We start from the raw sequence: 72,089 nt of genomic DNA, 5'->3' as shown, positions 1-72,089 counted from the left end.
CTCCAGGATATTGGAAATAAAAGCAAAAATAAACAAATGGGACCTAATGAAACTTAAAAGATTTTGCACAACAAAGGAAACTATAAGCAAGGTGAGAAGTCAGGCTTCAGAATGGGAGAAAATAATAGCAAATGAACCAAAAGACAAAGGATTAATCTCAAAAATATACAAGCAACTCCTGCAGCTCAATTCCAGAAAAATAAATGACCCAATCAAAACATGGGCCAAAGAACTAAACAGACATTTCTCCAAAGAAGATGTACAGATGGCTAACAAACACATGAAAAATGCTCAACATCACTCATTATTAGAGAAATGCAAATCCAAACCACAATGAGGTACCATTACACGCCAGTCAGGATGGCTGCTATCCAAATGTCTACAAGCAGTAAATGCTGGAGAAGGTGTGGAGAAAAGGGAACCCTCTTACACTGTTGGTGGGAATGCAAACTAGTACAGCCCCTATGGAGAACAGTGTGGAGTTTCCTTAAAAACCTGGAAATAGAACTGCCATATGACCCAGCAATCCCACTCCTGGGCATACACACTGAGGAAACCAGATCTGAAAGAGACACGTGCACCCCAGTGTTCATCGCAACACTCTTTATAATTGCCAGGACATGGAAGCAACCTAGATGCCCATCAACAGACGAATGGATAAGGAAGCTGTGGTACATACACACCATGGAATATTACTCAGCCATTAAAAAGAATGCATTTGAATCGGTTCTAATGAGATGGATGAAACTGGAGCCCATTATACAGAGTGAAGTAAGCCAGAAAGATAAAGACCAAGACAGTATACTAACGCATATATATGGAATTTAAAAAGATGGTAACTATAACCCTATATGCAGGACAGAAAAAGAGACACAGATGTACAGAACAGACTTTTGGACTCTGTGGGAGAAGGCGAGGGTGGGACGTTCTGAGAGAATAGCACTGAAACAAGTATACTATCAAGGGTGAAACAGATCACCAGCCCAGGTTGGATGCATGAGACAAGTGCTCAGGGCTGGTGCACTGGGAAGACCCAGAGGGATGGGATGGAGAGGGAGGCGGGAGGGGGGATCGAGATGGGGAACACATGTAAATCCATGGCTGATTCATGTCAATGTATGGCAAAAAACACTACAATATTGTAAAGTAATTAGCCTCCAACTAATAAAAATAAATGAAAAAAACAAAACAACAACAAAAAAATACTATCATATGACCCATCAATTCCACTCTTGGGCATATATCCTGAGAAACTCACAACTCAAAAAGAAACATGTACCCTAAGGTGTACTGCAGCACTATTTACAATAGGCAGGACACAGAAGCAACCTAGACGTGCATATACAGATGCATGGACAAAGAAGTAGTGGTACATATGTACAATGGAATACTACTCAGCAAAGGAACAAATTTGAGTCAGTCATAATGATGTGGATGAACCTAGAAACTGTTACACAGAGTGACGTAAGTCAGAAAGAGAAAAACAAATATAGTAAATTAAAGCATATATATGAAATCTAGAAAAATGATACTAATGAACATATTTGCAGGGAAGGAATGGAGAACCAGACATAGAGAACAGACTTGGGGACACAGCAGGGGAATGAGAGGGTGAGACAAATCACAAAAGTAGCACTGACATATATATACACATTACCACGTGTAAAAGACATAGCTAGTGAGAAGGTGCCATATAACACAGGGAACCCAGACTGGAGTTTGTATGAATAAAGGGGCAGGATGGGGGGAGGGGAGTGGAGACGGAGAGGATATATATATATAGTTACAACTGATTTGTAATGTTGTATGGCAGAAACCAGCACAACATTGTAATGCAATTATCCTCCATTTAAAAATTTAAACTGTCAAACTGAGGTCCAATATTTTCCTCCAATTTAATAACAAGAAATTTAAAGCATTGATATTCATAATTTTGGTTGTTATTGGAGGGGAATTTTCTTGTTATATGGAGGAAGGGACTTCCTCAACCTCTCATCTCTCTTCCTGTCTCTGAAAAATATTACTCTTCTAAAGGCTTTTCTAGGGATGTGGTAAGAATGTACTTGCTTCCCTGCCATTTCATGTTTTTAACATTTGCAAGAGCAATAGACATCTCTTTTAGGTAAAAAATAAATAACATAATAAACAGTGGAAAAACAACATTTGCCCAAAACATACAACCCCCAAACATTTGCTGAATGTTTTTATCCGCATTTCATTGTTCAAGAATGCATTATATTCTTTCTTATGCAGGCATTTATATATTTATGCACGTAGGCATGTGTTTGTATACCGATCTACAAAAGGTAAGAGCTCATTTTAGTTTTTCAACCCTCCTGTCACTACAGTGGGTTGACATGTATCCTGAAAAAGACATGTCCAAACCGCAATGCCTGAACCTGTGATGAGACCATTTTGGGGAATAAGGTCTGTGACATGAAACTACGGATATTGACATGAAATCATCCTGTATTTAGAGTAGACTCTACAATGAATGATTGGTGTCCTATAAGAAAAAGGAGAGAGGGAGAGCGTTGTGACCTCACTAGCCCTTTTGAGATTGCTACAGCACTGCCCCCAAGATTAAGCTTCCCTGATAGCTCCGTTCGTAAAGAATCCGCCTGCAATGTGGGAGACCTGGGTTCGATCCCTGGGTTGGGAAGATCCCCTGGAGAAGGGAAAGGCTACCCACTCCAGTATTCTGGCCTGGAGAATTTCACAGGGTCGCAAAGAGTCAGACACCCCTGAGCGACTTGCACTGCGCAAGAGAGAGGAGGGTCGGCTCAGAGCCCTGAGAGGTGCACAGGTGCGGTCGACCCCACAGCAAAGGTCAAACGGAAGTCCCTCTGCTGAGGCGGCATCCCGGAAGAAGCACTGGTCTTCGTGGAGTGGTGGCCTGGGGCCTGCGCACCTCAGCGGTCTCGGGCTTAGCTTCTCAGAACTAAGGGAGAAGCCTCACCTGGGAACAGGGAGGAATGGAACTTGGCGCCCGCCTTCTGCCTCACTAGAGAGCCCTGTGCCCACCACTGCCGTGCTGCAACGGTTGTCAGTGCCTGGGGGCAGTCAACGTTCGTTTGCTTCCTTTTGGGATACTTGTCTTTAACACGGACAAATACACCGCCTTCTGGGGTCGTACTGTTTACCTGGCCCACAGAACCTTTTTACTTAAAGACATTCCGGTGCTCTCAATCCTGGAATTCTGGTATTGATGTTGAATACACCTTATTAGCATATTAAAATGGCTGTACCCAAAGGCACCATCCCTTCCTTGTTGGGATGCCTGTGCCACATCTGTGTGGAAATCCTCATTGAGCCTGTGACACTGCCTTGCAACCAACGCTCTGTAAAGCATGCTTCGAATCAACTGTGGAGAAGGCAAATTTGTGCTGTCCTTTCTGTTGCAGCCAGGTCTCTTCGTGGACTCGGTACCGCACCTGAAGAAATTCTCTTGTCAATATGGAACTGTGGGAGATAATTCAAAAACCCTAACCAGAGGAATGCCGGCTTAGAGGCTCTGGGCAACAATCAGAGGAAGTCGTTGATGACTCTCAGCCAGTTCGTCTATTAAGTCAACCTGGGGAATTAAGAAGAGAATATGAAGAGGAGAGAAGCAAGGTGGAGGCAGAGCGACAAGCCATTCAGGAGGAAGAAAACAAAGCCAGTGAAGAATACATACGGAGATTACTGGCAGAGGAGGAAGAAGAGGAAAAGAGACAGGCAGAAAAAAAGCTCAGAGAGATAGAAGAACAACTGAAAAGTGATGAAGCGCTGGCAAGAAGGCCAAGCCTTAATGTGAGCAATGTCTGTGAGGAAAGTGTCTCGGCTTTCTGCTCGGATTCCAAAAACATCTAATCCCGTCACAACTGAGTCACAAAGGAAAAGGAAGAGCAAACAAAAAAGCACTGGCGATATTCAAAAGAATTTGTCACTGAATTCTCAACTTGAGTCAGCGTCACAGTCTGAAGTCATAGAAGAAGACAGGGAAACTTCCAGGTCTGAGGAAACTGACAGCAGTGATCGGGAGAAACCTACATGGCAAGACACAGAAATTGAGGAAGATGTGCCAGCACTTTCTCCTCAAATATGTCTTGAAGTTCAAAAGCGAGATGCAGAAGCTTCAGTGGAGTCACCTAGACCTCAGTTATGTGCCAGTGGTGGAGAATGGTACCTTGAAGGAAAAGTGAAAACCAAACAAAGCAGTCATGAAAGAGAGTCATGTGTCATCAGTCATGAAGAACCTAAAGCTGGAATTTCCTCTTCTGGAGAAGCTGCATTTAAGTCTTTTGGCGAAACAGAGAGTGGATGTACAGTGTCAGATATGACATAGACACTGAAAAATAACACAGTTGTGACAGAAAATGAGGAGCCTCGCCTCACCTACTGACCAGTAAAGATATCTCCAGAGCGAAAAACCAGGAGTCTTTGTCTGAAGCAGTCAGCAATCCATGCTGTTCTACAAAAAGAAGAAAAATGGTCCTCAAAGCTTCCTCAGACCAAGAGTAAACAAGTCCACTTCACCCCAAAACTGATAGATTTGGAACGTCTGTTTTTTGAGAGACATTAAACAAGATGAACAGGATAGGTTATTAGCATTGCAGCTTCAGAAAGAGGTGAATCAAGAACAAATGAGGCCAACCTGGCTAAAAGGATCCCCAGATGAATATCAGTTATGGGCTATGTCTTCACCTTCAGGCAAATTACTAAATGGACAGAAGGAGAATACCAAAGAGAGAAGCTTCAAAAGACAAACTGATCTAGAGCATCCAGTACCTCACAGAGCCTCAAAAAGTGAAAATTGACACCCTTCTTTTAAGTTCCAGTTGTAACATTGTTCAGTTAATGCAAGAAAGTACCAAGTTCTACTATAGACACTTGTACATAAAATGACTCATTCCCTACAGCCTGGTAAGTCAAAGAAGAGTATTTTTCAGATGTTTCACAGATACACAAAGTAATGCTTGGGTAAGAAGAGTGTTTACAACCTAGTAAAGCTGGATTGTGAAGCTCTATCATAGATTCTTTATAAATTTTTCATTAGTGCTGCTCTGTGGGCACACTCATTGTCCCTGGTTAAAGGCCTGTGTGATTACAGGGGCAGAGTATATGGATGTGTTTCTGCCAAACGCAGTTGTAAGCAAGAGTTCTACTCCTTTCATTTTTTAATAACTGTGATGGACTAAGTTCAAGTTGATGGTCCTTATGGATGTAAAAATGCCTTGGCCAACTCCCAAGAAATCTTAATGTCCATGCATTTCCCCCAAGGTGCATATTTTAGTGCCTTTGAGCACTTCTTTGTCCTGACTAGTAATCAGAGCAACATTATAATATACCAAGTAACTAAGGAAGCCAGGTAGAGTTTAAAATCTGCTTTCTTGCAACTTTCTCATTACATTCGCAGAGCACTTGAAGTGTATCTTCCACAACACTAATTTCCATCTCTAGTTTAATTGCTTTCAGTATTACAGCATTTTCTTTGACTTCAAATGGGTTAAATCATGAAGTCAGAAAAATCAGACTTTTCTGGAAAATGATGACTTAGCTGAGAGAAAGGAGAGTTGGTGCAAAAGGAGTTAATCTTGGCTTGAGACTGACTGGGTTAGACTGAGAATTTGGAAGTACTGGAACTGAGTGGATGATAGACAACTGGGTCTAGGATGGAGTAGCAGGTGGAGTTTGGCAATGTATTCTGTCCTGTCTTTTCTTTGCTAAATGACACAGAAAGCATGTGCGTTTTACTGCTTTTCACACCATACTATGTAATCTGCTATTCCAAAACACAAAATGGGAATTTACTGTAGCAGAGTTATGTTGTAATATCCTGTGATGCAGAACCTGACTAGACATGTTGTTTCCTTACATTGCCATTTGTATTGATAATGACTCTTATTTGTGTTTATGCACAAAAATGGAAAGGATGATACTTGGATTTTGCCCTGTCTTATCCCTGAAAGTTAAATCAGAGAGCAGCAATTTCACTTGTGAAATTTAACTTAGAGACTGTTAACCTTTTATTTCATTAATATGAAAAACTTGGAGTGAAAAAACAACAGTTTTAACAGCATTTCTGCTGATGTCTAGTTTGCCATCCTTTTAAGGTAATGATACAATAAAATGTCCTAGAGCTAATAATTCTAGCTTAAGTTTGTCAATGATCTTATACATTATTATGTTTTTTGCCTGCAAATTACATAACTGAAATTCTGTAATCTTTGCATACTTGATGACATATACTTCAATATTGATTGGGTGATAATGGGTAGAATTCGGAAGCTAATTTAAACTTTAATTTCCCCTTTCTCATAAATGATTGTCCCCTGAGTGATGATTGTGCTGAAATGAAGTGTAGTTAGAAACTTACCAAATTTGTCTAAAATAGACTAAAATCTCTCTTTTCATCAAACCAATATTTTTTAGGACTACATTTTAAGGACTCCTTGAATTAGTTTTGTAATTACATCTTCCCAGAGTATTCCATGACCAAAAAGGATATAAAACAGTATAATGTATTTAAGATTTACATATGTAGCCATTTATTTTTCTGTGTAAAGTTTTCCTGACTAACGTCTTTTTTAAGGTAAATTTTAATTTTTCAGTTACTCTTTCTGAAACTCCTACCATAAATGCATTTTTGTGATAAACTAGTAAATGTTTTCTGTCAGTCATTAGTATATACTGATGCTTTTCCTCCCATTTTTATGGAAGAGATATGACAGTGTTTAATTTCTCAGGGAGTACTAAAACTGTGCAGAGCTTGAGAATCTGGAAATGAAAATAATCGTTAGAAAGAAAAAGAAGAGAAGGAGAGAGAGATGTCACACAGGCAAGAAGGCCTTGTGAAGATGGAGGAGGAGATTGGGGCCCTGCTGCCACAAACCAAGGAGCTCCAGAAGCATTCAGACCGGAGAAGAGGCAAGAATGGATACTGCCCCAGAGCATTTGGAAGAAGCATGGTCATGCCCAGCACCTTGATTTTGGGCTTTATGTCTCCAGAATTATGAGAGAATACATTTTTGACATTTCAGACAACATAGTTTGTGGAGTTTTGTTAAGCAGTCTTCAGTGGCATATTAGCTCACTAACAGCATCCCCAAATGTTCTTGTAAATAATCAGCACACTGCATTCTATATTCTTCGTGCCTACTGTGAGAGAAATTGCAATGAAGATTTATAAGATGAAATAGATACAGATAACGTCTCTCATTACCAAGGTTTTTAAATGTATTGTCACTTTTGGTGCTCACAGCATCCCTGTGAGGTAGTCATTTTTACTAAATCCCATTTTATAATAGGAAAACTAAAAAACAAAACAAAACAAAATGATAACTGAGGGACAGGGAGAAGAAGAACTTGGAGGAGAGGGAAGAGGTTACCCGAGAAAAATACAAAAGGTACAAAAGAGAGGCAGAAGTGTGTGTTGTTGTTTAGTCGCTCAGTCGTGTCCGACTCTTTTGTGACCTTGTGGAATGTAGCCCATCAGGCTCCTCTGTCCATGGGATTTCCCAGCCAAGAATGCTGGAGTGGGTTACCGTTTTCTTCTCCAGTGTCACGTCTATGCTGCTGCTGCTCAGTGTCCGACTCTGTGCGACCCCATAGACGGCAGCCCACAAGGCTCCCCTGTCCCTGGGATTCTCCAGGCAAGAACACTGGAGGGGGTTGCCATTTCCTTCTCCAATGCATGAAAGTGAAAAGTGAAAGTGAAGTCGCTCAGTTGTGCCCGACTCTTAGCGACCCCATGGACTGTAGCCCACCAGGCTCCTCCGTCCATGGGATTTTCCAGGCAAGAGTACTGGAGTGGGTCGACATTGCCTTCTCCAGTGTCACCTCTGTGCTGCTGCTGCTAAGTCGCTTCAGTCGTGTCTGACTCTCTGCGACCCCATAGACAGCAGCCCACCAGGCTCCTCCATCCATGGGATTTTCCAGGCAAGAGTACTGGAGTGGGTCACCATTGCCTTCTCCAGTGTCACCTCTATAGAACCCCCTAATTTAAAAAGAGGAGGAAGGGCTCACTGGAGTCATCAGAAACTCCTGAAAGAGGAGCTGGACCTGGGATAGTGGGCAGGACCTAAGGGGGCTAGATGGAAAGGAGGGGATGGGGAGTCCATCCTGACTGAAGTGAAGAGTGGGGCTGCCAGGTGAGCAGACAGGGCTCAGAGGTAACTGATGGGACACTCCAGGGATTTGAGGCCATCCGGGTGTAGGACTGATTGGGGAAGGACCATAGTTGCTCCCATGGGACACTACACAGCCCCTTTATACACTGATATGGTGTACAATGTTGGTAAGGAGTAAAGCGCCCCGTGCTTCTGTCACTGGTCTACAGGGCAGAGAAGGACCAGGTCCACTGACAGTAGGGAAGTTGAGTTGATGCTAAGTTCCCAGAGTCTCCTTTAAAGTAGGAAGCAGGCATAAAGCAGAAGGATTCATGACTAAGGGGTCCCCCATACCTCCTGGAGACCATACACGCCCTTTAGTTTCTCTCTGACCCCAGGTCCCATGGACTCCATCTGCCAGTGAGGTCCTGTCTGCCTCCCGGGGTCACATTCCTAACCAGAACACTCTGTCCACCCGTTAGCTCTCCCCACACTCTGGTTTGTTCCATCTCTGCATCGTCCCTGAGATCACTCAGGCTTTTCTCTTCCTTCGTTACCTCAACCCCTTTCATCAGCTCAGTGAGGTGTATCACAACCCTGCTTTCCTTCACACCTATTATGATTTATTCCTTATAATGTTTCTTTGAAGAGTTCAATGAGTTACACTCAGAAGTTATATAGCTAAGAGACAACCAAGTGTAATACAAGGATTGATCTGAAGTCTTCACAGTGAAGACCATACAAAATCTCGTATTTCAAGGAAATAGGAAAAATGAACAAAAAGAACACAAGGCTCCTTTGGCTTCAGAATCTCAATAAAAAATAGCCTCAACAGTGAAATTGTAGATGTTAACATATCATGGAAAACAGATCTTGTGCCAACGTTAAAATTAACACCAGGCTTTGTATAGATGGCAGCAATCTTGATTCCAGCTTGTGCTTCTTCCAGCCCAGCGTTTCTCATGATGTACTCTGCATATAAGTTAAATAAGCAGGGTGACAATATACAGGCTTGATGTACTCCTTTTCCTATTTGGAACCAGTCTGTTGTTCCATGTCCAGTTCTAACTGTTGCTTCCTGACCTATATATAGGTTTCTCAAGAGGCAGTTCAGGTGGTCTGTTATTCCCATCTCTTTTAGAATTTTCCACAGTTTATTATGATCCACACTTTATAGAGCTATTTTTTTCTCCCTGTGATATATTTTTAACCCTAATTCTGTGATGTGATTTAGTAGTATCTTTACATATACATGTTGCTTTAAAATGTAGTGGAAAATCCCAGTGAATTTAATTAAGCAAGATTCAGTCTTGGACACATGCCAATTCTAAGACAATGATAAATGAAATCAGAAGAGATAAAATGTCCAGTGATTTTTGGACCCTATTGGGAAATATGATGATTTTTTTAAAGAACTTATATACATATTCAGTATGTTCTTTGTTAAGCTTAAAGCAATTCATTAAGAGAAAGAAAGAAAGAAAAGCAGCACAAGAAAATAGCATGTCAACATTTCAATTCAACTTTCAACTAGTCTGACCATGGGGTCTCAAAGTGTTGGATACAACAGAGCTGAACTGAACTGAGCTTTATCAAAGCAACTTGATTGAATGAAAAGGACTAAATAATTGAATGGAATTTTTCTATACTAAAATAAGTAGGAAAAGAACTTACTTGAGATCAATTTCCCTGGGAAAAGGCTAGTTCCTGTCTTCCTATGAAAATATAAGATTTGCAATTATTTTTGTTAAATTATCCTAGCATGGTAAACTTTTTTTCTTTCTTTTTTTTGTGAACTCTGTGCAATTTATTTAAACAGTGTACAGTGAAAACGGAAATCTTCTGAATAATCAGACAAGTCCATGGAAGAAATAAATGGAGAGCTGAATGAAGGAAAAATATCCTCAAGCAGTCTTTTGACCTCTGTTGTCATACTGGATGAAAAGATTTCCAAGGCTTCATGAGTGAGTTAATACATCTTCTTTCAGATTGTGAACATTTCTCCACAAGGTGAGACTTAAATAAATAGTGAAATTCAGGCTTCACAGTTGTGTGACTATACTATGTAAAAAAGTAAGCCATTCTGAAGTAAGTCAAACTTCAATTCCAGTTCTAGTTTTATCAAATAAAATGTGTGTCCTTGGGGAAATTACTTCAAATAAAATGTGAGAAATACCATTATTGAGACACTAATACTAAGTGCGATATATTAAATGGTGAGTGCATGATTGGAATCCATCGTGGTTGTTTTGAGCAGTTGAGTGATATGCATTCATGCATGCTAAGTCTTTTCAGTTGTGTCCGACTCTGTGTGACTGTATGGATGGTAGCCTGCTAGGCTCGTCTGTCCATGGGATTCTCCAGGCAAGAATACTGAAGTGAGTTGCCATACCCTCCTCCAGGGGGTCTTCCTGACCCTGGGGCTGAACCCTCTTCTCATGTCTCCTGCATTAGCAGGTGGGTTCTTTACCACTAGAACCAGAACATAATTTAAAGAAAATCACTTGGACTGCTGCAGGAGAACAAATTGTTAGAGGTGAGACTAAAAGAGGACATAATTGGCAAGAGGCAATTGCACTGGGCCAGGAAGGAAATGAGGGTAGGGAAGGATTAAATTTGTGATACATTTTGAAATTAGAGACTAAAGGATTTGGTAAAGCTCTGAAAAAGTCATATGAGATCAATAAGCGAGGGAAAAACACTCTGAGATTTTTTTTTGGTCTGAGCAAAATATTTAAGGTCATGTCATTTAATGAGATGAGGAACAGCTTTTCACTGAAAAAAAATTTCTTGTAAAAATACCAAATTGACATCCAACTAGAGATGTCCAAAATCGGAGGTGTTACATATACAAGATTCAAAATAAATGCACGCATACAGGCTGGAGACACAAAATTACACTGTTTCAGTATTTACTGCTCAGGAAAAAAAGAGGAATACCTTACTAAAGACCCCAAGTGAGTTTTGAGACAACCCAGGGTATTGACTTTATACCTAAAGTTTGATCTGCTCTCACTGAACATGTAAATTATATTATGTGGGGCTCAGTGGTACACATTTGGAATTTCATAAATGGGGTATCTTTCAATGGAATTCCCCTTTCATCTTTCCTTGTTCTTTTACTTTTCCTTGAAAGCTCAGTCAAAGCATTACTTCCTCCCGGAAGTCTTCCCTTATTCCAGATTGATTGACATAATCCGACATTGTGACTTTTAGCATTGTATGAATATTCTATAATGGCCTTTAATGCATTGGCCTGGAATTGTTTGATCCTTTGTTATGTGTCCTATCACTGAAGATAGGGAACTATGCCTTATTCAAGTTGGTAATTATAATGCTTGTGATTCATTGGACACAGAAACTCCATATACATTGTTTTAATTGAATGGGTTAATAAAAAGATTAATTTAAAATACATGTTGAGTTTTGACAGGAAACAAAATTCTGTAGATCAATTATCTTTCAATTGAAAAATAAATATATGTATTTTTTAAAATGAGTAAAGGGAATAGGGACAAGTGACAAAAATAACAAATAAATAAGTAAAAGGCATTTAAAAGTGTTCTCCCTTGTTTTGCAGGTAAATTGCTTCCATCCAGATTAGATGGAGCCAAGGAGCAATGTAACTTACTTTGTCCTCCTGGGCCTCACACAGAATCCAAAGGAACAGAAAGTCCTTTTTGTTATGTTCTTGCTGGTCTACATTTTGACTGTGACGGGTAACTTGCTCATTGTTGTGACAATAACTTTCAGTAGGACCTTGAATTCACCTATGTATTTTTTTCTTGCTAGCTTGTCATTTATAGATTTAATTTACTCTTCTTCCATTTCCCCCAAATTGACTTCAGACTTGTTCTTTGGGGTAAATACAACATCCTTCCAATTTTGTATGACACAGCTCTTTACTGAGCACCTTTTTGGAGGATCAGAGGTCGCCCTTCTGCTGGTGATGGCCTATGACCGCTATGTGGCCATCTGTAAGCCCTTGCATTCCTTGGTCATCATGAGGCAGAGGGTGTGTGTTGTACTTCTGGTGGTGTCCTGTGTTGGAGGTTGTCTACACTCAGTAATTCAACTTAGCACTGTTTATGGGCTTCCATTCTGTGGCCCCAATGTCATTGATCACTACATGTGTGACATGTACCCCTTATTGGAACTTGTCTGTAATGACACCCATGTCATTGGCATCTTAGTGGTGGCCAATGGAGGACTGAGCTCTGCTGTGGTTTTTCTGCTCTTACTCGTCTCCTGTGGAGTCATCCTGCACTCTCTGAAGAACCTGAGTCAGGAAGGGAGGCGGAAAGCTTTCCACACCTGTGGTTCCCACATCACTGTGGTTTTCTGCTTCTTTGTCCCCTGTATTTTCATGTATTCAAGACCTGCTAAGACCTTCCCCTTTGACAAATCATTGAGCGTGTTTTACACAGTCATAACCCCCATGCTGAACCCATTAATCTACAGTCTAAGAAATTCTGAGATGACTAATGCTATGAGGAAACTCTGGAGAAACACAGTGAGATCAAGTATTAACTAAGTGTGTTATTCATCAGGAAGAAACTACTTTAGCCTTAAGACCAATTTATTTGGAATGTTGAAGTCTTTATAAATGTGAAGCAAGCTTTCCTTTTTTCTAAAGGGTTTATAATAATTAAATTAAAGAATGAACTATATTTTCATAAATAATGATAGTTTCCCTGCTAAAATGTACACTCTATCATGTGTGATTTATGATTGCACTTAAAGAGGTGGAATACATTCAGTGGGACATCAATATATAAAATTTAATGAATTAGTCAATGAAATTTTTATAGAGCACACTAATTTTTAATTAACTTCTGCATTTACTTTCATTACTTTTTCATTCTTGGTTTTAAGTTGAATTCTCATACTTTACCTCATTTTTATTATTATACTAGTTAACATTTTAATGCTATGTGGACCATTCTTTTTTTCTATTTCATTTGCTTTACACATGAATTTTTTAGTGTAGTATTTAACTTTTTAAATCAAAATTGACAATAAGATGAATAATTTTAAATACTAAATATAGAATCCAGGCAAATGAAAGTAGAATAAACCTCATACACATCCCAAAACATGTTCCCCAGTACTTCCTAATGCAGTCACTCACTTTCTGAGATTCAACTAATATTTTGAAACTACAAGTGTATTTATATATATGTGTGTGAGTGTGTGTGTGTGTGTGTGTGTGTGTGTGTATCTGGGTATAAATTTTCCTTTGCACTACTCAGCCTTCTGAATATCTTTTCATACCAGTCATATAGACCTAACTAATTCTCAGTTTCCTCATACTGCTTTATTTTTATGTATAAATACTGGCTTATTAATTTGTAAAAATTGTACCATTAGCAATATAAGAATTTTAATTGTGTGGAATATATAGAAATTTTCTGAAATACGTTCCCAGTTTTTCTGTAAATCTGAAAACATTCTTTTTTTAAATTTTTATTGCAGTATGCAGTCCATAGGGTCGCAAAGAGTTGGACACGACTGAAACAACTTAGCACACGCGCATGCCTAGTTGCTTTACAGTGCTGTGCTCCTTTCTGCTATACCGCGAAGGGCATCACCTGCGCATACACATAGCTCTGGTCTTCTTCGCGTTTCTTCTCATTTAGGTCACCACAGAGAATTGAGTAGAGTCCCCTAAGCTATGCAGTAGGTTCTCATTGGTTACCTATCTTATTATTCTACCCATAACATCAATAGTATATATATATATATATATATAAAATAAATATATTTTATATATATATCAGTCTCAATATCACAATTCATTCTACACCTGCCTTGCCTGCTTAGTATCCATGTTTGTTCTCTACTTCTGGGTGTCTATTTCTGTTTTGTAAATAAGATCATTTCTATCAATTTTTTCTTACAGATTCTACATGTATATATTATTATACAATATTTGCATTTCTCTTTCTGACGTACTTCACTGTGTGTGACAATCTCTAGGTTCATCCATGTCTCTATAAATGACCCAATTTTGTTCCTTTTTATGGCTGAGTCATTCCTGGTTATTGCTTTACTTCTTTATATGGATACACTAAAATCAATGTAACTGTAATGGGAAAGAACAAATATGGCTCCATATTGGATCTGTTTCTTTTACTTTAACCTTTGTATTCTATTACTATTGCTACAAGTGAATCACTAAAGAGATGTTGCCTGTAGCTAATAGAATACAAAAGAAATGGTCCATCTCTGGGAATGCTGCTTCCTATGCCTAAACACTAAGAAAAATTACATTTATTTAGCTCAAGAAAACATTCTGACCAGTCCCCCCTGGGAATGACTGCAGGAAAGAAGAAAATAATGCATATCCTCTGTAGTCTGGCCAGAACCAGGAAACATTTGCATCAACTTATCACCTTTTTGGCTTCCCTGGTGGCTCAGATGGTAAAGAATCCACGTGCAATGTAGGAGACCTGGGTCTGATCCCTGGGTTGGGATGATCTCCTGAAGGAGAGCATGGTAACCCATTCCAATATTCTTGCCTAGGGAATCCCCATGTACAGGGGAGCCTGGCAGACTGCAGCTCCTGGGGTCATAAAGAGTCAGGCATGACCGAGTGACTAAGCACACACACATCACCTTTTGTACTTTACTCCTTCACCTCTCTATTTTTATTCTATAAGGAAACTAGCACCCAAACCCAGGCGAAATGGTCCTTTTGAACACTAGTCTACCATATCCTCACTCTACCAGCTTTCTGAAGAAATTTGCCACCTCTTACCCTAAAAATTTTATCTCAATTTGTTGGCCTGACACAGGACAAGAAATACAAATTTAGACTTGGTATCAAAAGCTAATTTTTCTTGTAATCTTACCCAGTCATTCACTTCAAGAACCTTGTTTTTGCAGTTTTCTATTTTAGTGGGATTTTTATATATGATATATTTCCTGGACACTTTTTAGGAATAAGTGAAAAATTTTAGTATACACTAATGGTCAAAAGCATAATCTTTTTGAGGAAGATTTCTCTGAGATCAAATCCTAGCTTTGCCACTTATAATGTAAATTTGGATAAAATATGGCTTTCTCAAGTTTTGGTAAATGGGAAATAATTGCAATATTTTCAAGATCAAATAAAACAGAAACTCTTATATGTATAAACTGTCATACAACCAAGTGCTCATATGTGCTAGTTATTAAGAACATTTTATTGTTGTAGTCTTTTAAATATATATTTTTTTATTATTAAAAAATTTTTTGAATGATTTAAAAAAATTTTTTAAATTTTTTATTAGTTGGAGGCTAATTACTTCACAACATTTCAGTGGGTTTTGTCATACATTTACATGAATCAGCCATAGAGTTACACGCATTTCCCATCCGGATCCCCCCTCCTACCTCCTTCTCCACCCGATTCCTCTGGGTCTTCCCAGTGCACCAGGCCCGAGCACTTGTCTCATACATCCCACCTGGACTGGTGATCTATTTCCCCATAGATAATACACATGCTGTTCTTTCGAAACATCCCACCCTCACCTTCTCCCACAGAGTCCAAAAGTCTGTTCTGTACTTCTGTGTCTCTTTTTATGTTTTGCATATAGGGTTATCATTACCATCTTTCTAAATTCCATATATATGTGTTAGTATGCTGTAATGTTCTTTATCTTTCTGGCTTACTTCACTCTGTATAATGGGCTCCAGTTTCATCCATCTCATTAGAACTGATTCAAATGAATTCTTTTTAATGGCTGAGTAATATTCCATGGTGTATATGTACCACAGCTTCCTTATTCATTTCATCTGCTGATGGGCATCTAGGTTGCTTTCCATTCCTGGCTATTATAAACAGTGCTGCGAATGAAATTGGGTGCACGGTTCTCTTTCAGTTCTGGTTTCCTTGGTGTGTATGCCCAGGAGTGGGATTGCTGGTTCATATGGCAGTTCTATTTCCAGTTTTTTTAAGAAATCTCCACACTGTTCTCCATAGTGGCTGTACTAGTTTGCATTCCCACCAACAGTGTAAGAGGGTTCCCTTTTCTCCACAGCCTCTCCAGCATTTATTGCTTGTAGACTTTTGGATAGCAGCCATCCTGACTGGCGTGTAATGGTACCTCATTGTGGTTTTGATTTGCATTCTCTAATAATGAGTGATGTTGAGCATCTTTTCATGTGTTTGTTAGCCATCTGTATGTCTTCTTTGGAGAAATGTCTGTTTAGTTCTTTGGCCCATTTTTTGATTGGGTCATTTATTTTTCTGGAATTGAGCTGCAGGAGTTGCTTGTATATTTTTGAGATTAATCCTTTGTCTGTTTCTTCATTTGCTATTATTTTCTCCCAATCTGAGGGCTGTCTTTTCACCTTCTTACTTATAGTTTCCTTTGTAGTGCAAAAGCTTTTAAAGTTTAATTAGGTCCCATTTGTTTAGTTTTGCTTTTATTTCCAATATTCTGGGTGGTGGGTCATAGAGGATCTTGCTGTGATTTCATGTCCAGAGAGTGTTTTGCCTATATTTCTCCTCTAGGAGTTTTATAGTTTCTGGTCTTATATTTAGATCTTTAATCCATTTTGAGTTTATTTTTGTGTATGGTGTTAGAAAGTGTTCTGGTTTCATTCTTTTACAAGTGGTTGACCATTTTTCCCAGCACCACTTGTTAAAGAGGTTGTCTTTTTTCCATTGTATATCCTTGCCTCCTTTGTCAAAGATAATGTGTCCATAGGTTCGTGGATTTATCTCTGGGCTTTCTATTCTGTTCCATTGATCTATATTTCTGTCTTTGTGCCAGTACCATACTGTCTTGATGACTGTGGCTTTGTAGTAGAGCCTGAAGTCAGGCAGGCTGATTCCTCCAGTTCCATTCTTCTTTCTCAAGATTACTTTGGCTATTAGTGGTTTTTTGTATTTCCATACAAATTGTGAAATTATTTTGAACGATTTTTTTTTTTGAACGATTGTTTTTGTACACTCCTGGCATTTTGTGGGATCTTAGTTTTCTGATCAAGGGTTCAAATTTCTGTTCTGTTAAGACTGAAAACACTGTCTTAATCTTTGGGCGATCAGGGAAGTCCCAAATTGGTAATGGGACTACTCACTTGTCCTAAAGTGATAAGCTAGTTCCATGCTTCCACTGCAGGTGGCACATGTTCAATCCCTAGTCATGGAATTATGATCATACGTGCCATGAAGTGGGGCCAAAAGTTAAAAAATAAAATAACAAAATAAAACAGCAAAATACATTTCTCCTTGTTCCTCTAGATTGCCACTGCCAAAAAGTTAAAAAAAAAATACTGCTCTTAAAATTCCTGTTAAATTTTTAGAATTTTTCTACACATAGACCAGGTCATCTATGAAGTGAAATCATTTAGCTCAATTAATTTTTACTTAATTTGACTGTAACTGTGATTTCAGTGATAGCCATTCTTATTTACATCTCAGCCAAAGTTTCACCTTTTAGGAAAGGTGAGGTGGTCTGGTATTCCCTTCTCCTTCAGAAACTTCCCCAGTTTATTGTGATTCACACAGTCAAAGGCTATATATATATATGAACCACTTTACCACTTCAGTGTACACCTGAAAGTAACATAGTGTTGTAAATTAACTATACTTCAGTAAAATAAAGATGGAAAAATATTGTAGAAACACACCAACTTTAGTATGATAATGGAATTCTTTTTGTAAAATGAAAACCCCTTTTAGATTTATTTCCATTAGTGAAAACAAGTACAAGTGTTGGTCTTCTTAAAAGCCGACTGTCTAAGGTGAACTTTCTGAAAACAAGGGAAACCTGCAGTGCTCCTTTATGCAGGTGAACAATACACAGTCATTCTACATTATTCTACATTATTAATAAGTCTTTATAAGTCTAAGCTTCTCTGGCTATAGCACTCCAACACATATTACTTCTCAATGAATGTCATTGTCTCAAATATAGTGATTAACTGGAGCTATTTTGTGAATAATTTGGACATTTAGTAATGTCTGAGCATGGTACAGGGGTGCTTGTGTTTACAGAGTTATTCATGGTTATCTCCCATTCATTAGAAACAGAACTTTTCTCATAATATCTAGGCCTGGAAAATGATATAATTAGCACTTAATGTATTTAAAAGGTTAAGTCTGAATTTGCTAATGAGAATTAAACCTTTCAACAAAATCAAGAGGAAATGATACGTGGTTCATTCTGTCTTGTGACTAATAGAGGAGATGAGAGTCATTCAGAGGTTGCTGTTCAGTTGCTAAGTTGTGTCTGATTCTTTGTGACCCCATGTGCTGCAGTATGCCAGTTTTCTCTGTCCTTCACCATCTCCCAGAGTTTGTTCAAACTCATGTCCATTGAGTCAGTGATGCCATCCTACCATCCCATCCTCTGTCATCTCCATCTCCTCCTGCCCTCAAACATTCCCAGCATCAGGGTCTTTTCTAAGGAGTCAGCTCTTCGCATCAGATGGCCAAATTTTTGGAGTTTCAGCTTCATCATCAGTCCTTCCAATGAATATTAAAGGTTGATTTCCTCCTTTAGGACTGACTGGTTTGATGTCTTTTCAGTCCAAGGGACTCTCCAGAGTTTTCTCCAGCACTACTGTTTAAAAGTGTCAATTCTTCAGCACTCAGCCTTCTGTATGGTTGAAATCTCACAACCATACATGACAGCTGGAAAAACCATAGCTTTGACTATATGGACCTTTGTCAACAAAGTGATATCTCTGATTTTTAATACACTGTCTAGATCTGTCATAGCTTTTCAAGCATCATTTAGTTTCATGGCTGCAATCACCATTATCAGTCACCATTAGCAGTCATCATGAATGCACTGCACCATGGCTGCAGTGATTTTGAAACCCAAGAAAATAAAATCTGACTTTCCCCACATTTTCCCCACCTATTTGCCATGAGATAACGGGCTTCCCTGGTGGCTCAGAGGTTAAAGCGTCTGCCAGCAATGTGGGAGACCCGGGTTCAATCCCTGGGTCGGGAAGATCCCCTGGAGAAGGAAATGGCAACCCACTCCAGTATTCTTGCCTGGAGAATCCCATGGACGGAGGAACCTGGTAGGCTACAGTCCACGGGGTCGCAAAGAGTCGGACACAACTGAGCGACTTGACTTAACTTAACTTAACTTAATGGGACCAGAGGCCATGATCTTATTCTTTTGAATGTTTAATGTTAAGCCAGCTTTTTCCACTCTTCTCTTTTATCCTCATCAAGAGGTTCTTTAGTTCCTTTTCACTTTCTGCCATTAGAGTGCTATTATCTGCATATCTGTGCTTGTTGATATTTCTCCTGAAAATCTTGATTCCAGCTTATGATTCATCCAGCCCAGCATTTCATATACTCTGCACAGAAGTTCAATAAGCAGCATGACAATATATAGCCTTGAGTGGCTTTACCAGTCCATTTTTCCATTTCCAATTCTAACTGTTGCTTCTTGACCTGCATACAGATTTCTCAGGAGATAGGTAAGGTAGGTACTCTGGGATTCTCATCTCTTTCAGAATTTTCCAGTTTGTTGTGATCCACACAGTCATAGTATTTAGCATAGTCAATGAAACATAAGTAGATTTATTTTTTCAATCCCTTGCTTGTTTTTCCTATGATTCAATTGATGTTGTCAATTTGATCTCTGATTCCTCTGCCTTCTCTAAATTCACCTTGAGTGCCTGGAAGTTCTGGGTTCACAAATTGTTGAAGCCTAGCTTGAAGGATTTTGGGCATTACCTTGTTAGCATAGACTTTCCTAGTGGCTCAGATGTAAAGAATCCTTCTGCCAATGCAGGAGACCTGGGTTTAACCCCAGGATTGGAAGATCCCATGGAGAAGGGATGGCAACACATGCCAATATTCTTGCCTGTAGAATTTCATGAACAGAAGAGCATGATAGGCTCTAGTCCACAGGGCTGCAAAGAGTCGGACACTATTGAACAACCAGCTCTTAACATGAATTTTACTAACATGCGAAATGAACACAATTGTACAGTAGTTTGAACTTTTTTTTGGCACTTCCCTTCTTTGGGATTGGAATGAAAACTGACCTTTTCCAGTCCTGTGACCACTGCTGAGTTTTCCAAATTTGCTGGCATATTGAGTGCAGCACTTTAACAGTATCATGTCTTAGTATTTTTAAATAGCTGAGTTGGAATGCAGTTTTAAGGATGGGAAAAGTCTTAAGTGAATGTAGTGTCTAATCTAAGGCTAAACTTAGAATTTGAAGAAGGAGTCCAGGCAATGATTATGTCTTAGGAGCAATAACAGGGGCTCAGGTGAGGGCTTAGAAGATTATTGAGGCACAAATTATAAATTGTCAACATAAAACCTGGAAAGTGTCACAGCTGAAATAAGAAGAGTAGACTGCATGATGTTTTGCTTGATCATGAGTAAGATTAAAGCTTGTTTAGATGTTCCTTTGCATTCATCATCAAGAATCTCTTCTGAGGACCAACTGCCATGTGACTACTTCATATTCATTAAAAACAACCAACCAACCCAATAAAAAAATACATATAGTATTAAATCATGTTTTCATAAGAATCAATGATATACAATATGTGGATCTGTTGTATAAGGATTGTTGTTGTTGTTCAGTTATGTCCGACTCTTTGCGACCCTATGAACTGAAGCACACTAGGCTTCTCTGTCCATTACTATCTCCCTGAATTTGCTCAAATTCATGTCCATTGAGTTAGTGATGCCATCCAACCATCTCATCCTCTGTCGCCCCCTTCTCTTGCCCTCAGTGTTTCCCAGGATCAGGGGCTTTTCCAGTGAGTTAACTCTTTGCACCAGGTGGCCAAAGTATGGGCTTCCCTGACAGCTCAGTTGGTAAAGAATCCACCTACAATGCAGGAGACCCCAGTTCATTTTCTGAATCGGGGAGATCTGCTGGAAAAGGGAAAGGCTACACACACCAGTATTCCTGGGCTTCCCTTGTGGCTCAGCTGGTAAAGAATCCTTCAGTGAGGGATACCTGAATTCGATGGAGCTTCAGCTTCAGCATCAGTTCTTTCAATGAATATTCAGGGTTGATTTCCTTTAGGATTGACTGGTTTGATCTCCTTTCAGTGCAAGGGACTCTCAACAGTCTTCTCCAGCACCACAGTTTCTAAGTGTCAGTTCTTTGGCACTCAGCCTTCTTTATGGTCCAACTCTCACACCCAGACAAGACTACTGGAAAAAATCATAGATTTGACTATATGGACCTTTGTTGGTAAAGAGATGTTTCTGCTTTTTAAAACACTGTCTAGTTTTGATATAGCTATTCTTCAAAGGAGAAAGGGTCTTTATTATGGGGGCTGCAGCCACCATCTGTATCAATTTTGGAGCCCAAGATAGTGGAATCTGAAAGTTTACACATTCTCCGCATCTATTTGCCAAGAAGTGATAGGACCGAATGCCATGATCTTCATTTTTTGAATGTTCAGTTTCAAGCCAGTTTTTTCACTCTCCTCTTTCACCTTCATCAAGAGATTCTTTAGTTCCTCTTCACTTTCTGCCATTAAAGTGGTATTATTTGCATATCTGAGGTGGTTGATATTTATTTCGGCAATCTTGATTCCACCTTGTGATTCACCCAGCCCGGAATTTTGCATGATGTACTCTGCACGTAAGTTAAATAGCAGAGTGACAATACACAGCTTGATGTACTCTTTTCCCAATTTTGAAGAAGTCCTTTGTTCCGTGTGTGGTTTAACTGTTGCTTCTTGTCCTGCATACAGGATTCTCCGGAGGCAGGTAGATGATCTGGTATATATTCTTAAAGAGATCTTCCATCTCTTTAAGAATATTCCACAGTTTGTTGTGATACACACAATCAAAGGATTTAGCATAGTCAATGAAGCAGAAATAGATTTTTTAAAAAATTTCCTTGATTTTTCTATAATCCAGTGTATGTTGGCAGTTTGATCTCTGGTTCCTCTGCCTTTTCTAAATCCAGTTTGTATACCTGGGAGTTCTCGGTTCACGAACTGCTGAGGCCTAGCTTGAAGGATTTTGAGCATAATCTTGCTGGCATGTGAAATGATTGCATTCATATGGTAATTTAAACATTCTTTGGCATTGCTTTTCTTTGTAATCAGAATGAAAACTGATCTTTCCTGTCCTATGGCACTGCTGAGTTTTCCAAATTTGTTGACATATTGAGTGCAACACTTTCACAGCATCATCTTTTAAGCTTTGAAATAGCACAACTGGAATTCCATCACCTCCACTAGCTTTGTTTTTAGTAATACTTCCTAACGCCCACTTGACTTCACACACGAGGGTGTCTGGTTCTAGGTGAGTGATCTCATAAGACTGGTTAACTGGGTTAGTAAGAGTTTTTCTGTACAGTTCTTCTGTGTATTCTTGCTACCTTTTCTTAATCTCTTCTGCTTCTGTTAGGTCCTTGACTTTTTTGTCCTTTATTGTGCCTATCTTTGTATGAAATATTCCCTTGGTAGCTCCAATTTTCTTAAAGAGATTTCTAGTCTTTCCCATTCCATTGTTTCCCCCTATTTCTTTTCATTGGTCACTTAAGAAGGCTTTCTTATCTCTCTTTGCTATTCTCTGGAACTCTGCATTCAGTTGGGTATAATCTTTATGTTTTGGTTTTCACCTCTCTTCTTTTCTCAATTTTTTGTAAAGCCTCCTCAGACACCCACTTTATCTTCTAGCATTTCTTTTTTGGGGGGATAATTTTGGTCATCACCTCCTGTACAGTGTTACAAACCTCCATCCATAGTTCTTTAGGCACTCTGTCTACCAGATCTAGTGCCTTGAATCTATTCATCACCTCCACTGTATAATCGTAGGCATTTGATTTAGACCATACCTGAATGGTCTAGTGGTTTCCATACTTTATTCTATTTGAGCCAAAATTTTGCAATAAGGAGCTGATGATATGAGCCACAGTCAACTCCTGGTCTTATTTTTGCTGATTCTGTAGAGTTTCTCCATCTTCGTCTCCAAAGAATATAATCAATATGATTTCGGTACTGACCACTGGTGTTGTCTGTGTGTAGAGTAGTCTCTTGTGTTGTTGGAACAGTGTGTTTGCTAAGACCAGTGCTTTCTTTTGGAAAAAAAAAAGACTCTTGATAGTCTTTGCTCTACTTCATTTTGTATTCCAAGGCCAAACTTGCCTGTTACTCCAGGTATCTCTTGGCTTCCAAATTTTGTATTCCAGTCTCCCGAGATGAAAAGGACATCTTTTGTTGTTTGTTTTTGGTGTTAGTTCTAGGAGGTCTTCTAGGTCTTCATAGAATCATTCAACTTCAGCTTCTTCAGCATTAGAGGTCAGGGCATAGACTTGGATTACTGTGATATTGAACATTTTGCCTTAGAAACAAACTGAGATCATTCTTTCATTTTGAGATTGCAACCATGTGCTGCATTTTGGACTCTATTGCTGACTATGAGGGCTACTCCACTCCTTTTAAGGGGGATTCCTGCACACAGTAGCAGATATAATGGTCATCTTAATTAAACTCCCCCTTTCCTGTCCATTTTAGTCCACTGATTCCTAAAATGTTGATGTTCACTCTTGCCATCTCCTGCTTGACCACTTCCAATTTGCCTTGTTTCATGGACCTAACATTCCAATTCCTATGCAATATTGTTTTTTATAGCATCAGACTTTCCTTTCACCACCAGATAAAACCTCAACTGGGCATAATTTCTGCTTTGTCTTAGCCTCTTCATTCTTTCTGTAGCTATTTCTCTGCTCTACCCCAGTAGAATGTTGGGCACCTACCAACCTTATCCAATGTATAAGGATACTTTAGCCTAATCCACAATTTTTACTCAGTGAAAATATTAGGCATTAAGTGAGGGAAGTGAGATAACTATAGCTGAAGGACAACTATGAGACACACATCTTGACAGATTCTTATTTTTATTAATTAATTCATTTACTTTTGGCTGCGATGGGCTTTTGTTCCTGTGTTCAGGCTTTTCTCTAGCTGTGGTGAAAGGGGGCTACTCTCTAGCCTTGGTGCATGGACTTCTCATTGTGGTGACTTCTCTTGTTGCAGAGCATAGGGTGTAGGTGCCAGTGCTGAAGCCCGTGGTTGCAGCATGCGGGCTCAGTAGTTTCAGCGTGTGGGCTCTAGGGTTGGTGGACTTCAGTAGTTGTGGCGCACAGGCTTATTTGCTCCGTGGCATGTGGGATCTTCCTGAGCCAGGGGTCAAACTTCTGTCCCCTACATTGGCAGACAGACGTGCAGTCACTGTGCCACCAAGGAAGTTTCATTTTGACAGGTTATTTGCATACTTTAACTCTCTTATTGTAGGAACAAGTATTAGTAGTGAGAGTTTTACTCCATTTTATACAAGAGGAAACTGTGACTCAGTAAAGTTAAGCAAGAATAGGAATTCTTTTAAAGTCAACTTTTTCTGCTCTTCCCACTTCATTATACTCCTTGTTGTCGTGATATGAAAATATCAAAACACAGATCTGATCGTTGGCCACATTGTGAACACTGAACATTGTGAACATTGGCCACATTGTGAACTTTTTTGTTTTATTTGGGGTCAGGGCACTTTCTTCCCTTCAGCTCTCTGCTAACCTCCATTTCCTAGATTACTTACAGCCTCTTCATTCCTCTTGTGTCAGAGAAAGTCATCTGATGATCTCTTTTCTGAAGATATATTATCCTTCATGGGCATCATGAAAAGTGGGATGTAATTTCTCTTCTTCCTGATCTTAGAGGGAATGCTTTCAGCTTCTCACTATTTAGAATAATGTTTGCTGTGGGTTTATCATGTATGACCTTTACTATGTTGAGTCAGGTTATGTCTATACTCATTTTTGAAGAGTTGTTATCATAAAAGGATGCTGAAGTTTGTCAAAAGCTTTTTCTGCATCTATTGAGATTATCACTTGGATTTTGTCTTTCAGTTTGTTAATATAGTGTATCACATTGATCAATTTGCATATATTGAAGAATCCTTGCATCCCTGGGATACATCTGACTTGATCATACTTGTGATCTTTCTAATGTGATGTTGCATTCTGCTTGCTAGAATTTTGTTGGTGATTTTTGCATCTGTGTTCATCCGTGCCATTGGCCTGTTATTTTCGTTTTTTCTGATATCTTTGTCTGGCTTTGGTATCAGGGTAGTTGTGCTGTCATAGAAGGAGTTTGGAAGTGTTCCTTCCTCTGCATATTTTGGGAAGAGTTTCAGAAGGATAGGTATTAGCTTTTCTCTAAATGTTTCATAGAATTTACCTGTGAAGCCATCTGTCCCTGAGCTGTGGTTTTTTGGGTGTTTTTGATCACAGTTTTGATTTCAGTTTTTGTAATAGTCTTGTTCATAATTTCTATTTCTTCCTGGTTCAGTCGTGGAAAGTTGAACTTTTCTAAGAATCTGTCCCTATCCTCTGGTTGTCCATTTTATTAGCATACAGTTGCTCATAATAGTCTATTATGATCCTGTGTATGTCTGTGTTGTCTGTGGTAAACTCCCCTTTTTCATTCCTAATTTTCTTGATTTGTTTTTTCTCCTTTGTTTTCTTGATAAGTCTGGCTAATTGTCAATTTTGTTTATCTTTTCAAAGAACCAAATTTTTGTTTGTAAATCTTTACTATTGCTACATTCTTTTCTTTTACATTTATTTTGGCTCTGATTTTTATAATTTCTTTCCTTCTACTAACTTAGGGTTTGGATTTTTTAACTTATTTTTCAACCTGCTTTAGGTGTAGTGTTACGCTGTCTATTTGATGTTTTTCTTGTTTGTTGAGGTAGGCTTGTATTGCTATCAACTTCCCTCTTAGCACTGCTTTTACTGATTCCCGTAGGTTTTGGAAGCAGACAGCCCATAAACTAGAGAACAATTATCCCAAAGAAGTCCTCCCACTGTTATGAAATTTCTAGGACCCAAAACAGATTTCCCACCCTGTGGATCCAGCAGAGGGACTGAGAACTCCCAGCGTATTTGATTCTGGAGGCCAGTGGGTTTGGTTACGGAACTTCCACAGGACAAGGGAAACAGACGTTTGGAAGGCACAGACACAACCTTGTGTGCACCAGGACCCAGGAGCAGGGAGGCCACGAGAGAGGCCAGTGAGTGTTCAGGAGTCTCTGGTGGAGGCCTGTGTGGACAGTGGCCTGCCATGGCTTCAGGAGCACTGACTGTAACAGTCCTGGCATAAGTCCTTTTGAATGAGGTCGCCATTACCACCATGGGCATCACCGTTTCTTCATGAAATATGGAATTCTTTGTATTTCTCACACATATACCAAGACAATTTTCCGCCATGAGATATGGAATTCTCTGTATCTCTTATATAAAAATCTGGGTGCTAATACTCTTTCATAAAGTTGGGCTTCTCTGTATTTCACATTTGAAGATCAGAATGGGGAATTTCCCATAAGAACTATGGAAATCTCTGTATTTCGTGTGAACCACTGGTTCTTCAGGTACTGAAACATGCATTCTCTGTTACGGTTCTGTTCCTGTGCCTCGCACGTGTGCGTGTACAGGCGTGTGTTCATGTCGCCTGTGTTTGTGGGTGGTGCATGGTTCTGGCCCACTGCAGACGCAGAGATGAGGGTGACAGAACATGAGATGTGGAACAACCAGAAGACAAGGCCCAAGGCATCCACAGCCTAGGGGAGACTGGTCCACGCATCTGTATGGTGCCCATGCCCAGGACAGCAATGAAGGAAGGATGGCCAGGGACAGCTCCTGACAGTGGGTCCATAAATCTGCAATTAGAGAAAGAGACATAAACAAGTTCACAATTTCTGCTGTGTTGTTTTGTCTGTTTGTGTTGTTAAGCAGGGGTAGAGGGTTTGAGGAGTCACCCAGAGTAGATCAAGTGGTGTGGGGCTTTAATACCGCTGCCTGTGGACCCCTCTGTCTGTGGGGCATTGGCTGCCATGGGAACGGTAGATATGGCTCCTGCAGGACCCAGGATTGTGATGAGACCAAGGTCCTTGAGAAAAGGGTAGAGACTGGGAGGAGGAGGCAAGAAAAGAGAGCCTGCTTCACTGGAGACCTACTTCTCCCACACGTGTGAGAAGGAGATAGCTGAAGGTCCTGGGCTAGTGCTGCCTAGCATCAGCCTGTCAGCCAGCACCCTCCCGTCCCCAGGGTGGCACACATTGGCATCATGCAAGACAAATGACGTGCTAAGGTAAGCGCTCGGTTCGCAAGCCCAGGCATCCCAGGAGAGGCACGGCATGGGTATGGCCTCCATCCGGGCACTTCCTGGTAAATGGCCGTGCAGAAAGGTGAGAAAAGCAATGGTGTGGGGTACATGTGTGTGCCCCTGTGCTGGTGTGTGTCTGTGAGAGAGAGAACAGCGATGAAGCACGGTTGGTGGGCCGTTTGTATGCAGGGACCCTGGGGCAGTGAGAGACAGTTGGCAGTTCAGAGCCTGCTGGTTTTCAGGCTCCAGGGGTTCGTGCATAGCAGTCCTGCAAAAGAGGCCCCATTGCTTGCTCCAGAAGTTTTGACATTAATTTCCTCCTTTCTTGGCAGTTTCCTCCTTGGCCACGGAGGGCAAAGGGTTAAAGGTGTCAGTCTGCACCTGAAGGAGAGTCCTGAACGCCTCACGGGAGCACAACCTCTGCTTTCTTCATGGAGTGCCTGGGGGAGACCTGCACCATGTGACTCTCACAGGGACCCTGGATTCTAAGTGAGTGTCTTGGATGTCCCCCGGCCCAACCATTAGCTGGGTTCGGTGGCCCACACTGTGTAGAAGAGTTAGGGAATGCCTGAGCTGTAGGCAGACCTACCACAGCCGAGCGAGGGCAGCAGAAAGAGAGTCTTGCCATTCAGCAAGTCAGTGAGGCCTGGTGGAATCAACCCCTCTTGGTGCATTTAGAAGAATGCTGTTTTCTGCACACGGGAGAGGAGAGCTGTGGGCGTAGGGTGGGCAGATATCCCAGGGTGCCTTTCGTGTGGGGCTCTTTCTTGGGAGTAGTAAACTGTAGAGCCAACAGGAAGGGAGGCCAGCTTACCATTTCAGCTGTGTGTTCAGTGCTTTGTTTTGGCAGAGCCCCTCTGGATCCATGTGCACCTTCTTCACGGCACTGTATCAGAGTCAGAAGCCTGTCACATTCTCTTTGGCCTTTTGGGGGACCGGGCATCTATTTGGCATTTTCCTGCTACAGGAAGATAGCAACTGAGTGTAAAGGAAAACAGTTGCAAATGGAAAAGTACAGAGTAGGGAAGAGCAGGGGAACCTCGGTCAGAAGGTGCTAGCCCTGGACAGGGGGTGCTGGGCCTGCGACGAGCGCGGCATTGGTAAAGAATATTCTTAGGACGTGCATGCTGAGAAAAGGTTGCTCTAAGTCAGCTCCATGTCTGTTGTTCCACGTCCGGTTCAAACTGGTGCTTCTTCACCTGCACACAGATTTCTCAGGAGACAGGTAAGGTGGTCTGCTATTCCCACCTCTTTAAGAAGTTTCCACATTTTGCTGTGATCCACACAGTCAAAGGCTTTGGAGTAGTCAATAAAGCAGAACTAGATGTTTTCTGGGAACTCTTTTGCTTTTTTGATGATCCAACCGATGTTGGCAATTTTATTTCTCTGGTTCCTCTGCATTTTCTTAATCTAGCCTGAACATCTGGAACTTCATGGTTCACAAACTGTTGAAGCCTGATTTCGAGAATTTTGAGCATTACTTTCCTAGTGTGTGAGATGAGTGTAACTGTGTGGTCGTTTGAACGTTCTTTGGCATGGCCTTTCTTTGGGATTGGAATGAAAACTGACCTTTTCCAGTCCTGTGGCCACTGCTGAGTTTTCCAAATTTGCTGGCATATTGAGTGCAGCACTTTCACAACATCATCTTTAAGGATTTGAAATAGCTCAGTTGGAATTCCATCAGCTCCACTAGCTTTGTTGGTAGTGATGCTTCCGAAGGCCCACTTGACTTCGCATTCCAGGATGTCTGGCTCTAGGAGAGTGATCACACTATTGTGGTTATCTAGGTCATGATGATATTTTTTTTATAGTCCTTCTGTATATTCTTGCCACTTCTTCTTAATATCTTCTGCTTCTGTTAGGTCCATACCATTTCTGCCCTTTATTGTGCCCATCTTTGCATGAAATATTCCCTTCATATCTCTAATTTTCTCGAAGATGTCTCTAGTCTTTTCCATTCTATTGCTTTCCTCTATTTCTTTGCATTGATCACCGAGGAAGGATTTCTTATATCTCTGTGCTAATTCTTTGGAACTCCGTATTCAAATGGGTATAGCTTTTCTTTTCTCCTTTGCCTTTAGCTTTTCTTAGATTCTCAGCTATTTGAAAGGCCTCCTCAGACAACCATTTTACCTTTTTGCATTTCTTTTTCTTGGGGATGGTCTTGATCACTGCCTCCTGAACAATGTCATGAACCTCCATCCATAGTTCTTCAGGCACTTTGTCTATCAGATCTAATCCCTTGAATCTATTTGTCATTTCCACTGTATAATCGTAAGGGATTTCATTTAGGTCAGACCTGAATGGCCTGGTGGTTTTCCCTACTTTCTTCAATTTAAATCTGAATTTTGCAGTAAGGAGTTCATGATCTGAGCCACAGTCAGCTCTTGGTCTTCTTTTTGCTGACTCTATAGAGCTTCTCCATCTTTGGCTGCAAACAATATAATCAATCTGATTTCGGTGTTGACCAACTGGTGATGTCCATGTGTAGAGTCTTCTCTTGTGTTGTTGGAAGAGGGTGTATGCTATGACCAGTGCGTTCTCTTGGCAATACTCTGTTAGGCTTTGCTCTGCTTCATTTTGTACTCCCAGGCCAAATTTTGCCTTTTACTCCAGGTGTCTCTTGATTTCCTACTTTAGCATTCTAGCCCCTATGATGTAAAAGACATCTTTTTTTTTTTGGTGTTAGTTCTAAAAGGTCTTGTAGGTCTTCATAGAAGCATTTAACTTCAGCTTCTTCAGCATTACTGGTTGGGGCATAGACTTGGATTACTGTGATATTGAATGGTTTGCCTTGGAAACGTGCAGAGCTCTTTCTGTCATTTTTGAGATTGCACCCAAGTACTGCATTTCAGACTCTTTTGTTGATTATGAGGGCAACGCCATTTCTTCTAAGGGATTCTTGCCCATAGTAGTCGATATAGTGGTCATCTGAATTAAATCCACCAAATCAAGTCCATTTTAGTTCACTGATTCCTACAATGTCAGTGATCACTCTTGCCATCACCTGTTTGACCACTTCCAAATTACCTTGATTCATGGACCTAAGATTCCAAGTTCCTATGCAGTATTGTTCTTCACAGCATCAGATTTTCCTTCCATCATCAGTTACATTTTGCTTTGGCTCTGTCTCTTTATTCTTTCTGGAGCTATTTCTCCACTCTTCTCCAGTAGCATATTGGGCACCTACTGACCCGGGGAGTTCATTGTGCAGTGTCATATCCTTTTTGCCTTTTCATACTGTTTGGTTCTGAATTGGGAACGGAGTGTGTCAACACTGTATATTGTCATCCTGCTTATTTAAATTATGTGCAGAGTACATCATGCGAAATTCCAGGCTGGATGAAGCACAAGCTACAGTCAAGATAGTCAGTAGAAATATCAACAACCACAGATATGCAGATGACACACCCTTATAGCCGAAAGCGAAGAAGAACTGAAATGCCTCTTGATAAAAGTGAAAGAGGCAAGTGAAAAAGTTGGCTTAAAAATCAGCATTCCAAAAACTAAGATCACTGCATCCGGTCCCATCACTTCATGGCAAATAGATGGGGAAATGATGGAAACAATGACAGACTTTATTTTGGGGGGCTCCAAAATCACTACAGATGGTGACTGCAGCCATGAAATCAAAAGACTCTTGCTCCTTGGAAGAAAAGCTATGAGTAACCTTGACAGTATATTTAAAAGCAGAAATATTACTTTGCTGACAAAGGTCCGTCTAGTCAAAGCTATGGTTTTTCCATTAGTCATGTATAGACGTGAGAGTTGGACTATAAAGAAAGGTGAGTGCTGAAGAATTGATGCTTTTCAACTGTGTTGTTGGAGAAGACTCTTGAGAGTCCCTCGGAATATAAGGAGATCAAATCAGTCAAACCTAAAGGATATCAGTCCTGACTATTCAATGGAAGGACTGAAGCTGAAGCTGAAGCTGAAACTCCAGTATCTGACCACGTGATGCGAAGAACTGTCTCATTGGAAAAGACCCTGATGCTGGGAAAGATCAAAGGTACAAGGGGATAGGCGACAGAGGATGAGATGGTTAGATGGCATCACTGACTATTGGACATGAGTTTCAGTACGCTCCAGGACTTGGTGATGTTCAGGGAAGCCTGGAGTGCGACAAGTCCTTGGGGTCGCAAAGAGTGGGACACGACTGAGAGACTGAACTGAACTGAACTGAAGTCAGCCAAGTGCGAAATCCCTGGCCATCTCTGTGTGTTTCCTGGAAGGAAAGCACAGGGAAAGGAAGCATGCCAAAGTGATGGGCACTGTGACCCTGTCCAACATGATGGGAGGACACAGAACACAGGGGCGCATCACTCAGCTCTCCATGGGGAGAACCTCCAAACCCGCCCACCTCTTTACAGGTCGGTTCCCCTCACGAGCAAATCCAAGGACTGTATAACCTTCCAGGGTAAGTCATAGAGGTCGAAGAGGACTTTGACTTGATTGAAGAGCGAATGAAAGAAAGTGACCAGGACAAAAAAAGAGGGGTGGTTACAAATTCCATTATTCTGGATAAGTAGACCTATAGTTCTGTATTTGTGCAAGTCTCCTTTAAGGTTGTGTGTGTGTGTGAGAGAGAGAGAAAGAGAGAGAGATATCAGAACTGGCTGGGCTGGGAGACGGAAGAATGGACACCAAAAATGTGAAAGAACTTGTGTAAAGTTCTTAGACCGTGGGGCAGCAGAATCATGGAAGCCAGGGAAATGAGCCCAAGGATCTCACCGAGCAAGCAAGCTGTAAGTGGAATCAAGCTGCTGCACCCTGGATCCCTGCCAGAAAGGAAAGGCTGGAAGAAAGCAACTGGGGGTGGTCGGTGAGGATGCACAGAATATGAAAAACAGAACGGGGTGGATTCCCAGGCACAGACGAGGCGGGGCCTACAGCCCTTGCATGCCCAGCTACAAAGACCTTTCTGTCCCTCTCAAGTGCAGGAACATTCCCCAGCATGACCAGGCACATGAGCACACCTTGACTTTTTTGTAAGCTTTGGGAGACAGACAGGCACTGTAGCATAAGCAGCTGCTACCTGCAGAGTTTGCCAGTTTGAAACGTCATTCTTTGTATTCTTCGCAGAACCCTTGGGTATCAGGACTATGCAAAGAATGGATTAGGTTGATTCTCTCACTGCTCCCAGCCCCACGGGGCTGGGGAGACAGGATAGGCTGCGAAGTGTTCTCATCTGGAGGCTAGATGAGAACAGAACAACTTGGAAAGGGCCTCTGTGTGGTAAATGGGCAGACTTCAGTTCGTCTAATACCAAAGAATCATGGCCCTTAATGCAGTGCTGTCCTTAATATCTCACTGACTGGCATTGCAACAGGGTTCTGGGCGTTCCTTCATGCCAGCAAGAGCATGCTCTGTTTCTCCGTCTCTCCAAAGTGTGGCCAAGTCGCCTTAGTCCTGTGCAGTGTTCATGTCTATCATGCAAGGGAGGGAAGGACACCTGTCCCCTGCTGTGGTTCAGCAGACATTGCCTGTGTTCGCCTCTCAAGTTTGAGAAAGCATTCTTCAACTGTGTGGACTGACAAAGTCGCCTCTCCCTGGATGCAACTCACACAGGAGAGGGCTTTGGCTTCATGCCAAGGTTAAGGGTCTTTTCCAAGCTCTGTTGTCCAGAGATTGACAGAGGGCACCAACACCAGTTAGAGAGAGAGAGCCAAACAGACAAAAGCCCCTACTACACACACGGAAAGATGGGCAGGAAACCAGAAGCAGAGACAGACACAGAGAGAGCTCTGTGCCCTATGGCTCTGGTGCCCTGAGCAGTGGAGCTCAAATGTAGCAAACAGGTGGGTTTGTACCCGATCCACTATCATCCAGACAGCATCTGACTCTCTGTCCAATGGAGGGCAACTATCCAGCCACACTGACCCCCTGCCTTTCATTGGACACATTGGGAGAGCTCTCAGTGGTTAAAGGTCCTGTGGGACATGGGAATGTGCTTTTTGGATATGGGAGCAGGGAACTCGTAGTTCGGTTTTCCAGAGGCCAAGTCAATGGCCGTTGGCACCCGGGAGGTGCCAGATACAAGGCAGGGAAAGTATGTGGACAGGCACGTTCACTGGAGCAAAGGCAGCAGTGTGGGCGCTGGAGCCCAGGACCCCCTGGAGCAATTCCCTCTGGGCTAGGGGAGTGTCCCTGGAAGGTGCCTCCCACTATCTTCTCTGTGATTGGTCGAGATTTTGGCCCACCAACCTGGGCGTGACTCACAGCTCCAGCAGCCTAGGGGGCCCGAGTGCCTGGGTGATTGGGGCTGGAATGCGCACCATGGCCCAGGCCATTCCCCGCCATTTTCCTCAGTCTCAGAGCACCCCCAGAAAGATGAAGCTATCTCCAGAGGGTGACTGCAGCCTGTGGACAGGCTGGGCATGCCACCTGCCATGTTGTCATGTCCAGCCCCTTAACTGCTGCCCCAGCTCGGGGTCAAGGCCAGGGCCACGTGGAGAGTGAGACACAGCCAGAAGAAGGCCGGAGCCGTGGAGGACTGTGGAACTTTGTAGTTGTGATCCTGGGTTCAGGAGGCAGGGCCCCTGCGACCTGCCAGCACCGTGGGGTCATCAGGGATGTTGCAGGCACCAGGGGACGTTCCAGGTGAGGAGGTTGCTCTCTTCAGGGTGGAGGCGGTGTGGAAGTCGCGGACCTGGAGGGGGCAGAATTGGCGCGGATCGTGCTATTGCTGGTTCCAGCTGCTGGTGGTAGACATTAATAAGGAGATGGAGGTGGTGACTGACAAGGAGAAGGAGCAGATGTCCTCGTAGGTGTGTGAAGAGAAGCCAAAGGACTAGAGCCAGGAACATTCAAGGCCAGGAGCCCTGAGTGACTGGCCTGCGCTGGAGGGACTAGAGGTGCTGGCAGCCCTGCAGGGAGAGATGAGCTCTCGGCATGAGACAGACCACAGGACCTGCGCTCCTATCAGGAGGAAGAACCAATAGAGGAAGAAGGCTCACGTGGCTGGAAGAAGTGCCATCATCCAGGGCATCCCTGGCTTCTGGGCCAAAGCTGTATCCTGACCTCCACTCCATGGGTTCGGCTTCTCAGGAGGACGACATGGAGGGGTGGCAGGAGGAAGGTTGGGGAAGAGGGCACAGGCAAGGTGAGGGGGCTGAGGGAAGAGGGGCTGGTGGAGTGGCAGTCTCCAAAGGCACCTCGAGAGAGAGCCTGGGCAGGTCCACCACAGCTGTGGGTGTCAGAGGCATGACTCTTGGTGCCTCCTTTACCCCTGCATCTGAAGAGCAGATGCACAGGAGTCTCCTGGCGGGGACACTATGTCAGGAGTTAGCAGTGACAGTAGGCCAGAGGAACATTCCCAGAGAGCTTTCATCGCAATTGCGGATAATCCTGGAAAGTAGTAGAGACAGCAGAAGTCTCACAACCCATCCCGGTCCATCAGAGCCCCTGAAGGTTTCCCCACGAGTGCAGTGCAGAAGGACGAGGTTGTCCACCCTTGTGGAGCTGGAAGGGACTGCTGTCCTTGTATGCTATGAGTGAAAGACGACTGCAGACACATCATTGCCACCCCTTTTGAAGACAGGTAACAGATCAGAGACCCAGGGTTTTCTTGCTAAACACACACACAGACACACAAGTGTACCCACACAACGTACACACTTGCCCGCAGACACGATGTGCCACAGAGACTGCCGTTCCTGACATTCTAAACGGTGACATGCCACTACCCAACAAACACAGGCCAGGCAGAAATGAGGAGCAGTCAGAAACACTCTCCCTAGGCGGATGCAGATAGCCTCAGATGCAGGAGACCATGGGGGACCGAGACTCATGAGCGTGTCTGATGGTATGGCAGGGGCTGGGGACAGTGGTGGGGTGGCTGGGCACGAAGGAGTGCCCAGAGCCCTTGCAGATGCCTGTGTCAGCGTCCTTGTTCTGCCCGAGACAAGCCCTGTTGCTCATGGCACTCCCTTGCCCGGCATGTGACATGACTGGCTCCTTGACGTAAAGCAGATTATGAACCACCCCCAGGTGTCCATCATTATCAGTAACCAAGACAAATACTTGGTTAACGACATGATGGACTGGAAGCTCAGTGAGGGAGACTCCCATTCCAGCACTCTTGCCTGGAAAATCCCATGGATGGAGGAGCCTGGTAGGCTGCAGTCCATGGGGTCGGGAAGAGTCGGACACGACTGAGCGACTTCACTTTCACTTTTCACTTTCATGCATTGGAGAAGGAAATGGCAACCCAGTCCAGTGTTCTTCTCTGGATAATCACAGGGATGGTGGAGCCTGGTGGTCTGCCGTCTATGGGGTCGCACAGAGTCGGACACGACTAAAGCGACTTAGCAGCAGCAGCAGAGGGAGAATCAGAGGACCAGTGGGTAGGGGAGCTGAATGGGGAAGGATGAGGGGGAATCTTGTTATACCTGTGCATGTGGTGTGAGCATTCGGAGAGGAGTAGCAGAAGCTGTTGATGCCTGCCTGGCAGGCAAGCTGAGGACCCTAGAAGCTTGCACCTTTTCCCTCTTCCTGGTCCTGAAATGTGCAGGAGCTGAGCCATCCCTGGTCTTGCTGCAAGCTGATATTTTCCTTTTGGAACAACCCCTACTTGCGGAAGACAGTGATCATTAAGGAATACTACCTTGACATCACTGGCACAACTTAGCTCCCAGTGCAGTGTGAGTGGGTGATGGAGGGAGTGCATGCTCCTCCTGCATGATCCTACCCTGTCTCCCCTGTATTCCTTCAGGATACAGGTTTCCTCCAGGGTGCATTGTTCGCCTCTAGTCTACTAACTCTGGGATTATGAAAGGGGAGCTCCCAGCCAATGGGCTGCACAGAAGCAGCCTTAACTTCTTCAACTGATTGTCAGACCACAACTGCCCGGGATCAAACAGGATTGCTGGGGTGGAGTTTCTCTGGGCCTCTGCAGAATTGGTGATTGGTATTAAAAAGAGTTCTTGGCTGCTCATGGGAGGGTCCGGAGCATGATCAGCCCAGTGCTGGCCTTGTTCATGTTGCCAGCAGATCATCGACAAAAGACTTGTTGATCAGTCCCATGCAGCACTACCCAGGTAGAAGGTTCTGAAACGAGAGGTAACTGAGAGAAACATGGGTTGTGAGGGGATCAGAAGCTGGGCCCTGAAGGCACAGCCGTGTAGAGGCCAGGACACTCCTTTCCCACATGGGGAATCTCAGGCTCATGCAGGCTGGATGTGGAGCCTTGGTTCGTGTCATGCACATAGACTGGATGATTGAGGACCTCATCCTCAAGTCATCCTCAAGTCACTTCATCTCCAAGTCCTACACGAAGCAGCTGTGCTTACAGCGTGAGAGTCCTACGTGATTCTGATAGAGGCAGGGTTAATCAAGCTCCTTCATCAGAATCTGCCTTCCCTGGGTCCTGCCATCCACAGGCCTCCTGCTGCTCATTGAGTTTGAGATTCCCTGGGCCCTTCACCCCCACCCCTTCTCCTGGGAAGCCCCACCAATTGCAACGGGCTTCTCTCTGGTGTCACATTGCACTTCTGTGCTGACTTTGGAGTCTTCTCTGAATTTCCACATCCGCCGCTTGGCCTCTCACCACCAACACACAGTCAAAGCTGGAAATGGCTTAAGCCTGGCTGGTGATAATACTGAAGGGCTGGGGGAGGCAATGGACAAGGACCCCAAAAGGGCAGGACATGGAGCCTACTAACATCATCTCCCACATTGCTGGAGACGGGCGTCTTCAGCTACTGAAACACCTGTGTTCCCTGTTTTGTGTTTATGTCCCTGTATCTTGCACGAGTGTGTGTACACAGGCGTGCTTGTGTCGCCTGTGTTTGTGCGTGTGTCTGGCCCGCTGAAGACACAGAGGTGAAGGCGACAGAACATGAGATGTGGAGCAACCAGAAGAGGAGGCACGAGGCATCCACAGACTTGGGGAGACTGGTCGAAGTATCTCTGCAGTGCCCATTTCCAGGACAGAAGTGAGGAAAGGATGACCAGTGACAACTGTCCTGCAAGTACCAGCCAATCGCACAGACAGTATCTCCTGAACTTCTAGGCCATTGTACTGCAGTTGGTCTAGTCTGGTATTCTGCCCTCTCGTGGAGAAATAGAAGAATGCTTATGAATGTAATTTATAAAATCCAAATGTATTCTTTACATGTTGAAGAAGATACTGTATAACTTTATTAAAAATTAATACATACTCATAACAGAAAATGTAAAGTTGCTAGAAAAATACAAGGAAAGAAAAAAGTCATCCATGATATCATTTATCATTAGCTCAGAATTCTGAGTTCCTGGGACAGGGAGATAAAAAGATGAGGGTGCACTTGTTCTTTTAGTATAAAATTATCTTTTCTGCTATTTGAATGCCAACATAGAACTTGATTCTGATAAGTGATTCTTGCTTTCTTTACTTATCTTTCAGCCTCTAATTTTACAAATACCTAGTTATTTGACCCCCTGTTTAGAGACTGTTTGCTTCAAGGTTTTCATGTTGTTGTTGTTGGTTTTCCATTTTTGCTATGATTAAACAATATTGCATGTCGTGGCTATGGTAAATAGTGCTACAGTGAACATTGGGGTGCATGCATCTTTTTGAATTAAGGTTTTCTCCAGGAAAATGCCCAGGAGTAGGTCGTATGGTGATTATATTTTTAGTTTTTTAAGGAGCTGCTATAGTGTTCATCATAGTGTTGGTACCAATTTACATGCCCACCGACAGTGCAAGAGGGTTCCCTTTTCTACACACTCTCTCCAAATTAATATTTGTGGAATTTTTGATGAGGGCTCTTTGGGCTGGTGTGAAGTAATACCTCATTGTAGTTTTGATTTGCATTTCTCTGGTAACTAGTGATGTTGAGCATATTTTCAAGTGTTTGTTGGCCATCTGTGTGTCTTCTTTCGGAAAATGTCTTATTTAGATCTGCCCGTTTATTGATTGAGTTGTTGTTTTTTTTTTTTAAATACTGGGCTACGTGTGCTGTTTGTATATTTTGGAGAATAATGCCTTGATAACTAATGAGAACTATCTGTGTAGCACAGGTAACTGTCTTCAGTACTCTGTGGTGGCCTAAATGGGAAGGAAATTAAAACACACACACACACACACACACACACACACAGCTTATTTACTTTTCTGTACAGCAGGAAGTAACACAACATTGTAAAGCAACTTACATACTGTAGGCTCCGCTTGTAGAAAGTTCTAGATGAGGCAAAACTAATCTGTTCTGAAAGAACTGAGAACAGGAGTTGCATGGTGTAAGGGCAGTGTGGGGATGGGGCCCAAGACACTTTCAAGGATGATGGGAAAATATATTGCAGGGAAGATATATATATATCAGTGAAATTGCATAAATACTTCGGCAGTGTAAATTTCAAACAAGGTATTCTTAAGTAGCTCCATGCATTTGTAAATCTACTAGATACTGTCAAATTGTCTTTCAGAATGCTCCATCATTTTATGCTTTCACAGAGATGCATGAGCATTCATTTTCCAACCTCTCATCGTCAATTTGCAGGAAATATTTCGTATCACTCAATGCTCTCATTGAACTTTTGGCAATTTGCATTGTGAAAAATTGTATTCCATTATTGTTTTGGTTTGCATTGGGACTTCCCTGTTGGCTGAGATGGTGAGAGCGTCTACCTACAATGTGGGAGACCCGGGTTCGATCCCTGGGTCAGGAAGATCCCCTAGAGAAGGAAATGGCAACCCACTTCAGTATTCTTGCCTGGAAAATCCCATGGACAGAGGAGCCTGGTAGACTACAGTCCATGGGGTTGCAAACAGTCGGACACGACTGAGCGACTTCACTTCTTCGATTACCAATTAGGTTAAAGATTTCCTCCTGCTTTTTGGTAATTTTTCTTATTTTCCTTCTAAGTAATTTGTATTTCTTTGTTCGCTTTGTTTACTTCATGTTTGTCTTCTCTTGGGTTTTTCATCGTCTTTTCTTATTTTAACTTTTGAACTCTGCATAAATTAGGTAAATGCACACTTTGTCAGCTCTCTCCCAAATATTTCTCAATTGTCATTTTATGATTCCTTGTTTATTATTTATTTACCCATGCAGAAACTTTTCTACAAAGTGCAAGATTTCCCTTCTTAGCTACTGGACAAAGATCACTTAAATTAAACAATTTAAATAACTGAGAAAAATTCCAAGGACCTAGAGAGTGTAGGTTGAAAGTTTTCAGGGAGGGGTGGCAACTCTCTTTGAGTTCACCTGTGTGCCTTTCCACATGTACTTTTCAATAAACTACCCTGAAATATATCTATATATATAGATATATATGTATAAAGAGAATAAATGAAGTTGAGGCGGGTAGCTCCATGATGGGCCAAGATGAACCCAGGATGGATGTGGCTGCACCTGGGACTCCAAACAGAGGAGTCAGCCATAGTTTGGTCAGCCCTGTGAAGCCAGCGGGGACATGTCTCTAGAGCTGTGACTGGAGGACTCTTGGCGCCCCAGCAGTACTCAAAGCCAAGATCACCAGGAGGGGAGCACAAGCAGGACGATGATGCTGCACAGTGGGCCTGTCTCCCCTGGGCCACAGGGAAGGTGATGCTGCTTTTACTATGGAAAATGTGGTCTGTGGATATTGGGAAAAGAACTTGGTCTGTGCACAGAGTGTGAAAAAGTAAGGAAGAACCATGACTACTTTCGCCACAGTGCATATCCTAGCCCATTTCTCCCCATCATGTTTCAGCTCATATTTGTAAAGTTGGAATTAGACTTCATGTGCATTTTGGTTTGCTCTGTACATTCCCAAAGATTTTATTATAAAAATTTCCAAACATTCAACAAAGTGGAAATTTTTTTCTTGCTAATACACAAAGACATCCCACCTTGATTCTACTGTAACCATTTTCCGTACTTCCTTTGTCACGCATCTATCCATTTTTCCATCCCTATATCCACCCATTAATCGATCTCACTCCTTGGTGCATTTTGTGGGAGATTGCAGACATCAGTATGTGTCTCTATTTCAGCAAGCCTACCATTAAGTAGTGAGCTGTATTTGTTTACAGTTTTCTTTGAAATATAAGCTTTACATACAGTGAAATATACCAATCTTTTTTCCCCAGTCATGTTCTTTTTTAGTTGAAGATTAGTTGATTTACAATGTTGTGTTACTTTCTGCTTTACAGCCAAGTGATTCAGTTATATACATAAATGTGCAATATGCATTCTGTGGGTGTGTGTGTATACATACAGATTCATTTATTTAATCCTTACACTGTGCCACGTGTGGGTTTAGTTCACTGACCAGAGATTGAACCTGTATCCCCTCAAATGAGGAACAGATTAGTTTTGCCTCATCTAGAACTTTCTACAGGCGGAGCCTACAGTATGTAAGTTGCTTTACAATGTTGTGTTACTTCCTGCTGTACAGAAAAGTAAATAAGCTGTGTGTGTGTGTGTGTGTGTGTGTGTGTGTGTGTGTGTTTTAATTTCCTTCCCATTTAGGCCACCACAGAGTACTGAAGACAGTTACCTGTGCTACACAGATAGTTCTCATTAGTTATCAAGGCATTATTCTCCAAAATATACAAACAGCACACGTAGCCCAGTATTTAAAAAAAAAAAACAACAACTCAATCAATAAACGGGCAGATCTAAATAAGACATTTTCCGAAAGAAGACACACAGATGGCCAACAAACACTTGAAAATATGCTCAACATCACTAGTTACCAGAGAAATGCAAATCAAAACTACAATGAGGTATTACTTCACACCAGCCCAAAGAGCCCTCATCAAAAATTCCACAAATATTAATTTGGAGAGAGTGTGTAGAAAAGGGAACCCTCTTGCACTGTCGGTGGGCATGTAAATTGGTACCAACACTATGATGAACACTATAGCAGCTCCTTAAAAAACTAAAAATATAATCACCATACGACCTACTCCTGGGCATTTTCCTGGAGAAAACCTTAATTCAAAAAGATGCATGCACCCCAATGTTCACTGTAGCACTATTTACCATAGCCACGACATGCAATATTGTTTAATCATAGCAAAAATGGAAAACCAACAACAACAACATGAAAACCTTGAAGCAAACAGTCTCTAAACAGGGGGTCAAATAACTAGGTATTTGTAAAATTAGAGGCTGAAAGATAAGTAAAGAAAGCAAGAATCACTTATCAGAATCAAGTTCTATGTTGGCATTCAAATAGCAGAAAAGATAATTTTATACTAAAAGAACAAGTGCACCCTCATCTTTTTATCTCCCTGTCCCAGGAACTCAGAATTCTGAGCTAATGATAAATGATATCATGGATGACTTTTTTCTTTCCTTGTATTTTTCTAGCAACTTTACATTTTCTGTTATGAGTATGTATTAATTTTTAATAAAGTTATACAGTATCTTTTTCAACATGTAAAGAATACATTTGGATTTTATAAATTACATTCATAAGCATTCTTCTATTTCTCCACGAGAGGGCAGAATACCAGACTAGACCAACTGCAGTACAATGGCCTAGAAGTTCAGGAGATACTGTCTGTGCGATTGGCTGGTACTTGCAGGACAGTTGTCACTGGCCATCCTTTCCTCACTTCTGTCCTGGAAATGGGCACTGCAGAGATACTTCGACCAGTCTCCCCAAGTCTGTGGATGCCTCGTGCCTCCTCTTCTGGTTGCTCCACGTCTCACGTTCTGTCGCCTTCACCTCTGTGTCTGCAGCGGGCCAGACACACGCACAAACACAGGCGACACAAGCACGCCTGTGTACACACACTCGTGCAAGATACAGGGACATAAACACAAAACAGGGAACACAGGTGTTTCAGTAGCTGAAGACGCCCGTCTCCAGCAATGTGGGAGATGATGTTAGTAGGCTCCATGTCCTGCCCTTTTGGGGTCCTTGTCCATTGCCTCCCCCAGCCCTTCAGTATTATCACCAGCCAGGCTTAAGCCATTTCCAGCTTTGACTGTGTGTTGGTGGTGAGAGGCCAAGCGGCGGATGTGGAAATTCAGAGAAGACTCCAAAGTCAGCACAGAAGTGCAATGTGACACCAGAGAGAAGCCCGTTGCAATTGGTGGGGCTTCCCAGGAGAAGGGGTGGGGGTGAAGGGCCCAGGGAATCTCAAACTCAATGAGCAGCAGGAGGCCTGTGGATGGCAGGACCCAGGGAAGGCAGATTCTGATGAAGGAGCTTGATTAACCCTGCCTCTATCAGAATCACGTAGGACTCTCACGCTGTAAGCACAGCTGCTTCGTGTAGGACTTGGAGATGAAGTGACTTGAGGATGACTTGAGGATGAGGTCCTCAATCATCCAGTCTATGTGCATGACACGAACCAAGGCTCCACATCCAGCCTGCATGAGCCTGAGATTCCCCATGTGGGAAAGGAGTGTCCTGGCCTCTACACGGCTGTGCCTTCAGGGCCCAGCTTCTGATCCCCTCACAACCCATGTTTCTCTCAGTTACCTCTCGTTTCAGAACCTTCTACCTGGGTAGTGCTGCATGGGACTGATCAACAAGTCTTTTGTCGATGATCTGCTGGCAACATGAACAAGGCCAGCACTGGGCTGATCATGCTCCGGACCCTCCCATGAGCAGCCAAGAACTCTTTTTAATACCAATCACCAATTCTGCAGAGGCCCAGAGAAACTCCACCCCAGCAATCCTGTTTGATCCCGGGCAGTTGTGGTCTGACAATCAGTTGAAGAAGTTAAGGCTGCTTCTGTGCAGCCCATTGGCTGGGAGCTCCCCTTTCATAATCCCAGAGTTAGTAGACTAGAGGCGAACAATGCACCCTGGAGGAAACCTGTATCCTGAAGGAATACAGGGGAGACAGGGTAGGATCATGCAGGAGGAGCATGCACTCCCTCCATCACCCACTCACACTGCACTGGGAGCTAAGTTGTGCCAGTGATGTCAAGGTAGTATTCCTTAATGATCACTGTCTTCCGCAAGTAGGGGTTGTTCCAAAAGGAAAATATCAGCTTGCAGCAAGACCAGGGATGGCTCAGCTCCTGCACATTTCAGGACCAGGAAGAGGGAAAAGGTGCAAGCTTCTAGGGTCCTCAGCTTGCCTGCCAGGCAGGCATCAACAGCTTCTGCTACTCCTCTCCGAATGCTCACACCACATGCACAGGTATAACAAGATTCCCCCTCATCCTTCCCCATTCAGCTCCCCTACCCACTGGTCCTCTGATTCTCCCTCTGCTGCTGCTGCTAAGTCGCTTTAGTCGTGTCCGACTCTGTGCGACCCCATAGACGGCAGACCACCAGGCTCCACCATCCCTGTGATTATCCAGAGAAGAACACTGGACTGGGTTGCCATTTCCTTCTCCAATGCATGAAAGTGAAAAGTGAAAGTGAAGTCGCTCAGTCGTGTCCGACTCTTCCCGACCCCATGGACTGCAGCCTACCAGGCTCCTCCATCCATGGGATTTTCCAGGCAAGAGTGCTGGAATGGGAGTCTCCCTCACTGAGCTTCCAGTCCATCATGTCGTTAACCAAGTATTTGTCTTGGTTACTGATAATGATGGACACCTGGGGGTGGTTCATAATCTGCTTTACGTCAAGGAGCCAGTCATGTCACATGCCGGGCAAGGGAGTGCCATGAGCAACAGGGCTTGTCTCGGGCAGAACAAGGACGCTGACACAGGCATCTGCAAGGGCTCTGGGCACTCCTTCGTGCCCAGCCACCCCACCACTGTCCCCAGCCCCTGCCATACCATCAGACACGCTCATGAGTCTCGGTCCCCCATGGTCTCCTGCATCTGAGGCTATCTGCATCCGCCTAGGGAGAGTGTTTCTGACTGCTCCTCATTTCTGCCTGGCCTGTGTTTGTTGGGTAGTGGCATGTCACCGTTTAGAATGTCAGGAACGGCAGTCTCTGTGGCACATCGTGTCTGCGGGCAAGTGTGTACGTTGTGTGGGTACACTTGTGTGTCTGTGTGTGTGTTTAGCAAGAAAACCCTGGGTCTCTGATCTGTTACCTGTCTTCAAAAGGGGTGGCAATGATGTGTCTGCAGTCGTCTTTCACTCATAGCATACAAGGACAGCAGTCCCTTCCAGCTCCACAAGGGTGGACAACCTCGTCCTTCTGCACTGCACTCGTGGGGAAACCTTCAGGGGCTCTGATGGACCGGGATGGGTTGTGAGACTTCTGCTGTCTCTACTACTTTCCAGGATTATCCGCAATTGCGATGAAAGCTCTCTGGGAATGTTCCTCTGGCCTACTGTCACTGCTAACTCCTGACATAGTGTCCCCGCCAGGAGACTCCTGTGCATCTGCTCTTCAGATGCAGGGGTAAAGGAGGCACCAAGAGTCATGCCTCTGACACCCACAGCTGTGGTGGACCTGCCCAGGCTCTCTCTCGAGGTGCCTTTGGAGACTGCCACTCCACCAGCCCCTCTTCCCTCAGCCCCCTCACCTTGCCTGTGCCCTCTTCCCCAACCTTCCTCCTGCCACCCCTCCATGTCGTCCTCCTGAGAAGCCGAACCCATGGAGTGGAGGTCAGGATACAGCTTTGGCCCAGAAGCCAGGGATGCCCTGGATGATGGCACTTCTTCCAGCCACGTGAGCCTTCTTCCTCTATTGGTTCTTCCTCCTGATAGGAGCGCAGGTCCTGTGGTCTGTCTCATGCCGAGAGCTCATCTCTCCCTGCAGGGCTGCCAGCACCTCTAGTCCCTCCAGCGCAGGCCAGTCACTCAGGGCTCCTGGCCTTGAATGTTCCTGGCTCTAGTCCTTTGGCTTCTCTTCACACACCTACGAGGACATCTGCTCCTTCTCCTTGTCAGTCACCACCTCCATCTCCTTATTAATGTCTACCACCAGCAGCTGGAACCAGCAATAGCACGATCCGCGCCAATTCTGCCCCCTCCAGGTCCGCGACTTCCACACCGCCTCCACCCTGAAGAGAGCAACCTCCTCACCTGGAACGTCCCCTGGTGCCTGCAACATCCCTGATGACCCCACGGTGCTGGCAGGTCGCAGGGGCCCTGCCTCCTGAACCCAGGATCACAACTACAAAGTTCCACAGTCCTCCACGGCTCCGGCCTTCTTCTGGCTGTGTCTCACTCTCCACGTGGCCCTGGCCTTGACCCCGAGCTGGGGCAGCAGTTAAGGGGCTGGACATGACAACATGGCAGGTGGCATGCCCAGCCTGTCCACAGGCTGCAGTCACCCTCTGGAGATAGCTTCATCTTTCTGGGGGTGCTCTGAGACTGAGGAAAATGGCGGGGAATGGCCTGGGCCATGGTGCGCATTCCAGCCCCAATCACCCAGGCACTCGGGCCCCCTAGGCTGCTGGAGCTGTGAGTCACGCCCAGGTTGGTGGGCCAAAATCTCGACCAATCACAGAGAAGATAGTGGGAGGCACCTTCCAGGGACACTCCCCTAGCCCAGAGGGAATTGCTCCAGGGGGTCCTGGGCTCCAGCGCCCACACTGCTGCCTTTGCTCCAGTGAACGTGCCTGTCCACATACTTTCCCTGCCTTGTATCTGGCACCTCCCGGGTGCCAACGGCCATTGACTTGGCCTCTGGAAAACCGAACTACGAGTTCCCTGCTCCCATATCCAAAAAGCACATTCCCATGTCCCACAGGACCTTTAACCACTGAGAGCTCTCCCAATGTGTCCAATGAAAGGCAGGGGGTCAGTGTGGCTGGATAGTTGCCCTCCATTGGACAGAGAGTCAGATGCTGTCTGGATGATAGTGGATCGGGTACAAACCCACCTGTTTGCTACATTTGAGCTCCACTGCTCAGGGCACCAGAGCCATAGGGCACAGAGCTCTCTCTGTGTCTGTCTCTGCTTCTGGTTTCCTGCCCATCTTTCCGTGTGTGTAGTAGGGGCTTTTGTCTGTTTGGCTCTCTCTCTCTAACTGGTGTTGGTGCCCTCTGTCAATCTCTGGACAACAGAGCTTGGAAAAGACCCTTAACCTTGGCATGAAGCCAAAGCCCTCTCCTGTGTGAGTTGCATCCAGGGAGAGGCGACTTTGTCAGTCCACACAGTTGAAGAATGCTTTCTCAAACTTGAGAGGCGAACACAGGCAATGTCTGCTGAACCACAGCAGGGGACAGGTGTCCTTCCCTCCCTTGCATGATAGACATGAACACTGCACAGGACTAAGGCGACTTGGCCACACTTTGGAGAGACGGAGAAACAGAGCATGCTCTTGCTGGCATGAAGGAACGCCCAGAACCCTGTTGCAATGCCAGTCAGTGAGATATTAAGGACAGCACTGCATTAAGGGCCATGATTCTTTGGTATTAGACGAACTGAAGTCTGCCCATTTACCACACAGAGGCCCTTTCCAAGTTGTTCTGTTCTCATCTAGCCTCCAGATGAGAACACTTCGCAGCCTATCCTGTCTCCCCAGCCCCGTGGGGCTGGGAGCAGTGAGAGAATCAACCTAATCCATTCTTTGCATAGTCCTGATACCCAAGGGTTCTGCGAAGAATACAAAGAATGACGTTTCAAACTGGCAAACTCTGCAGGTAGCAGCTGCTTATGCTACAGTGCCTGTCTGTCTCCCAAAGCTTACAAAAAAGTCAAGGTGTGCTCATGTGCCTGGTCATGCTGGGGAATGTTCCTGCACTTGAGAGGGACAGAAAGGTCTTTGTAGCTGGGCATGCAAGGGCTGTAGGCCCCGCCTCGTCTGTGCCTGGGAATCCACCCCGTTCTGTTTTTCATATTCTGTGCATCCTCACCGACCACCCCCAGTTGCTTTCTTCCAGCCTTTCCTTTCTGGCAGGGATCCAGGGTGCAGCAGCTTGATTCCACTTACAGCTTGCTTGCTCGGTGAGATCCTTGGGCTCATTTCCCTGGCTTCCATGATTCTGCTGCCCCACGGTCTAAGAACTTTACACAAGTTCTTTCACATTTTTGGTGTCCATTCTTCCGTCTCCCAGCCCAGCCAGTTCTGATATCTCTCTCTCTTTCTCTCTCTCTCACACACACACACAACCTTAAAGGAGACTTGCACAAATACAGAACTATAGGTCTACTTATCCAGAATAATGGAATTTGTAACCACCCCTCTTTTTTTGTCCTGGTCACTTTCTTTCATTCGCTCTTCAATCAAGTCAAAGTCCTCTTCGACCTCTATGACTTACCCTGGAAGGTTATACAGTCCTTGGATTTGCTCGTGAGGGGAACCGACCTGTAAAGAGGTGGGCGGGTTTGGAGGTTCTCCCCATGGAGAGCTGAGTGATGCGCCCCTGTGTTCTGTGTCCTCCCATCATGTTGGACAGGGTCACAGTGCCCATCACTTTGGCATGCTTCCTTTCCCTGTGCTTTCCTTCCAGGAAACACACAGAGATGGCCAGGGATTTCGCACTTGGCTGACTTCAGTTCAGTTCAGTTCAGTCTCTCAGTCGTGTCCCACTCTTTGCGACCCCAAGGACTTGTCGCACTCCAGGCTTCCCTGAACATCACCAAGTCCTGGAGCGTACTGAAACTCATGTCCAATAGTCAGTGATGCCATCTAACCATCTCATCCTCTGTCGCCTATCCCCTTGTACCTTTGATCTTTCCCAGCATCAGGGTCTTTTCCAATGAGACAGTTCTTCGCATCACGTGGTCAGATACTGGAGTTTCAGCTTCAGCTTCAGCTTCAGTCCTTCCATTGAATAGTCAGGACTGATATCCTTTAGGTTTGACTGATTTGATCTCCTTATATTCCGAGGGACTCTCAAGAGTCTTCTCCAACAACACAGTTGAAAAGCATCAATTCTTCAGCACTCACCTTTCTTTATAGTCCAACTCTCACGTCTATACATGACTAATGGAAAAACCATAGCTTTGACTAGACGGACCTTTGTCAGCAAAGTAATATTTCTGCTTTTAAATATACTGTCAAGGTTACTCATAGCTTTTCTTCCAAGGAGCAAGAGTCTTTTGATTTCATGGCTGCAGTCACCATCTGTAGTGATTTTGGAGCCCCCCAAAATAAAGTCTGTCATTGTTTCCATCATTTCCCCATCTATTTGCCATGAAGTGATGGGACCGGATGCAGTGATCTTAGTTTTTGGAATGCTGATTTTTAAGCCAACTTTTTCACTTGCCTCTTTCACTTTTATCAAGAGGCATTTCAGTTCTTCTTCGCTTTCGGCTATAAGGGTGTGTCATCTGCATATCTGTGGTTGTTGATATTTCTACTGACTATCTTGACTGTAGCTTGTGCTTCATCCAGCCTGGAATTTCGCATGATGTACTCTGCACATAATTTAAATAAGCAGGATGACAATATACAGTGTTGACACACTCCGTTCCCAATTCAGAACCAAACAGTATGAAAAGGCAAAAAGGATATGACACTGCACAATGAACTCCCCGGGTCAGTAGGTGCCCAATATGCTACTGGAGAAGAGTGGAGAAATAGCTCCAGAAAGAATAAAGAGACAGAGCCAAAGCAAAATGTAACTGATGATGGAAGGAAAATCTGATGCTGTGAAGAACAATACTGCATAGGAACTTGGAATCTTAGGTCCATGAATCAAGGTAATTTGGAAGTGGTCAAACAGGTGATGGCAAGAGTGATCACTGACATTGTAGGAATCAGTGAACTAAAATGGACTTGATTTGGTGGATTTAATTCAGATGACCACTATATCGACTACTATGGGCAAGAATCCCTTAGAAGAAATGGCGTTGCCCTCATAATCAACAAAAGAGTCTGAAATGCAGTACTTGGGTGCAATCTCAAAAATGACAGAAAGAGCTCTGCACATTTCCAAGGCAAACCATTCAATATCACAGTAATCCAAGTCTATGCCCCAACCAGTAATGCTGAAGAAGCTGAAGTTAAATGGTTCTATGAAGACCTACAAGACCTTTTAGAACTAACACCAAAAAAAAGATGTCTTTTACACCATAGGGGCTAGAATGCTAAAGTAGGAAATCAAGAGATACCTGGAGTAAAAGGCAAAATTTGGCCTGGGAGTACAAAATGAAGCAGGGCAAAGCCTAACAGAGTATTGCCAAGAGAATGCACTGGTCATAGCATACACCCTCTTCCAACAACACAAGAGAAGACTCTACACATGGACATCACCAGTTGGTCAACACCGAAATCAGACTGATTATATTGTTTGCAGCCAAAGATGGAGAAGCTCTATAGAGTCAGCAAAAAGAAGACCAAGAGCTGACTGTGGCTCAGATCATGAACTCCTTACTGCAAAATTCAGATTTAAATTGAAGAAAGTAGGGAAAACCACCAGGCCATTCAGGTCTGACCTAAATGAAATCCCTTACGATTATACAGTGGAAATGACAAATAGATTCAAGGGATTAGATCTGATAGACAAAGTGCCTGAAGAACTATGGATGGAGGTTCATGACATTGTTCAGGAGGCAGTGATCAAGACCATCCCCAAGAAAAAGAAATGCAAAAAGGTAAAATGGTTGTCTGAGGAGGCCTTTCAAATAGCTGAGAATCTAAGAAAAGCTAAAGGCAAAGGAGAAAAGAAAAGCTATACCCATTTGAATACGGAGTTCCAAAGAATTAGCACAGAGATATAAGAAATCCTTCCTCGGTGATCAATGCAAAGAAATAGAGGAAAGCAATAGAATGGAAAAGACTAGAGACATCTTCGAGAAAATTAGAGATATGAAGGGAATATTTCATGCAAAGATGGGCACAATAAAGGGCAGAAATGGTATGGACCTAACAGAAGCAGAAGATATTAAGAAGAAGTGGCAAGAATATACAGAAGGACTATAAAAAAAATATCATCATGACCTAGATAACCACAATAGTGTGATCACTCTCCTAGAGCCAGACATCCTGGAATGCGAAGTCAAGTGGGCCTTCGGAAGCATCACTACCAACAAAGCTAGTGGAGCTGATGGAATTCCAACTGAGCTATTTCAAATCCTTAAAGATGATGTTGTGAAAGTGCTGCACTCAATATGCCAGCAAATTTGGAAAACTCAGCAGTGGCCACAGGACTGGAAAAGGTCAGTTTTCATTCCAATCCCAAAGAAAGGCCATGCCAAAGAACGTTCAAACGACCACACAGTTACACTCATCTCACACACTAGGAAAGTAATGCTCAAAATTCTCGAAATCAGGCTTCAACAGTTTGTGAACCATGAAGTTCCAGATGTTCAGGCTAGATTAAGAAAATGCAGAGGAACCAGAGAAATAAAATTGCCAACATCGGTTGGATCATCAAAAAAGCAAAAGAGTTCCCAGAAAACATCTAGTTCTGCTTTATTGACTACTCCAAAGCCTTTGACTGTGTGGATCACAGCAAAATGTGGAAACTTCTTAAAGAGGTGGGAATAGCAGACCACCTTACCTGTCTCCTGAGAAATCTGTGTGCAGGTGAAGAAGCACCAGTTTGAACCGGACGTGGAACAACAGACATGGAGCTGACTTAGAGCAACCTTTTCTCAGCATGCACGTCCTAAGAATATTCCTTACCAATGCCGTGCTCGTCGCAGGCCCAGCACCCCCTGTCCAGGGCCAGCACCTTCTGACCGAGGTTCCCCTGCTCTTCCCTACTCTGTACTTTTCCATTTGCAACTGTTTTCCTTTACACTCAGTTGCTATCTTCCTGTAGCAGGAAAATGCCAAATAGATGCCCAGTTCCCCAACAGGCCAAAGAGAATGTGACAGGCTTCTGACTCTGATACAGTGCCGTGAAGAAGGTGCACATGGATCCAGAGGGGCTCTGACAAAACAAAGCACTGAACACACAGCTGAAATGGTAAGCTGGCCTCCCTTCCTGTCGGCTCTACAGTTTACTACTACCAACAAAGAGCCCCACACGAAAGGCACCCTGGGATATCTGCCCACCCTACGCCCACAGCTCTCCTCTCCCGTGTGCAGAAAACAGCATTCTTCTAAATGCACCAAGAGGGGTTGATTCCACCAGGCCTCACTGACTTGCTGAATGGCAAAGCTCTCTTTCTGCTGCCCTCGCTCGGCTGTGGTAGGTCTGCCTACAGCTCAGGCATTCCCTAACTCTTTTACACAGTGTGGGCTACTAAACCCGGCCAATGGTTGGGCCGGGGGACATCCGAGACACTCACTTAGAATCCAGGGTCCCTGTGAGAGTCATGTGCAGGTCTCCTTCAGGAACTCCATGATGAAAGCGAGGTTGTGCTCCCGTGAGGCTTTCAGGACTCTCCTTCAGGTGCAGACTGACACCTTTAACCCTTTGCCTTCCATGGCCAAGGAGGAAACTGCCAAGAAAGGAGGAAATTAACATCAAAACCTCTGGAGCTTTAGGTAGATATACTTCTAAGTGTTTTATTTTTTTTGTTGCAATGGTGAATGGTATTGTTTCCTTAATTTCTCTTTCTGTTTTCTCATTGTTAGTGTATAGGAATGAAAAGGATTTCTGTGTGTTAATTTTATATCCTGCAACTTTACTATACTCATTGATTAGCTTTAGTAATTTTCTGGTAGAGTCTTTAGGGTTTTCTACGTAGAGGATCATGTCATCTGCAACCAGTGAGAGTTTTACTTCTTCTTTTCCTATCTGGATTTATTTTCTTTCTTTTTCTGCTCTGACTGCTGTGGCCAACACTTCCAAAACTATGTTGAATAGTAGTGGTGAGAGTGGGCACCCTTGTCTTGTTCCTGACTTTAGCGGAAATGCATTCACTTTTTCACCATTGAGAGTAATGTTTGCTGTGGGTTTGTCATATATAGCTTTTATTATGTTGAGGTATGTTCCTTCTATTCCTGCAGCACTGTTATAATAGCCAGGACATGGAAGCAACCTAGATGCCCATCAGCAGACGAATGGATAAGAAAGCTCTGGCACATATACACAATGGAATATTACTCAGCCATTAAAAAGAATACATTTGAATCAGTTCTAATGAGATGGATGAAACTGTAGCCCATTATACAGAGTGAAGTAAGCCAGAAAGATAAACACCAATACAGCATACTAACACATATATTTAAAAAGATGGTAACGATAACCCTATAGGCAGGACAGAAAAAGAGACACAGATGTATAGAACTGAATTTTGGACTCTGTAGGAGAGGGCGAGGTTGGGGTGATCTGAGAGAATAACATTGAAACATGTATATTATCAAGTGTGAAACAAATTGCCAGCCCAGGTTGGATGCATGAGACAAGTGCTCAGGGCTGTTGCACTGGGAAGATCCAGAGGGATGGGATGGGGAGGGAGGTGGGAGGGGGGATCAGGATGGGGAACACATGTAAATCCATGGCTGATTCATGTCAATGCATGGCAAAAACCACTACAATATTGTAAAGTAATTAGCCTCCAACTAATAAAAATAAATGAAAAAAAAAAAGAAAAAAAAACTTCTGGAGCAAGCAATGGGGCCTCTTTTACAGGACTGCTATTCACTATCCCCTGGAGCCTGAAAACCAGCAGGCTCTGAACTGCCAACTGTCTCTCACTGCCCAAGGGTCCCTGTACACAAACAGCCCACCAGCCTTGCTTCATCACTGTTCTCTCTCACACAGACACACACCAGCATAGGGGCACACACATGCACCTCACACCATTGCTTTTCTCAACCTTTCTGCACGGCCATTTAGGCTGGAAGTTCCTGGATGGATTCCATACCCATACCATGTCTCTCCTAGGATGCCTGGGCTTTCAAACTGAGGCCTTACCTTAGCCCGTCATTTGTCTCGCATGGTGCCAATGTGTGCCACTCTGGGGGAGGGAGGGTTCTGGCTGACAGGCTGATGTTAGGCAGCACTAGCCCAGGACCTTCAGCTATCTCCTTCTCACATGTGTGGGAGAAGTAAGTCTCCAGTGAAGCAGGCTCACTTTCCTTGCCTCCTCCTCCCAGTCTCTACCCTTTTCTCAAGGACCTTGGTCTCTTCACAATCCTGGGTCCTGCAGGAGCCATATCTACCTTTCCCACGGCAGCCAATGCCCCACAGACGGAGGGGTCCACAGGCAGCGGTTTTAAAGCCCCACACCACTTGATCTACTCTGGGTGACTCCTCAAACCCTCTACCCCTGCTTAACAACACAAACAGACAAAACAACACAGCAGAAATTGTGAGCTTGTTTATGTCTCTTTCTCTAATTGCAGAGTTGTGGAGTCACTGTCAGGAGCTGTCCCTGGCCATCCTTCTTTCGTTGCTGTCCTGGGCATGGGCACCACACAGATGCGTGGACCAGTCTCCCCTAGGCTGTGGGTGCCTTGGGCCTCCTCTTCTGGTTGTTCCACATCTCATGCTCTTTCACCCTCATCTCTGCGTCTGCAGTGGGCCAGAACCATGCACCATCCAAAAACACAGGTGACACGAACCCACGCCTGTACATGCACACGGGTGAGACACAGGGACAGAACCATAACAGAGAACACGTTTCAGTACCTGAAGAACCAGTGGTTCACACGAAATACAGAGATTTCCATAGTTCTTATGGGAAATTCCCCATTCTGATCTTCAAATGTGAAATACAGAGAAGCCCAACTTTATGAAAGAGTATTAGCACCCAGATTTTTATATAAGAGATACAGAGAATTCCATATCTCATGGTGGAAAATTGTCTTGGTGTATGTGTGAGAAATACAAAGAATTCCATATTTCATGAAGAAACAGTGATGCCCATGGTGGTCATGGCGACCTCATTCAAAAGGACTTATGCCAGGACTGTTACAGTCAGTGCTCCTGAAGCCATGGCAGGCCACTGTCGACACATGCCTCCACCAGAGACTCCTGAACACTCACTGGCCTCTCTCGTGGCCTCCCTGCTCCTTGCTCCTGGGTCCTGGTGCACACAAGGTTGTGTCTGTGCCTTCCAAGTGTCTGTTTCCCTTGTCCTGTGGAAGTTCCGTAACCAAACCCACTGGCCTCCAGAGTCAAATACGCTGGGAGTTCTCAGTCCCTCTGCTGGATCCACAGGGTGGGAAATCTGTTTTGGGTCCTAGAAATTTCATAACAGTGGGAGGACTTCTTTGGGATAATTGTTCTCTAGTTTATGGGTTGTCTGCTCCCAAAAACTATGGGAATCAGTAAAAGCAGTGCTAAGAGGGAAGTTGATAGCAATATAATCCTACCTCAACAAAGAAGAAAAACATCAAATAGACAGCCTAACTCAATACCTAAAGCAGCTGGGAAAATAAGTTAAAAAAAATCCAAACCCAAAGTTAGTAGAAGGAAAGAAATAAAAATCAGAGCCAAAATAAATGAAAAAGAAATGAATGCAGCAATAGTAAAGATTTACAAGACTAAAAGCTGGTTCTTTGAGAAAATAAACAAAACTGACAAACAATTAGCCAGACTTATCAAGACAAAAAAGGAGAAAAATCAAATCAAGAAAATTAGGAATGAAAAACAGGAGGTTACCACAGACAACACAGAAATACAAAGGATCATAAGAGACTATTATGAGCAACTATATGCTAATAAAATGGAGATCCAGAGGATATGGGCAGATTCTTAGAAAAGTTCAACCTTCTACGGCTAACCAGGAAGAAACAGAAATTATGAACAAGACTATTACAAAAACTGAAATCAAAACTGTGATCAAACCCCCCCCCCAAAAAAAACCCAAAGCTCAGGGACAGATGGCTTCACAGGTAAATTCTATCAAACGTTTAGAGAAAAGCTAATACCTATCCTTCTGAAACTCTTCCCAAAATATGCAGAGGAAGGAACACTTCCAAACTCCTTCTATGACAGCACAACCACCCTGATACCAAAGCCAGAAAAAGATATCACAAAAAAAGAAAATAAGAGGCCAATGTCACGGATGAACACAGATGCAAAAATCATCAACAAAATTCTAGGAAACAGATTTCAACATCACATTAAAAAGACCACAAGTATGATTAAGTCAGATGTATCCCAGGGATGCAAGGATTCTTCAATATATGCAAACTGAATAATGTGATATGCTATATTAATAAACTGAAAGACAAAATCCAAATGATAATCTCAATAGATGCGGAAAAAGCTTTTGACAAATTTCAGCACCCTTTTATGATAAAAACTCTTCGAAAATAAGTATAGATGTAACCTGACTCAACATAGTAAAGGTCATATATGATAAACCCACAGCAAACATTATTCTAAATAGTGAGAAACTGAAAGCATTCCCTCTGAGATCAGGAACAAGAGAAGGATGCCCACACTTGCCACTATTATTCAACATACTTTTGGAAGTCCTAGTATGGCTATCAGAAAAAAGAAAGAAATAAAAGGAATCCAGATTGGAAAGGAAGAGGGAAAACTGCCACTATTTGCAGATGACATGATACTGTACATAGAAAACCGTAAAGATACCATCAGAAAATTACTAGAACTAATCAGTGAATTTAGTAGTTGCAGGATACAAAATCAACACACACAAATCACATGAATTCATATTATAAACAATGAAAAAAAAAGAAAGAGAAATTAAGGAATCAATCCCATTTACCATTGCAACTAAAAGAATAAAATACCTAGGGATAACCTACCAAAGGAGGCAATAAAACTGTATACAGAATACTATAAGACACTGATGAAAGATATCAAAGATGATATAAACAGATAGAAGGATATTCCATGCTCCTGGGTTGCAAGAATCAATATTGTGAAAATGACTGTACTACCAACTGCAATCTACAGATTAAATGCAATCCCTATCAAATTACCAATGGCATTTTTCTTTTTTTTTTTTAAATTTTTTTATTAGTTGGAGGCTAATTACTTCACAACATTTCAGTGGGTTTTGTCATACATTGATATGAGTCAGCCATAGATTTACACTTATTCCCCATCCCGATCCCCCCTCCCATCTCCCTCTCCACCCGATTCCTCTGGTTCTTCCCAGTGCACCAGGCCGGAGCACTTGTCTCATGCATCCCACCTGGGCTGGTGATCTGTTTCACCATAGATAGTATACATGCTGTTCTTTTGAAACATCCCACCCTCACCTTCTCCCACAGAGTTCAAAAGTCTGTTCTGTATTTCTGTGTCTCTTTTTCTGTTTTGCATATAGGGTTATCGTTACCATCTTTCTAAATTCCATATATATGTGTTAGTATGCTGTAATGTTCTTTATCTTTCTGGCTTACTTCACTCTGTATAAGGGGCTCCAGTTTCATCCATCTCATTAGGACTGGTTCAAATGAATTCTTTTTGACGGCTGAGTAAAATTCCATGGTGTATATGTACCACAGCTTCCTTATCCATTCATCTGCTGATGGGCATCTAGGTTGCTTCCATGTCCTGGCTATTATAAACAGTGCTGCGATGAACATTGGGGTGCACGTGTCTCTTTCAGATCTGGTTTCCTCAGTGTGTATGCCCAGAAGTGGTATTGCTGGGTCATATGGCAGTTCTATTTCCAGTTTTTTAAGGAATCTCCACACTGTTTTCCATAGTGGCTGTACTAGTTTGCATTCCCACCAACAGTGTAAGAGGGTTCCCTTTTCTCCACAGCCTCTCCAGCATTTATTGCTTGTAGACTTTTGGATAGCAGCCATCCTGACTGGTGTGTAATGGTACCCTCATTGTGGTTTTGATTTGCATTTCTCTAATAATGAGTGATGTTGAGCACCTTTTCATGTGTTTGTTAGCCATCTGTATGTCTTCTTTGGAGAAATGTCTGTTTAGTTCTCTGGCCCATTTTTTGATTGGGTCATTTATTTTCCAATGGCATTTTTCATGGAGCTAGAATAAAAAATTTCACAGTTCGTATGGAAACACAAAAGACCCTGAATAGGTAAAGTAATCTTGAGAAAGAAGAATGGAACTGGAGGAATCAACTCACCTGATCTCAGAGTATACTACAAAGCTACAGTCATCAAGACAGTATGTCACTGACACAAAAACAGAAGTATAGGCCAATGGAACAAGAGAGAAAGCCCAGAGAAAAACCCACACACATATGGGCACCTTATCTTTGACAAAGAAGGTAAGAATATGCAATGGGAACAAGAGAGCATCGTCAGTAAGTCATGCTGGAGGAACTGGACAACTAAGTGCAAAAGATTGAAATTAGAAAACTTCCTAAACCATACACAAAGGTAAATTCAAAATGGACTAAAGACCTAAATGTAAGACCAGAAACTCTAAAACTCTTGGAAGAAAACATAGGCAGAACACTGAAGGACGTAAATCATAGCAAGATCCTTTATGACAAACCTCCTAGAATAAAGGAAATAAAAGCAAAAATAAATAAGTGGGAGCTAATTAAATTTAAAAGATTTGCATAGTGAGGATACTATAAACAAGATGAAAAGAGCACCCATGGAATGGGAGAAAATAACAGCAAAGGCAACAACTGACAAAGTATTAATTTCCAAAACATACAAGCAGCTCATACAAGTCAATACCAGAGAAACAAACAACCCAGTCAAAAAGTGGGCAAAAGTCCCAAACATATTTCTCCACAGAAGACATATGGATGGCTAATAAACACATGAAGAGATGCTTGACATCACTCATTATTAGAAAGTGTTAGTCGCTCAGTTGTGTCCGACTCTTTGCAACCCCACAGACTGTAGCCTGTCAGGTTCTTCTGTCCAAGGAAATTTCCAGGCAAGAATACTGGAGTGGGTTGCCATTTCCTTCTCCAGGGGATCTTCCCAACCCAGGGTCTGAACCCAGGTCTCCCACACTGCAGGCAGACTCTCCACCCCCTAAGGCATCAGGGAAGCTCATTATTAGAGAAATGCAAAGCAAAACTACAATGCAATATCACCTCACACCAGACAGAATGGGCATAATAAAAAAAATCCAAACAACAAGTGCTGGAGAGGGTGTGGAGAAAAGGGAACCTCTGTACACTGCTGGTGGGAATGTAAATTGATACAGCCATTATGGAAGACAGTATGGAAATTCCTAAAAAAACTAGGAATATAAACACCATATGACCCATCAATCCCACTATTAGGCATACATCCTTCAAAATCCAAAGCTAAAAAGACACACACACATCCCAGTGTTCACTGCAGCACTATTTACAACAGCCAAGAAATGGAAGTAAGCTAGATGTCCATTGACAGAGGAATGGTTAAAGAAGCTTTAGTGTGTATATACAATGGAATACTACTCAGCCATAGAAAAAAAAGGAATGCATTTGAGTCAGTTCTAAGAAGGTGGATGAACCTAGAACCTATTATACAGAGTGAAGTACGTTAGAATGAGAAAAACAAATATCATATATTAACGCACATATCTGGAATCTAGAAGGATGGTACTGATAAACCTGTTTGCGGAGGAACATTGGAGATGCAGACATAGAGAACAGACTTATGCACTAGGGTGGGGGAGAAGAGGGAGTGGGTGAGATCAATGGAAAGAGAGTAGCATGGGTGCATATACACTAACATATGTAGATAGAGAGCCAAGGGGAATTTGCTGTATGCCTCAGGGAACTCAAATGGGGTCTCTGTAATAACCTAGAGGGGTGGGAATGAGCGGGAAGTGGCAGGGATTCAAGAGGGAGGGGATATATGTACACCTATGGTTAATTCAGGTTGATGTATGACAGAAACTGTAAATAATAATCAATCAGTGAAAAAATATTTTTAAAAAGCTAAAAAATGGTTATTTGGAAATTATTTAGAATGTCACAGTTGAGAGAATAAAAAACTTAGTATGTGGTCTATTGCCTTCCAGGTTCTGTTCCCTTCATTTTTAAAAAGTATGAGATAGGGGAGTTAATGTCTTCATAATACTGTATCTGCTGTTCTGTTTATCATTATACAATGGTTATGCCACTTTTCATAATAATAAGGGTGCTCCACTAATGTTGGTCACAGGAAACACATGTTGAGGCCTTCATTTGGACCAGGAACTGTTCTCTGTAATGTGTGCGTGTTGACATGACACCCCACGGTCTTTCATGCACATAGGAGACACTGTGTTCAATCCACACACAGATTCTTATACAGTAAAGTTTCCTGCAGATGGACATGTTGATCTGCCTTCTGATTCAGAGGACACTAGACACTGCACCGTATTCCAGATTGGGGGTCAGATACAACACATCTCTGTTTCTCTCTGGCCTGGACACCAATCTGATTCAGCTCTTGCCAGGAAGGTGACTTTGGGCAAATTCATTCACTTGTTAACCGCTATGTGTTTCTGCTTCCCCAGCTCCTGAAAAGGATGGTAGCAGTAAAAATGCTTAACCTCATAGTGTTGCTCTGAGTACTCAAAGATTGTATTATATGTGTACACATGGAGAGCTAACCATGGTTCAGAAGGGTGAGCTTCTCTTCTTGCCTCTCTTCACTTCTGTTTCTGCTTATACTCACATTCCCTTGTCCCTGCCCCACCCTTTCCCCCTCCCAGCCAACTCCACTGTCTCTCACCTGTGCCCCATCCTCAGACTCTACATCCAAAAACATGGCTGAAAATCTCATGATTTACCTCAGAAAATATCCATATCATCACCCTTGGATTAAAAAAATCATGAATATTAGCGGAAGACATCAGAAACACACTAAAACTGGTTGTGTGAAAACTACACAAGAAATAAAGCATTATTGATGAAAGTTTGACTATTGACATTTTCATATCTTCATCAGATTCAGATTTTCAGAATTTGATACAGGAGAATTAGACTTGATAGAAATAATGGCAAAAAAAAAAAAAGCCATGTTATGAGGTTTCTTGGCCTTTAAATGTCCCTCTATAAGGTTTTTAAAACTATATATACTCATGTTCTATTACTGTCCAGTGACCACTTATTTCCTGTCATTATACACATCATATGAAGGGGTCATTAGACCTGTAACTTCATAGAGAATATGCACTAAACATTTCCATACGAGCACACAATGAAACCTCAGTGTTGCATTTAGGATTCACAATATCCCCATAAGCAGAGGCAAATATTCATTATGCTAAAAAAAAATTCTTCCCCCTTTCCTCCATGCCTCATACTCTCTGTTCTTGAGGCCCTGAAGGGCTGAATTGATAGTGCAAGGCCCATGCAGTGAGTCAAAGGTGGTGATGACACTGTGTCCCTGGAACACTATGCAAGGAAATGTGGAACAGCAATATTAACAACAGTAAAGACAGCAGCTAGAATTGACTGGAACGTACCATATGGCAAATATTGTTCTGACAATTTCCCATGTCTTAACATGGTCAGTGTTCTATACTGACCCATGAAGTAGTTAACTTTACTCCAAGCTAATGGGGCTAATGGAGGAATGAGGCACAGAACCGCTAAGTAACTTGCTCAGTGTCGCCCAGCAGTAAGGGAGCCACTGTTCTGGATGCATTGTGGAACACTGTGTGCTTGTATTTATTCAGTCAAGGGTAAGATCCAACAGCTATGGCAAAATATGTAGAATAACAGCTACCACATAACACAAATATATTTCACATTATGGAAAGGCACACTAAATAGAAATCTGATTTCTTCAGAAATTTTCAGATATAGGCTTGGCAAGACTGGAATCAGGATGTTTTGTAGAAACGATGGTCTGAGAGCCTCCTGAGAAGAGCAGACAGAATGTCAGTGAGTCTGCTAGACTGGAGGTCATGGGTTTGTGCACCAGAGAAGGCAGTAAACCCCTGTCACCTACACAAGCTCCCAATGGAGACAGAACATGGAAGTAGGCAACATAAGACCATTCCTCTGCTCTGATAGTGCCCAGACAAGTTGTCCTTGTCAATCAGAACTGAGGGATTCTAAAAAAAAGAAAGAAAAAACTGCAGATTTCGTGATCTGCACTCAGTGAATCTCACTTAGTGCAGCTACAATAGTGCCCTAGAATCTGTGAGTTTTCACTTGGCTTGTGAATCTCTCAGGAACTTTATTAAACCCCTTTAGTACTGAGACTGTCAGCAAAATAAGGGAAATAGTGATCAGAACAGATATTAGAAAGAAATAGAGATTATCAACAAAACCCAAAGCTGGGTCTTTCAAAAGATCAATACAAATTCATAAACTTCTACTCATATAGACCAAAAAAAGCAAGATAACTAAAGACAACACTTACCAATATTGGGAGTAAAATAGGTTTCAGATCCCACAGAGTTTAAAAGGATTCTATGACTGATTCTACATAACTACATCTGGCAACTTCGGTGAAAGGAACTAACTAAGTTGAGCAAAAAAGAAATTGATAATCTATTCAAAAACTGAGCTTGCATTTGAAAAATTTACAGAAATCTCCAGGCCCATGTGGTATCCCTGGCACAAAAGAGAAAGGGAGGGAAAAAGTGGGTAGGGACAGAGAAAAGGTGAATATATTCTAACACAATCATTTACTCAAGGTAAATTGAGCCAAATCCAAGCAATGTGATGAAGCCATTGGCTTTTATTTTCTCATTGTCCTCCAGCTTCCCCGTCCTGCCTCCCTCCTTTGCCCCAGTTGCTTTCTCCTTCTTAAGTCCTGCCCTCCATCAAGAGTAGCATCATTATGAGGCATGATCCCCACATTAAAACTGATATCCACTGGCTGACTGACATTCAGCATGGAGGTTATCATCCCTGCAGCTGGTATACTCAAGCTCTCTGTCTCTGATCATACCAGAAGGTTTCACTCCTAATTTCAGGTATAGCTAGGAGATACGGGGCAGAGCACATGTTGGAGCCTTGAGTCCTTCATCTGTGAAATTTGGATGACCACAAATTGTGTGAGAAACAGAGAGAGCAGCACCAGACCCCTTTCAATGAGTGCTAAACCCATTGAAACATGCCAAACCCAGAGTATCACAGGACTCCTTGACATTCAAAAACATTTCAGTTAGATTTCCCTGCCAGGACTGTGGCATTTATTGTTCCTTCTGCTGGGAATGCTCTTCCCTTAGGTAACACTATGGCCTGCTCCCTCACTTCCTCCAGATCTCTGCTTAATTGCCATCTTTCAGGGAGACTTTCCCTCATTATCTTGAGTAACATAATAACATCATACCTACTCACACCCTTTCTGTAATCTAGCAACTCATGTCGACTGAGTCTGTGATATCATCCACCCATCTCATCCTCTGTCATCCCCTTCTCCTCCCTCTTTGATGTGCATTTCTCTAATAATAAGTGATGTTGAGCATCTTTTCATGTGTTTTTGGCCACTTGTATGTCTTCTTTGGAAAAATGTCTATTTAGATCTGCCCATTTTTGATACTGGCCTACATGAGCTCTTTGTATATTTTGGAGAATAATGCCTTGACAACTAATGAGGTTTGTGACATTACACAGGAGGCAGTGATCAAGACCATACCCAAGAAAAACAAATGCAAAAAGGCAAAATGGTTCTCTGGAGAGGCCTTACAAATAGCTGAGAAAAGAAGAGAAGATAAAGTCAAAGGAGAAAAGGAAAGGTATACCCATTTGAATGCAGAATTCCGAAGAATAGCAGGGAGAGATAAGAAACCCTTCCTCAGCAATCAATGCAAAGAAATAGAGGAAAACAATAGAATGGGAAAGACTGAGATCTCTTCAAGAAAATTCGAGATACAAAGGGAACATTTCATGCAAAGCTGAGCACAATGAAAGACAGAAAAGGGCTGGACTAACAGAAACAGAGGACACTAAGAGGCGGCAAGAATACACAGAAGAACTATACAAGAAAGCTCTTCATGACCCAGATAAAAACAATGGTGTGATCGCTCTCCTCGAGTCAGATATCCTGGAATGAGAAGTCAAGTGGGCCTTAGGATGCATCACTACGAAAAAAGTTAGTGGAGGTGATGGAATTCCAGTTGAGCTATTTCAAATCCTAAAAGATGATGCTGTGAAAATGTTGCCCTCAATATGCCAGCAAATCTGGGAAACACAGCAGTGGCCACACGAGTGGAAAAGGTCAGTTTTCATTCCAATCTCAAAGAAAGGCAATGCCAAAGACTGTTCAAACTACCACACATTGCACTCATCTCACACACTAGCAAAGCAATGCTCAAAATTCTCCAAGACACGCTTCAACAGTACATGAACTATGAACCTCCAGATGTTCAAGCTTGATATAGAAAAGGCAGAGGAACCAGAGATCAAATTGCCAACAACTGCTGTATCACTGAAAAAGCAAGAGAGTTCCAGGAAAACATCTACTTTTGCTCTATTGACAACACCAATGCCTTTGACTGTGTGGACCACAACAAACTGTGGAAAATGCTTAAAGAGATTGGAATACCAGACCACCTGACCTGCCTCCTGAGAAATCTGTATGCAGGCCAAAAAGCAACAGTTAGAACTGGACATGGAACAACAGACTGTTTCCACATCGGGAAAGGAGTACATCAAGGCTGTATATTGTGACCCTGCTTATTTAACTTATAATATATTCGTGAAAATAATCTCAAATGAATACCTCTATGTATGGTTAAGAGGGTACATGAATGTGTACAATTACAATAAGGCCATTTGAGTTAATATGCATGGACTGAAAGATGATTATACGAAGTGAAGTGAGGCACACAGAGAAAGACAAATACCAAATGATATCACTTAAATAAGGAATCTAAGATGCAATACAAATGAACATATGTATGAAACAGAAAAACACTCATGGACATAGAGAACAGAATTGTGGCTTCCAGAGCAGAGGGAATTGTTGGAGGGATGGAGTAAGAGATTGGAGTTAATAGATATAAACTAGAGTATATGGAATAGACAGATTAGTTCCTACTGTAGAGAATAGAGAACTATATTCAGTATCCAATAATAAATCATAAAGGAAAAGAATATACATAGTACGGCCCTGGTGGTCCAGTGGTTAAGACCCCACACTTCCACTGCAGGGAATGCAGGTTCAATTCCTGGTCAGGGAACGAATCCCACATGCTGCACATTGTAACCATAAAAAAAGGTTAAATATATATATATATATATATATATATATATATATGTATACACACATATGTATATATACACACAATGCATATAAGACATATATGTGTATAAATGAATCACTTTGTTGTAAAGCAATAATTCACACAACATTGTAAATCAACTATACTTCAAATAAAAAATAGCAACACTGGGAAAAAAAAGATGGGTGAATTTCATTGTACATAAAGTTCATATTTCAAAGAAAACTACTGTAAAAAACATAGCTCACTACTGAATGGTAGGCTTACTAAAATACTTACGGAGATGCATACTGATGTCTGCACTTATCACAAAATTCACCAGGGAATAAGAGGGATTCATGGATGGATAGAGGGATGGACACATGGATAATTACATGACAAAGGAGGTGCCATAAAATGGTTACAGTAGAATCGAGGTGGGAAGTCTTTGTGTATTAGCGAGAAAAAAATTTCAACTTTGTGGAATGTTTGGAAATTTTTATAATAAAATATTTGGGAAAGTACAGAGCAAAGAACAATGAAAACCAAAATGCACATGAAGTATAATTCCAATTGCAAAAATATGTGTTGAAACATGATGGGGAGAAATAGGTTACAATATGCACTGTGGTGAAAGTAATCATGGTTTTTGCTTACTTTTTCACACTCCATGCACTGACCAAGTTCTTTTCCCAATATCCACAGTCAACATTTTCCGTAACAAAAGTAGCATCACCTTCCCTCTGACCCAAGGGAGACAGGCTTACTGGGCAGCATCATTGCCCTGCTTGCGCTTCCCTCCTCGTAACCTTGGCTCTGAGCACGTGCTGGGGCTCCCTGAGTCCTCCAATCACAACTCAAGAGACTGTCCTGTTGGCTTCACAGGGCTGACCAAGCCTATGGCTGACTCATCTGTTTGGAGTTCCAGATGCAGCTCCACCCGTCCTACCTTCATCTCGGCCCATCATGGCACTGCCTGCCTTCACTTACATTTTTTCTCTCTCTACATATATATATTTCAGTGTAAAGTAAATAGTTTGTTGAAAAGTACATGTGGAAAGGCACACAGGTGAACTCAGAGTGAGTTGCCCGCCACCCCATAATTCTTTTAATATACACCTTCTAGCTTCCTGGAGTTTTCTCAGTTATTTAAATTTCTTAATTTAAGTGATCTTTGTCCAGAAGCTAAAATGGGAAAGCTTACACTGTGTAGTAAAATTCCTGTAAATAAATAATAAACAAGGAAAAAAATAAATAATAAACAAGGAATTATAAAAAGAGAATTGAGAAATATTTGGAAGATAGCTGACAGAGGGCTCATTGACCTAATTTATACAGAGTGAAAAAGTCAAAATAAGAAAAGAAGATGAAAAATCCAATAGGAGACAACCAGGAAGTAAACATACAGTATAAACTAATACAAATTACTCAAAAGGAAAAAAAAGAAAAAATTACCAAAAAACAGGAGGAAATGTTGAAACTAATTGGTAATAAAAGAAATGCAAGCCAAAACAATAATGGAATAGGATTTCTCACTATGCAATTTGCCAAAGTTCAATGAGAAAGTTGAAAGACACCAAATGTTTCCTCCAAATTCAGGATGAGGGATTGGAAAATGAGTGCTCATGCAGTGTTGTGAAAGCATAGTGTGATGCAACTTTCTGAAGGATAATTTGACATTATCTAGTAAACTTATAAATACATAGAGCCACTTAGCAAGACCCTCTTTGGAATTTACATTGCAGAAATATTTGTGCAATTTCACCAAGATTATATGACGCTCAGTGCAATTTTTTCTCAGCATCCTAGAAAATCTCTTTGGTACCCTTGCCCACACTGCGCTTCCCCCATGAAACCCCTCTTCTCAGTTCCATTAGTATAGATTACATTTGTTTCATCTAGAACTTCCTATAAATGGAGCCTACAGTATGTACACATGTAGTTGCTTTACAATGTTGTGTTACTTTCTGCTCTACAGAAAACTAAATCAGCTGTGTGTTTTTGTGTGTATATATACCCTATTTTTTTTTTAATTTCGTTTGCATTTAGGTCAACACAGAGCATTGAGGACAGTTACCTGTACTATACAGGTAGTTCCCAATAGTTATCAACACGCTATTCTCCAAAACATACAAACAGCTCTTGTACCCAAGTAACAACAACAACAAAAAAAACTCAATCAAAAAACAGGCAGATCTAAATAGACATTTCTCCAAAGAAGACATACAGATTAAGATAAAACACATGAAAAGAGACTCAACATCACTAATTATTAGAGAAATGCAAATCAAAACTACAATGAGGTATTACTTCACACCAGTCTGAATAGCTATCATCAAAAATTCTACAAACAATAATTCATGGGTAGAGTGTGGAGAAAAGGGAACCCTCTTGCACTGTCAGTGGGCATGTAAATTGGTACAGCCAATATGGTGAACAGTATGGCAGCTCCTTTAAAAGTAAAATGAAATTACCATAAGACCTAGCAACACCTCTCTTGTGCATATTCCTGAAGAAAACCTTATTTCTAAAAGGAACATGCACCCCAGTGTTCGTTGCAGCACTATTTTCCATAGCCATGACTTACAACATTTTTTAATCAAAGCCACAATGCAAAAAAAAAAAAAAAACCTTGGAGCAAAGAGTCTCTAAACAAGGGGTCAAATTACTAGGCATTTGTAAAAATAGAAGCTTAAAGATGAGTAAACAAAGCAAGAATCAACGTATCAGAACCAAGTTCTACATTAGCATTCAAATAGCAGGAAAAATGATTTTATACTAAAAGAACTAGTGCACCCTCATCTTTTTATCTCCTCTTCCCAGGAACTCAAAATTCTGAGCCAATGGTATATGAAATCATGGGTGATTTTTTCTGTCATTGTATTTTTCTAGCAACTTCACATTTTCTGTTATGACCATGTACCTATTTTTTTAGAAAGTTATACAATATCATTTTCAACATGTAAAGAAAACATCTGGTTTTTATAAATTGCATTCATAGGCACTCTTCTATTTCTCCACGAGAGGGCAGAATAATCATAGTATATATTTATTCATACCCACATGTACTTACGAGAGAATACATCTGAATTTTATACACTACATTCATAAGCATTCTATTTCTCCACAAGACGTCAGCATAAGCACAGTAAATATGTATTCATACACACATATACATATGAGTGAATACCTGGATTTTGTAAATTTTATTCATTAGCATTTTTCTGTTTATCCTCGAGAGGGCATCATATGCACAGTAAATATTTATTCATACCCACATATATATATATGTGAGAATACATCCGGATTTTATGAATTGCATTCATCACCATTCATCTATTTCTCCATGACAGGGCAGCAAAGGTACAGTAAATATTTATTCACACCCACATACTTTGGCCACCTGATGTGAAGAGCTGACTCATTGGAAAAGTCCCTGATGTTGGGAAAGATTGAAGGGAGGAGGTGAAGTGGATGACAGAGAATAAGATGGTTGGATGTCATCACCAACTTAATGGATATGAGTTTCAGCAAGCTCCAGGAGAGGTGATGGATAGGGAAGCCTGGTGTGCTGCAGTCCATGGGGTCACAAAGAGTCAGACATACTGAACGACTAAACTGAACTGACATATACATTTGAGAGAACACATGTGGATTTTATAAATTACATTCATAAGCAATCTTCTCTTTCTCCACGAGAGGCCACTATAAGCACAATAAATATTTATCCATACCCATATATACTCTGGAGAGTCCCTTGGAATGTAAGGAAATCAAACAAGTCAATCCCAAAGGAAATTAGTCCTGAATATTCATTGGAAGGACTGATGCTCAAGCTGAAACTCCAATAATTTGGCCAACTGATGGGAAGAGCTGACTCTCTGGAAAAGTCCCTAATGTTGGGAAAGACTGAAGGCAGGAGGTGAGGGGGAAGACAGAGGATGAGATGTTTGGATGGCATAACCCACTCGATGGACATGAGTTTGAGCAGGCTCCAGGAATTGCTAATGGATAGGGAAGCCTGGTGTCCTATAGTCCATGGGGTCACAAAGAGTCAGACACAACTGACTGACTGAACTGAACTGACTGACATAAACATATAAAATACAAATACAGCTTCAAAATGGACGTGCTATTCCAAGAGTGGTGTACTACACAAGTTTTCATAATATATCCGGGAAAATAACCACAGATGAATACCTCTATGTATGGTTAAAAGGATACAAGAATCTGTACAGCTACAACAATAAGGCCATTTGAGTCAACATGCATGGACCGAGAGACAATCATATTAACTGAAGTGAGGCACACAGAGAAAGACAAACAACAAACGATATCACTTAAATGTGGAATCTAAGATATAACACAAATGAGCACATGTATGAAACAGAAACACACTCGTGGACATAGAGAACAGACTTGTGGTTTCCAAGGCTGAGAGAATTGGGGGAGCAATGGAGTATGAGATTGGGGTTAAGAGATACAAACTAGAGTATATGGAATGGACTGACAAGTTCCTACTGTCGAGGACAGAGAACTATATTCAGTATACTATGATAAATCATGATGGAAAAGAATATATATGGAACATCCCTGGCAGTTCAGTGGTTATGACTCCACACTTCCACTGCAGGGCATGCATGTTCAATCCCTGGTCAGGGAACTAATCCGACATGGTTAAAAGTGTAGCCAAAAGGAAAAAAAAGTAAAGATGAAATAAAAGAATATATTATATATATATATATATATATATATATACATACATACACACACATATACACACACACACACGATGTATATATACACATATATATGTATAACTGAATCACTTTGCTATAAAGCAGAAAGGAAATGGCAAACCATTTCTGTATTCTTGCATTGAGAACCCCATGCTATGCTATGCTAGGTCACTTCAATCATGTCTGACTCTGTGCGACCCCATAGACGGCAGCTCACCAGGCTCCACCATCCCAGGGATTCTCCAGGCAAGAACACTGGAGAGGGTTGCCATTTCCTTCACCAATGCATGAAAGTGAAAAGTGAAAGTGAAGTAGCTCAGTCGTGTCCAACTCTTAGCAACCCCATGGACTGCAGTCTCCAGGCTCCTCATTCCATGGGATTTTCCAGGCAAGAGTACTGGAGTGGGGTGCCATTTCTTTCTCCATGAAAACCCCATAAACAGTATGAAGACCTACAAGACCTTTTAGAACTAACACCCCAAATAGATGTCATTTTCATGATAGGGGACTGGAATGCAACAGTAGGAAGTCAAGAAACACCTCGAGTAACAGGAAAATTTGGCCTTGGGGTACAGAATGAAGCAGTGCAAATGCTAAATGACTTTTGCCAAGAGAACACACTGGTCATGCAAACACCCTCTTCCAACAACACAAGAGAAGACTACACATGGACATCACCATATGATCAACACCAAAATGAGACTGATTGTGTTCTTTGCAGCCAAAGATGGAGAAGTTCTATACAATCAGCAAAAACATGACCAGGAGCTGACTGTGACTCAGATCACAGTCTATAATGTGATGAACAATAATGAACTCCTTATTGCCAAATTCAGACTTAAATTTAAGAAAGTGGGGAAAACCACTAGACCATTCAGGTATGACCTAAATCAAATCCCTTATTGTTATACAGTGGAAATGAGAAATAGATTTAAGGGACTAGACCTGATAGACAGAGTGCCTGATGAACTATGGATGGAGGTTTGTGACATTGTACAGGCGACAGGTAGCAAGACCATAGACAAGAAATAGAATTTCAAAACAGCAAACTGGCTGTCTGAGGAGGCCTTACAAATAGCTGTGAAAAGTAGAGAAGCTACAAGCAAAGGAGAAAAGGAAAGATATACCCATCTGAATGCAGAGTTCCACAGAATAGCAAGGAGCGATAAGAAAGCCTTCCTCAGCGATCAAGGCAAAGACATAGAGGAAAACAATAGAATGGGAAAGACTAGAGATCTCTTCAAGAAAATGAGAGATACCAAGGGAATGTTTCATGCAAAATGGGGTAAATAAAGGACAGAAACGGTATGGACCTAACATAAGCAAAAGATATTAAGAAGAGATGGCAAAAATACACAGATGAACTCTGCAAAAAATATCTTCATGGCCCAGATAATCACGATGGTGTGATCACTCACCTAGAGGCAGACATCCTGAATCTGAAGTTAAGTGGGCCTTAGGAAGCATCACTACGAACAAAGCTAGTGGAGGTAATGGAATTACCTATTTCAAATCCTTAAAGATGATGTTGTGAAAGTGCTGCATTCAATATGTCAGCAAATTGAGAAAACTCAGCAGTGGCCAGAGGACTGGAAAAGGTCAGTTTTCATTCCAATCCCAAAGAAAGGCAATGCCAAAGAATGCTAAAACTACTGCACATTTGAACGCATCTCATACGCTAGTAAAGTAATGCTCAAAATTCTCCAAGTCAGGATTCAGCAGTACATGAACTCTGAACTTCAAGATGTTCAAGCTGGTTTAGAAAAGGCAGAGGAACCAGAGGTCAAATTGCCAACACCCACTGGATCATCAAAAAAGCAAAAGAGTTCCAGAAAAGCATCTATTTCTGCTTTATTGACTATGTCAAGATCTTTGACTATGTGGATCACAATAAACTGTGGAAAATTCTGAAACAGACAGGAATATCAGACCACCTGACCTGCCTCTTGAGAAACTTGTATGCAGGTTCAAAAAGCAACAGTTAGAACTGGACATGGAACAACAGACTGGTTCCAAATAGAGAAAGGAGTACGTCAAGGCTGTATATTGTCACCCTGCTTACTTAACTTATAGCAGAGTACATCATGAGAAACGCTGGACTAGAATGAGCACAGTCTGGAATCAAGACTGCCAGGAGAAATATCAATAAACTCAGATATGCAGATGACACCACCCTTATGGCAGAAAGTGAAGAAGAGCTAAAGAGCCTCTTGATGAAAGTGAAAGAGGAGAGTGAAAAGTTGGCTTAAAGATCAACATTCAGAAAACTAAGATCATGGCATCTGGTCCCAGTACTTCATAGCTAATAGATGGGGAAACAGTGGCTGACTTTATTTTTGGGGGCTCCAAAATCACTGCAGATGTTCACTGCAGCCATGAAATTAAAAGACGCTTACTCCTTGGAAGAAAGGTTATGACCAACCTAGATAGCATATTAAAAAGCAGAGACATTGCCTTGTCAACAAAGGTCCATCTAGTCAAGGCTATGGTTTTTCCAGTAGGCATGTATGCATGTAAGAGTTGGACTATAAAGAAAGGTGAGCCCTAAAGAAATGATGCTTTTGAACTGTGGTGTTGGAGAAGACTCTTGAGAGTCCCTTGGACTGCAAGGAGATCCAACCAGTCCATCCTAAGGGAGATCAGTCCTGGGTGTTCATTGGAAGGACTGATGAAGAAGCTAAACTCCAACACTTTGGCCACCTGATGCGAAGAGCCGACCCCTTGGTAAAGATACTGATGCTGGGAGGGATTGGGCACAGGAGGAGAAGGGGACGACAGAGGATGAGATGGTTGGATGGCATCACCAACTCAGTGGACATGAGTTTGGGTAAACTCTGGGAGTTGGTGATGGACAGGGAGGACTGGAATGCTGCAGTTCACAGGGTTGCAAAGAGTCAGTCTCGACTGAGCAACTGAACTGAACTGAACTGAACACAACATTGTAAATCAACTATACTTCAATTAAAAAGTAACATGAGTAGGAAAAAAAGATTGGTACATTTCATTGTATGTAAAGTTTTTATCCAAAGAACATTGCTGTAAACAAACACGGCTCACTACTTAATGGCAGGCTTGCAGAAATACTTACAGAGAGACATACTGATGTCTGCAATTTACCAGAAAATGCGCCAAGGAAAAAGGTCAATTGATGATTGGACAGAGACATTGGCAAATGGATAGATACATAACAAAGAAGTATTGTAAAAATAGTTACAAAAGCAGATCCCTACACATGCTGATACAAGAGACCCACCTCATACCAAAGGACACATACAGAGTGAACATAAAGTTTTCAGAAAAGGTATGTCATGCAAATGGAGACCAAAAGAAAGCAGGAGTATCAATACTCATATCAGATAAAATAGACTTTGAAAGAAAGGCTGTGAAAAGAGACAAAGAAGGACACTACATAATGATCAAAGGATCAAAGCAAGAAGAAGATATAATAGTTATAAATATATATGCACCCAGCACAGGAGAAGCTCAATATATGTAAGGCAAATGCTAACAAGTAGGAAAGG

The 72,089-nt window shown here is 42.3% G+C and overlaps 1 protein-coding gene, 1 long non-coding RNA gene and 1 pseudogene across 2 annotated transcripts; all 3 read left to right on the top strand.

Moving 5' to 3' along the window:
- Positions 1-1,798: 1,798 nt before the first annotated feature.
- Positions 1,799-6,079, top strand: LOC122435952 (annotated as a pseudogene).
- A 5,615-nt stretch (positions 6,080-11,694) lies between these two features.
- On the top strand, positions 11,695-12,624 carry LOC122434689 (olfactory receptor 4A47-like). The gene has a single exon (XM_043458323.1). The coding sequence runs from the start codon at positions 11,695-11,697 to the stop codon at positions 12,622-12,624; it is 930 nt and encodes a 309-aa protein (XP_043314258.1).
- Positions 12,625-41,250: 28,626 nt separating this feature from the next.
- LOC122435059 lies at positions 41,251-57,210 on the top strand. Its single transcript, XR_006267568.1, has 3 exons — positions 41,251-41,262; positions 47,689-47,691; positions 57,059-57,210. It is a non-coding gene; the product is annotated as an uncharacterized LOC122435059 (long non-coding RNA).
- The last annotated feature ends 14,879 nt before the right edge of the window (positions 57,211-72,089 follow it).

The sequence above is a fragment of the Cervus canadensis genome, chromosome X (assembly GCF_019320065.1).
Source record: "Cervus canadensis isolate Bull #8, Minnesota chromosome X, ASM1932006v1, whole genome shotgun sequence".
Classification (NCBI taxonomy): domain Eukaryota; kingdom Metazoa; phylum Chordata; class Mammalia; order Artiodactyla; family Cervidae; genus Cervus; species Cervus canadensis.
The sequence above is the reverse complement of the archived record's forward strand: the minus strand, read 5'-3'. Positions and strand labels throughout refer to the sequence as shown.

Excerpts from the sequence above, each read along its gene's own strand:
- LOC122434689 (XM_043458323.1), top strand. The coding sequence starts at position 11,695 with ATGGAGCCAAGGAGCAATGTAACTTACTTTGTCCTCCTGGGCCTCACA.